This window comes from Aquarana catesbeiana, linkage group LG04 (genome assembly GCF_042186555.1).
Source record: "Aquarana catesbeiana isolate 2022-GZ linkage group LG04, ASM4218655v1, whole genome shotgun sequence".
NCBI classification, from domain to species: Eukaryota; Metazoa; Chordata; class Amphibia; order Anura; family Ranidae; genus Aquarana; species Aquarana catesbeiana.
The window spans coordinates 636,065,613-636,137,701 of NC_133327.1; the positions used below are offsets into that span (position 1 = coordinate 636,065,613).

A 72,089-nucleotide genomic window follows, 5' to 3' on the forward strand; every position below is an offset into this window, starting at 1 on the left:
ACATGGTGTTAATTGACAGCTTAAAGGGGTTGTAAAGGTAAACATTTTTTCACCTTAATGCATTCTATGCATTAAGGTGAAAAAACTTTTGACAGTACCGCCGCCCCCAGGCCCCCCGTTTTACTTACCTGACGCCTTGAATCTTCGCTGCTCGTCCTCGTCATCTTCATTGCAGCTCAGCCTGGTCGCTGATTGGCTGAAGTGGATGGATTGAAAGCAGCGCAGCCATTGGCTCGCGCTGCTGTCAATCACATCCGATGACGCGGCGCGCCGGGGGGGCGGGGCCGAGTGATACAGCGAGCGGCTATAGCCGCCGGCTGTATCACGGGAGCACGCCCGCAAGCACTCACCACCGTGCGAGGGAGCTCGCATTAAGGTGGTAAATGCTTGCGGGGAGGAGCTGAAACAGCCGCCGAGGGACCCCAGAAGACCAGGTTCGGGGCCACTCTGTGCAGAACGAGCTGCACAGTGAAGGTAAGTATAACATGTTTGTTATTTAAAAAAAAAAAAAAAAATTAACTTTACAACCCCTTTAACTAGAAGTCCAGGGGGACCAAACTTTGTGTTACTTCCAAGGGTAACACGTCACATGTTACGACGCGTTGCCGTACAGCCACGCCCCCGACATGTTTCGTCATTCTGACTTCTTCACAGAATTCTGTGAAGAAGTCGGAATGACGAAACATGACAAAAAATGTGGGGGGCGTGGCTGTACGGCAACCTATCGTAACGTGTGACGCTCTGCTGTGTTCGGCTGTGACTGCCCTGTGTTGCCGAGGATCCAACGAGGGGAGGGTGAGGTTTAAAAACTGCATCAGGGTCCGCCACAACTTTGTTACATGAAGTTCACCTTGTGATGCTTTTTAATGCTTGGAAGGATGTGAGTACAATGGTTGGAGATTCTGTGTGTTTATTTTAATAAATGGTTTTTACGTTATCACGCTATTGGAGGCATCTTTTTCATTTTATGTGGATACATCTCCTTATGCTGAGCACTGCTGGAAATTGTAGAGTTTAACTTACATTGATTAACCCTAGTGGGTTTCTAACAGCTTACATTTCGAGCATGAGAGTGCAAGGCAAATCTTTGTGGTGAGTGCGGTTTCAAAGGAGTGGATCACAGTTTAAGTATAAGTTTAAATTATATAGAAAGATTATTCACTTAACGTGTAATGGAAATTTGTAAGTTCTGTATATAATTTTATTGTATTTTGTATGTATTGTACACTGCCCTCACTGTGCACACAGCACTAATAATGTTTTCAGTAAATGTTTACATTCTTTCGAGTCCTGATTAGAATAAGCCTGCCTATGTAACGCCCCTTTGTACGATAAACCTACAATTGTAATATTAATGTGATACCTACATAATCATGTGCATAAAAACCTTCAATTGCGTCATAATAAAGCAGAACGGTTATTTGGAAAGATGCGGAGCGTATCTTTTGTGTCTGTTCCCTACTGCAGTAGTTATTATTAATTTGGAACCACTAATCAATATGGGGATAGGAGTTGCCTATCATCAATTTAACCGAGTCAGCATGGCGAGCTTTGCCTTAGGAGGGGATTCCAGGTGACCCTGAGTATCCGAAACGAGGAGCTTGAGACGATCCGGGAATTTCTGATAATCAGCCGGCTGAGGTAAGCCTTTTGCTTACATTTGAGTTATCAGACTTCCTTGATCGGTAAGGCATTTTTGGGACAAAGGGTACCTATTTTACTCCCCTTAATCGAACTGTATTGATTGGTGGTTATATGTTATGTTGTCCCTGTCTATTGTCCATTGGAGTGTTATAGATAAGAAAGGGAAGAATAGTGCTGTTCACAGGTATATGTAGTACATCTGCTAGATAAAGTAGTTCAGAGGCAAGAGGGTATAGGCACAAGTAGAGAAGAGAGAAGACTGGCCAGTCATTATGGGCATTGAATTAAGTAAGGGAATGAAGGGTAAGAGACCCTCAAAAATGCCCAGCGCAAGAGGAGCGCTATATATGAACCAAAGGTGCGGTTCCGCCTATACTGAGCCCCTAGATTAATGGTTAGAGTGGACAGGGATCCACAATGGGTAACTGGGTTACCAAAGGCCATAGGGACTAAGAATCATGCAGAGTAAACAGCTAGAGAAACAGTTATCTATGTGAGCAGGATGGATCAAGGGTGACATTAACACTAGACAGAAAGGGACATTTTCATGTTAAGTTGTGGGATGAATTTGGGGTCAGGCACTATAACTATTAGAGTCAGAAACAGAGAAATGAGAGGTAAAACAGAATACTTTATATGTTGTCAGAGAGGGAAGATGGGATGAGTACTCTGGCTGCCCGTCTGATCATAGAAGCTAGATATAAAAGATATCTGAACAAAATAAGGAATGCAGAATTTATGCAGGGAAATACTAAAGAGCTAAAAGAAAGTGAGAGAATTATATGCATGTGTTGTGTACAAATGGGGAAATGTAAGCGATTTTAGAGAGATATTGGTGTATGTGTGTGCGAATGCTGGGACCTTTAGTTCTATCACTTGTGTGTGTCATGTACGCAGATGTGACCCCCTCCTTTGCGCTCTCATGAAAGAAATGTGGCTGAGATGAGAGGTCAGTGATAAGCTGGAAGGACACCATACCAATTCCAGTTTTTTAGACAAAACATGTGCCGGGTTAACGAATCTAATGGTAAACAATGTGATCACAATTATTTTGAATCTGTTTTCCAAACATGGTAAAATGAAGGTTACATTTAACCGTGTATTACACAAATTGAATATCCTTTGATAGTGGAAACACTGCATTTTAAAAAGGGAAATTAAGTAAAATTAAGTAATAATGAGTATTAATTTCTAATATGAGTTTAACAATTTTATTAATAATATAGATATATTGAAACTGGTTTAGACAACCTTTGGTTGGAAATGAAATTCAGGTTAATGGGGAAATTTGTAATGAATGAGATTAGTTTAGATTAAGATAACAATTTTGTAATTTTACATTTATACAATAAGCCCTTATTGAGAGAAAAAAAAGATTAAGATGAGGTTGTTATTTTGAATAAAGCTGCCATAATATTTAACAAAGCCAAGATGGATGGAATACATAAGAAGTTCTTCTACAAAAATGAAATTTTAAGGTTTTTGATAATAACTTGATGTGCGGTCCATGATGTGAGAGTAATAATAAATAAAATGTAAATATAACAGACCCATCACATCAAATCCACACACCCTGTTAGGATAGATGCCAACTGCAGCCAGTTGTTTTATAGTTTTTGATGCTTTCTGGTCCATCATACAGATCCTTTTGTTTTATTTATTTTTATTTTTGAAATCCAAAGCAGAATGTGTGGATTGTGAAATGATGTGCCCCTTTTCCTTGTAAATGCCGTGGTATAAGCAGAAGAATATTTTGGATTTTTGGGCATCTCTGCATGACCGCAGGGTATTGTTATCATTTATTATAATATTGCCAGGAAGAAGTTGTCTTTTGAAACATGAAACTGGAGTTCTTACACAAATAGCATGATAGAAAACAAGCCATTGTAATATAATTATGCAAGCTGGACCCAGTAATGAAGGGTTCACCCCGATATATCAGAGCTGTAGCTTTTATGCAAAGGTGCTATTAGACAAAGTTAGATATTGTTTTGGTCAAAAATTTAATTTTTAATGGTCCGACATTCTGTGCAGCAAATATACAGATAACTAAATGTTTGTCAAATGAAGGGTTTAAAATATGAGTTTGTTTATGTACAAATATAACAATGAAAAATGTGTACATTTGAATCCAGCCACTTTATTGCCTCTATTGGAGGAGGCTGGAGACAAAGGAAGACACGTGTGTTAAATTGATGTGGGAATCAGCTGCTGTGAGCCCAGTGCAGGACACACTCCCTGAAGACCCAGATATTACATTTTTTGTAGATTTGAGTATGCAGTTCATCACCCAGAAGGATACTCTGTATTCAAAGTCATTGGATCCTTTTTCCCCAGCTCAAGAAGCAGAGCTCCATGTTTTAGCAAAGCCTGTGAGCTATAAAAAGAATGTATATTTATATAGATAGTCGAGATATAGAGAGCTTTTGGTTCCATTTAAAGGGCCAGAAGTTTGTTTTTACTTTGGCAGGTAAACCAACCAAGCATGCCAAGTTAATTTGATCGGCTGTTTTCAGCCTTCCAGGTTCTTACTGAGGTAGCCATATTAACTTTCACACATGGAAGCAGACCAGGTGACTAAGGATGCTGCATTTACAGCCCCGGACACTTGATGGGTCTGTGCAACTCACAGATTCCACCCTAGTTCTGGCCCAGTATAGCTGGGATTAATAATTCAACTTTAAGGACCCCAGAACGAGAAGAACAAGTGGTCCACAGGGGGCAACTTCTTATGAAATAGGACTTTGGAAAAGGTGAACATTTATCTCTGTCAGCCATTCTTTTCCCTCCAGCTTGACACATGGACCGTGTCATCAGTCACAAGAAGTTATGGCTGCCTTAGTAAATGAGCATGGGATAGAGCCAGGGTTCTCCACAGTTGTTTTTATAACATACCACTTCTTGTTTTACCTGTTACCAAAGGTGTTACCAAAAGCTGAACATCCCTTCCAGAGATCACAAAAAAGATATATCCAGATGCCCAAGTCAGGATCTTACGAGTATGCATTTTGTCTGTATGGACATGTTTTTTGGATGTCCAGTGGCAAATGCTACTGCAAAGGCCACAGTAAAAAGTGTTATCAGAAGTAGTTTGTAAGTACAGAGTGCCAGAAAGTACAGAGAGTAACAGAGGAAATTATTTTTTATAGGAGAGTCCTTACTAGAAGTTTTGAGGTTTTATTTTTACACCCCCACTGTCTACAATGTAGCGGACAAAGTAGAGTAAGAAACTAGAAAACTTTTGCCTGAATGTTTTCCTATATTTTATCAAGCCCCTAAGGGGGATGTTGGACTCTCTCCCTATGGGATTTTGTTTGGGAGTGTGTTTCTTGCTTATATTTTGTCTCAGCAGCTGAAGTCCTTCATTCGGATCTCACAGAGAAAGTTGCTGATCTTTTAAGGTTTTTTGACAAACTGATTTATGTGTTTTCTCCCCAATTCCAGATCCTAAAAGTTTGGAAGGATCTAAAACTAAAGCCAGGTGACTTGTGGATTGTTAAGAGACATTTATATATATAAGGAAAAGTTTGGAGACTCAATACAGCGTCTATTTCATGTACAGTTTTTGCAAAATGTGAAGAAAAAGTCACCTGGATCCACACCAGACACTGCAAAAATGACTAAATTAAAGAAATCTCTGAGTTTGATTTGTTTCCCTCTTGTGATCACAGTCTAGGGTACTTTTTGATTAAATTACTTTAGTTGTACGGGATATATATATTTGAAAAGTAGTTTAGCCATGTTGAAGTCATATTTTGTCTTTTGTACGTCTTCCATTATATGTAGAATTGTCTGTGTTTACATGTGCTGATAAGTCAGCATGCTCACAATTAAGCTAGAAGGCCATTCTGGCCACAGGAGTGTACAGCCAGTACTCTGTAAATATGTCTTATCAATCATTTGTTTTCCACAATGAAAAGTCATTTGGTAATGAAAAAGTTGCTCAGCTATTATTTTCTCCACAATGGAGTTTTTTGCCTCTTTGGCCAGGACTACCTCTACCTAAGCGTGTGGAGGTTCCAGGTTAAAGGTGATAGCAGGTATGGTTAGTGATCAAAATATTGATCAAAAGAGGGGAGACTGTAATGGAAATTTGTAAGTTCTGTATATAATTTTATTGTATTTTGTATGTATTGTACACTGCCCTCACTGTGCACACAGCACTAATAATGTTTTCAGTAAATGTTTACATTCTTTCGAGTCCTGATTAGAATAAGCCTGCCTATGTAACGCCCCCTTGTTACGATAAACCTACAATTGTAATATTAATGTGATACCTACATAATCATGTGCATAAAAACCTTCAATTGCGTCATAATAAAGCAGAACAGTTATTTGGAAAGATGCGGAGCGTATCTTTTGTGTCTGTTCCCTACTGCAGTAGTTATTATTAATTTGGAACCACTAATCAATATGAGGTAGGGATGAGCTTCGTGTTCGAGTCGAACCCATGTTCGACTCGAACATCGGCTGTTCGATCGTTCGTCGAATTGCGAACGATATGGGCCGTTCGCGCCAAATTCGTGTGGCGCGTCACGGCCCATAATTCACTGCGGCATCGCAGTGCATTGCTTGCTGATGATTGGCCAAGCATGCACTATGACCCGCATGCTTGGCCAATCACAGCGCCGCCTTAACAGAGAGCCATAATTGGCCAAAGCCAAGGAGGCTTTGGCCAATTATGGCTCAGGGGATTTAGTACACGCCCCACACTATATAAGGCCGCCTGCACGGCGGCCCTGTGCAGTGTGTTCCGGTGTGCTTAGAGAGAGAGAGAGACAGTGTCATTTCATTTGAGTTAGCTAGATTAGGCAGGACAGTCAGTCAGTTAGCTGCACTTAAAGTGTATTGTGTATATATATGCATCCCAGGTGTTGCATATATATATATATATATATATACACACTGTATTCAGTTTAGCTAGATCCGTTCCTGTTATCTTCTAGACTATTTACATTTAGTGCAGTGCGTCCTGCTCACAGTGTTCAGCTAGATCCGTTCCTGTTATATTCCTACTGACAGGCAGGCTTGTCTTGTTACAGTATTTTGAAGAAAATTACTGGTGTTCTTTTGATCCTATTAGTGCCACAGTCAGGCAGCTAGACTATTTACATTTAGTGCAGTGCGTCCTGCTCACAGTGTTCAGCTAGATCCGTTCCTGTTATCTTCTTACTGACAGGCAGGCTTGTCTTGTTACAGTATTTTAAAGAAAATTACTGGTGTTCTTTTGATCCTATTAGTACCACAGTCAGGCAGCTAGACTATTTACAGTTAGTGCAGTGCGTCCTGCCCACAGTGTTCTGCTAAACCTACAAGTAAGTGGGGTGCGTCCTGCTCACAGTGTTCAGCTAAACCTACAAGTTAGTGGGGTGCGTCCACCTCACAGTGTTCAGCTAAACCTACAAGCTAGTGGGGTGCGTCCTGCTCACAGTGTTCAGCTAGATCCATTTCTGTTATCTTCTTACTGACAGGCAGGCTTGTCTTGTTACAGTAAATACAGCTACCTGAAGAAAATTGCTGGTGTTCTTTTGATCCTATTAGTACCACAGTCAGGCAGCTAGACTATTTACAGTTAGTGCAGTGCGTCCTGCTCCCAGTGTTCTGCTAAACCTACAAGTTAGTGGGGTGCGTGCTGCTCACAGTGTTCAGCAAAACCTACAAGTTAGTGGGGTGCGTCCACCTCACAGTGTTCAGCTAAACCTACAAGCTAGTGGGGTGCGTCCTGCTCACAGTGTTCAGCTAGATCCGTTCCTGTTATCTTCTTACTGACAGGCAGGCTTGTCTTGTTACAGTATTTTAAAGAAAATTGCTGGTGTTCTTTTGATCCTATTAGTACCACAGTCAGGCAGCTAGACTATTTACAGTTAGTGCAGTGCGTCCTGCTCACAGTGTTCTGCTAAACCTACAAGTTAGTGGGGTGCGTCCTGCTCACAGTGTTCAGCTAAACCTACAAGTTAGTGGGGTGCGTCCACCTCACAGTGTTCAGCTAAACCTACAAGCTAGTGGGGTGCGTCCTGCTCACAGTGTTCAGCTAGATCCGTTCCTGTTATCTTCTTACTGACAGGCAGGCTTGTCTTGTTACAGTATTTTAAAGAAAAATTGCTGGTGTTCTTTTGATCCTATTAGTACCACAGTCAGGCAGCTAGACTATTTACAGTTAGTGCAGTGCGTCCTGCTCACAGTGTTCTGCTAAACCTACAAGTTAGTGGGGTGCGTCCTGCTCACAGTGTTCAGCTAAACCTACAAGTTAGTGGGGTGCGTCCACCTCACAGTGTTCAGCTAAACCTACAAGCTAGTGGGGTGCGTCCTGCTCACAGTGTTCAGCTAGATCCGTTCCTGTTATCTTCTTACTGACAGGCAGGCTTGTCTTGTTACAGTATTTTAAAGAAAATTACTGATGTTCTTTTGATCCTATTAGTACCACAGTCAGGCAGCTAGACTATTTACAGTTAGTGCAGTGCGTCCTGCTCACAGTGTTCTGCTAAACCTACAAGTTAGTGGAGTGCGTCCTGCTCACAGTGTTCAGCTAAACCTACAAGTTAGTGGGGTGCGTCCACCTCACAGTGTTCAGCTAAACCTACAAGCTAGTGGGGTGCGTCCTGCTCACAGTGTTCAGCTAGATCCGTTTCTGTTATCTTCTTACTGACAGGCAGGCTTGTCTTGTTACAGTAAATACAGCTACCTGAAGAAAATTGCTGGTGTTCTTTTGATCCTATTAGTACCACAGTCAGGCAGCTAGACTATTTACAGTTAGTGCAGTGCGTCCTGCTCACAGTGTTCTGCTAAACCTACAAGTTAGTGGGGTGCGTCCTGCTCACATTGTTCAGCTAAACCTACAAGTTAGTGGGGTGCGTCCACCTCACAGTGTTCAGCTAAACCTACAAGCTAGTGGGGTGCGTCCTGCTCACAGTGTTCAGCTAGATCCGTTCCTGTTATCTTCTTACTGACAGGCAGGCTTGTCTTGTTACAGTATTTTAAAGAAAATTACTGATGTTCTTTTGATCCTATTAGTACCACAGTCAGGCAGCTAGACTATTTACAGTTAGTGCAGTGCGTCCTGCTCACAGTGTTCTGCTAAACCTACAAGTTAGTGGGGTGCGTCCTGCTCACAGTGTTCAGCTAAACCTACAAGTTAGTGGGGTGCGTCCACCTCACAGTGTTCAGCTAAACCTACAAGCTAGTGGGGTGCGTCCTGCTCACAGTGTTCAGCTAGATCCGTTTCTGTTATCTTCTTACTGACAGGCAGGCTTGTCTTGTTACAGTAAATACAGCTACCTGAAGAAAATTGCTGGTGTTCTTTTGATCCTATTAGTACCACAGTCAGGCAGCTAGACTATTTACAGTTAGTGCAGTGCGTCCTGCTCACAGTGTTCTGCTAAACCTACAAGTTAGTGGGGTGCGTCCTGCTCACATTGTTCAGCTAAACCTACAAGTTAGTGGGGTGCGTCCACCTCACAGTGTTCAGCTAAACCTACAAGCTAGTGGGGTGCGTCCTGCTCACAGTGTTCAGCTAGATCCGTTCCTGTTATCTTCTTACTGACAGGCAGGCTTGTCTTGTTACAGTATTTTAAAGAAAATTGCTGGTGTTCTTTTGATCCTATTAGTACCACAGTCAGGCAGCTAGACTATTTACAGTTAGTGCAGTGCGTCTTGCTCACAGTGTTCTGCTAAACCTACAAGTTAGTGGGGTGCGTCCACCTCACAGTGTTCAGCTAAAGCTACCTGTAGAAGGTTGGTGGTGTTCTCATACTACAGGCAGGCAGTTGATTTTGCTAGCTGCAGTATCAGTACATATATATATATATATATATATATATATATATATCCCAGCTTAGTGCAGCTACAGGCCATTAGTATGTCTGGAAGGCCAAGAAGGAGAGGCAGACAGTCACAAGCCAATAAGAGAGGGCAAGCAGGCTCTGTGTCTAGTGCTGGTCGTGGAGACGGTGCATCCTCATCAGCACGTGGCCATGGGACACGCTTGGCCTTTTTTTCGGCAGCTGGCCATGTTGAGCCGCAACATGCGGAAGACTTGGTCGAGTGGATGACCAAGCCGTCCTCATCCTCCTCATCCTCTCTCACCCATGCCCAGGGTACTTTGTCTGGCAAAGCAGCAGCCTCTTCCCTCGGCTCAATGTCATCAGTGACTCCTTCCCTAGCCCCACCATGTCCTCCTGAGGAGTCCCTCGAACTGTTTGACCACAGTGTTGGGTACATGCTCCAGGAGGATGCCCAGCGTTTGGAAGGCTCTGATGATGATACTGAGCTCGATGAAGGCAGTAACACGAGCACGGACAGAGGGGGTGCCCAAGAAGGACAGCAATCTGGCAGTCATGCTCCCCCTGCTGCAGCATACTGCCAGGTTTGCTCCAGTGATGAGGAGGGAGGGGATGATGAGGTCACTGACTCAACGTGGGTGCCTGATAGGAGAGAGGAGGAGGAGGAGGAGGAGGAGGAGGCGGCACATCACCAACGAGGCAGGATGCCCTCCAGGGGCCAGCCTAAGGGCAGCACATTGACTGCATCACACCCCAAAGCTCCACATGTGCAGGGCGCTGCAGTCTCTGCGCGTTATTCAAAAAGTTCTTTGGTGTGGGCCTTTTTTGAGACGAGTGCATCAGATCGCACCGCTGCTATTTGCAACATATGTCTCAAGCGTATCTCGCGTGGCCAAAACATCTCCCGCTTGGGTACCACATGCTTGACCAGACATATGTTGATCTGCCATGCAGTTCGTTGGCAAGCGTATCTAAAAGACCCACACCAAAGAACAAAGAGGACCTCTGCTTGCTCCTCATCAGCTGAGATTTCCAACCCCACTAGACCTTCAGTCCTCTCTGAGACCTGCACTGAGAGGAATGAAGGTGTAGAATTAGGTGTGTCACAGCCACGTACTTGTGGGCAATCTGATTTTGGTACACCGACGTCAGATTGTACCAGGCAAATTTCCCTGCTCCAGCTGCTGCACCGCCGAAAGAAGTTTGCTCCCAGCCATCCACATGCCCAGCGGTTGAATGCTAGCTTGGCAAAATTGCTAGCACTTCAACTGCTGCCTTTTCAGTTGGTGGACTCTGCCCCCTTCCGTGAGTTTGTGGAATGTGCAGTTCCTCAGTGGCAGGTACCCAAACGCCACTTTTTCTCACGGAAGGCGATTCCGGCTCTCTACCAGCATGTGGAAGGCAATGTCCATGCCTCGCTGGACAGGACGGTCAGCGGTAAGGTGCATATTACCGCTGACTCATGGTCCAGCAGGCATGGACAGTGACGTTACCTAAGTTTCACGGCGCATTGGGTGACTCTGCTGGCAGCTGGGAAGGATGCAGGACAAGGTGCAGTAGTGTTGGAGGTTGTTCCGCCACCATGCCTCCAAAATGCTAATGATTGTGACACACCTCTCTCCTCCACCCCCTCCTCTTCTTCTTCCTCCATGGCCTCTTCCTCGGAACCAGCGGTGCTCCGTAGTCGTTCAAGGGGCTACGCAAGTACGCAGGCCAAAAGATGCCATGCGGTGCTTGAGCTGGTGTGCTTAGGGGACAGGAGCCACACTGGGGCAGAGGTTCTGTCAGCTCTGCAGGGGCAGGTTCAGAGGTGGTTGACGCCACGCCAACTTAAGGCAGGAATGGTGGTTTGCGACAATGGCACCAACCTCCTCTCTGCCCTCCGACAGGGACAAATGACCCATGTGCCCTGTTTGGCTCACGTCCTTAACTTGGTGGTGCAGCGGTTCTTGGGCAGGTACCCGGGCTTACAGGATGTCCTGAGGCAGGCCAGGAAAGTCTGTGTGCATTTCCGCCGGTCATATAATGCCAGTGCTCGGCTGACGGACCTCCAAAAGGAGTTTAACCTGCCCAAGAACCGCCTAATCTGTGACATGCCCACCAGGTGGAACTCAACGTTGGCCATGCTGCAGCGGTTGCACACGCAGCAGAGGGCCATCAATGAGTACCTGTGCGACTATGGCACCAGGACAGGGTCAGGGGAGCTTGGTTTTTTTTCCCCACGCCAGTGGGCCATGATCAGGGATGCATGCACTGTCCTGTCACCATTTGAGGAGGCCACGAGGATGGTGAGCAGTGACAGTGCATGCATCAGTGACACTGTCCCCCTTGTCCACCTGTTGGAGCACACGCTGCGTGGAATAATGGACAGGGCACTTGAGGCAGAACAGAGGCAGGAAGAGGAGGACTTCCTTAGCTCTCAAGGCCCCCTTTATCCAGACAGTGTTCCTGCGTGCCCGCCGATCACACAGGAAGAGGACGAGGAGGAAGAGGAGGAGGAGGAGGAAGATTGTGTCAGTATGGAGGTGGAGCCTGGCACTCAGCATCAGCAGCAGTCTTTAAGGGATCAGTCCCAAGAAACACATGGACTTGTACGTGGCTGGGAGGAGGTGGCTGCGGACCATGTCGTCCTTAGTGACCCAGAGGACTCCGGACCGAATGCCTCAGCAAACCTACGCTGCATGGCCTCCCTGATCCTGCAAAGCCTGCGTAAGGATCCTCGTATTCGTGGTATCAAGGAGAAGGACCAATACTGGCTGGCAACCCTCCTTGATCCACGTTACAAGGGTAAGGTTGCGGACCTTATCTTGCCATCGCAGAGGGAGCAGAGGAAGAAACATCTTCGGGAGGCCTTGCAGAAAGGTCTGTGCAACGCGTTCCCAGAGACTGGGAGGTTACAAACTCCTGTTTCTGGACAACGTGTTGCTGAGGCTTCGGTCAGTCAAAGAAGGAGCGGTGGAGAAGGTGGCCGTCTGACCGATGCGTTCAGACAATTTTTTGGTCCGCAGCCCCAAGGTATGATCGGTTCCAGCAACCATCGCCAGCGTCTGTTTTACATGGTGCAGGAATACCTAGGGGCAAGATCAGACTTGGACACCTTTCCCACCGAAAATCCTCTGGGTTACTGGGTCTTGAGGATGGATCACTGGCCAGAGCTTGCACAGTATGCAATTGAGCTACTGGCCTGTCCTGCATCCAGCGTTCTTTCGGAACGCACATTCAGTGCTGCTGGAGGCGTGGTAACCGATCACAGGGTGCGTCTGTCCACTGACTCGGTCGATCGACTGACCTTCATAAAAATGAATGAGTCTTGGATCACCACCAGCTACCAAGCACCTGATGCTGATGTAACTGAATAATTTTTTTTGAAATCTCAGATCCCTTCAAAGACTGCCTATGCTGATGCTGAGTGACTATTCCTGAGTAATTATCCTCTTCCTCCTCAATCATCACGCTGATAGCTTGTAAGAGCATTTTTGGTTCTGGGCGCCACCACCAGTGCCTAAGGCACAATTTTTCAGCCCCTGTTTAACAGGGGCGTGTAATTACGATTTTTGATGTAATACTTTGCAGCAGGGCTCGTTCCTGCATTCCAACTAGAGTGTCTGTGAGGGGTTGCAGTGTTGTGGCACCAGCACCAGTGCCTAAGGCCCTATTTTTCAGCCCTTGTTTAACAGGGGCGTGTAATTACAATTTTTGATGCAATACTTTGCAGCAGGGCTCGTTCCTGCATTCCAACTAGAGTGTCTGTGAGGGGTTGCAGTGTTGTGGCACCAGCACCAGTGCCTAAGGCCTAATTTTTCAGCTCCTGTTCAACAGGGGCATGTAATTACAATTCTTGATCTAATATTTCACAGCAGAGCCCTGTGAGGGCTTACAGTGTTGTGGCCACAGCAACACCTAAGGCCCAAATTTCTGCTGAGTATATAGGGCAGGACCCTACTTTCAAACAACTAACTTACAAACGACTCCTACTTGCAAACGGAAGGAGACAACAGGAAGTGAGAATAAATCTACCCCTAGGAAGGGAAATTCTCTCCTGTAAGAGTTAATATGGGAAAAACATTTCTCCTTTCCACTGATGCTTTCCAATCCATTGGGACAAAAAGTGAGGTGAAATCTTCTGAAGAGGAGGAAAGACAGCAAAACAAATGTCACAGGGGTGATAACCCTTCCCTATGTTTTCCAAAAAGCTTAAAAAAGATTTTTTGGCTGGAGCTAAACACGTTAAAAATGTACCCGTTCAAAATTACAAAGAGATTCTACTTAACAACAAACCTACAGCCTGTATACTGCTGTTCAGAGTATATAGGGCCTGGTGGCCCCACACCTTTCCTTATTTTAATTTGGGTGCGGGGTTCCCCTTAATATCCATACAAGACCCAAAGGGCCTGGTAATGGACTGGGGGGTACCCATGCCGTTTGTCTCACTGATTTTCATCCATATTGCCAGGACCCGACATTACATTAAACCCGCAAGCAGTTTTAAATGAGATTTTTTCCTTTAAAAATGACATTTGGTGCAGGGACTGTTCTAAACACGGGAAACACGCGTCACTTTACAGGCATACTATAGCACCCCTCAGGTACGATATTTAAAGGAATATTTCACTTTTTTTTTTTTTACTTTAAGCATCATTAAAATCACTGCTCCCGAAAAAACGGCCGTTTTTAAAAGTTTTTTTTGCATTGATACATGTCCCCTGGGGTAGGACCCGGGTCCCCAAACCCTTTTTAGGACAATACCATGCAAATTAGCCTTTAAAATTAGCACTTTTGATTTCGAACGTTCGAGTCCCATAGACGTCAATGGGGTTCTAACGTTCGTGCAAACTTTCGGTCCGTTCGCAGGTTCTGGTGCGAACCGAACCGGGGGGTGTTCGGCTCATCCCTAATATGAGGATAGGAGTTGCCTATCATCAATTTAACCGAGTCAAACGTTATGTGAAACACAGTGCTTTGCATTGACTTTTTTGCATCATCGTCATTTTTTATATCATCATTCCACTTTTTATTTATTTTTTTATTTATGTTTTTACTTTCACTGTTGTAGTGTTAATACACTTGGATTCATTATTATGGACACTTAAAAGTTGTATAGTTCACTGTTATGAGACATTGATGTATTAGACTGGGTGTCACTGAATTGATGTGAACACAGCACCACTATTTTTCTCATGTAAAAATACTTTTTTTCATTTAATTTTATTTAAGTTGGCAGCTTTAGGAATTCACATTCATACACAGGAGCGCAGTGGTGGAACATAAAATCTAGCTGCACGGAACTTGGTGACCGTCATTTAAGTTTATAGCAAAAGAAAACCCGGACTTAGGCTTTAACCACTTGCCGCACACCCACCGTCAAATGACGGCTGGGTGGTGTGGCTCTTGTTCTGGCCGGGCGTCATATGACGTCCGTCCATTTAAACAGGGCATGCGCGCAGCCCTGTACTGTCGGTGGAGGCGTGTCACTGAGACACCGCTCGTCACCGACGGGGATGACCAGCCATTGGGCATGGCTGTTTACCACGTGATCAGCTGTGATGAAGTCACGGTAGATCACAGATGGTACCTCCTCACTTTACACGGCGCATGCACGGGATCGCGAGCGCGCTGTGCGTGCACAGCGGTGGCAGCGTGTTCCCGGGATCACTGCTCATCACCGACACTGGTAAATAGCCATTGGCCGGCGGCTGTTTAGCATGTGAACAGGTGTGATCCATTCACAGCCGATCACTAAATGTAAACACAGACCGGTAACCAACTGTTACCGACTCTTCCCTCCTCACACACCATTTTCAGTGTGAAGAGAGAAGAGCCAGGAGCAGTGAGTTACAGATCTATGTTCTGTAGTTTCTGCAACAACACCACACTTGTCCCATCGCCCCCCCCCATTGTCATCTGTCAACCAACAGTCACCACTGTCACCTCATAAAGTGCACCTGTCACATAAGAGACTGCCATCAGTGACCATCAGCGGTGCACCCGTTACCCATCAGTGACCGTGGCATGTCACCCATCACCCGTCACACATCAGTGACTGTGGCCTGTCAACCGTCTGTGACCATCACCTGTCACCCGTCAGTGACCATCACCCGTCACCGTCCGTGGCCTGTCACCCATCAGTGACCATCGCCTGTCACCCATCAGTGACCATCGCCCATCACACCGTCGTCACCTACAGTACCTGACCGCGAGAATGTGGGATCGCGCTGGTTCTCGGCGACAGGCTCGCCCTGGCTCGCTCATCAGGAAAGGAAAACTGTTTTTTCCTTTCGCGATGAGCTACAGGCAGTGCTGATAGCTGTTTGGTATGAATCATGAAGGGGAACGCCGCGCCAAATTTTAAATAAAAAAACGGCCTTGGGTTCCCCCCCAGGGGCATATCAGGCCCCTAGGTCTGGTATGGATTGTAAGGGGAACCCCCCTACGCCGAAAAATCGGCGTGGGGGTCCCCCCCAAAATCCATACAGACCCTTATCCGAGCATGCAGCACAGCCAGTCAGGAAAGGGGGTGAGGACGAGCAAGCGCCCCCCCCCCCTGAACCGTACCAGGCTGCATGCCCTCAACATGGGGGAGTGGGTGTTTTGGGGCAGGGGGGCGCCCTGCTGGCCCCCCCACCCCAAAGCACCTTGTCCCCATGTTGATGAGGACAAGGGCCTCTTCCCGACAACCCTGGCCGCTGGTTGTCGGGGTCTGCGGGCGGAGGGCTTATCGCAACGGGGCTCGCAGGTGTCAAATCTCGCCGATAACAGCGGCGAGATTGACACAATATCGCGGTCACCTACTGTATCAGTGAACGACACCTGCCACCCATCACACAGCCCATCAGTGACCGTCACCTGCCACTCGTCACACAGCCATCAGCATCATGTCCAAAAGAGTAAATACCCGTGAGGAGGCGTTCCAGATCCTCTCCATGACTGATGAGAATAGCGGGGAGTGCTCATCAGATTCCAATTCTGATTCTGAATCAAATTCAGCATTTGAACAGATTGAGAGTAGTGGATCAGCAAATGATTCGGATGAAGAATGGGTCCCTCCTAAAAGGGCACAGTGCTCTGGAAACCAGGTAGTCGCCAGCAACCAGGATTATGTTCCCAGGCCCAGTACCAGCGTTGCCGCCAGCAGTAGGCTCCAAGAACAAATTCCCAGGCCCAGTACCAGCACTGCCACCAGCGATAGGCCCCAGGAACAAATGCCCAGGCCCAGCACCAGTGCTGCCATATCACGCCTGAGTACCAGCACAGGGGATTAAAATCCCCCAACTACTGGAGTGTCCCCAAGAGCCAGGACCGCTACATACATGCCAGATGGTCTTGCCAACCCAACATGGCTGCCTTCCGACTCGGGATCACCAATTATTCCCCCTTTCACAGCACAGCCAGGTGTGCAGGCCAACACCCAATATTTCACATCGATTGCTTTTATCTGTTTTTGTCCAACACTTCTGAAATTCATTGTGGACCAGACCAATTTATATCCCCAGCAGTATATTGCCAACAACCCAATGTGATTCCTTCATTTTAGCGACAAGACCCAGTGCCCTCCCTGCAATCATCCAAATTATGATAAGTTATATAAAATTCGCCCACTGATAAATTTCTTTTCCCAACGATTTGCAGAACTCTATGTCTCCGATCAACATATATGTGTAGATGAGTCCCTGGTACCCTTTTCAGGCCGGCTAGGAATAAAACAATACATTCCTAGCAAAAAGGCCAGATACGGAGTAACATTTTACAAGGTCTGTGAGAGAGTCACGGGATATCTGTATACATTCTACATATATGAAGGAAGACATTCCCAGCTCCAGCCCCCCCAGTGCCTGGCCTACATAGGCACAACTGGAAAAATTGTATGGGACCTGGCATACCCATTTCTGAAAAAAGGATATCACATATACCTTGATAACGTCTACACCAGCCTGCCCCTTTTCAAACACTTATACATAGCAAAAACCCTGGCCTGTGAAACCTCCAGAAAGAATAGGAAGGGCTTCCCACAATCTCTAGTGAACAAAAAGCTGCGAAGGAGAGAAAGAGCAACATTGAGATGCAACGAGGTGCTGGCCTTGAGGCAGAACGCTAACAGGAACGTGCACATGATGTCCACCATCCATGATGACACTACAATTGAGATTCAAAGAAGACAAGGTCCGATTGAAAATCCAACATGTGTCCAAGATTACAATCTCTACATGGGTAGGGGTGGATTTCAGTGATCAAATGATTCAGCCCTATTTGTCAATAAGGAGGTCCCGATTCTGGTACAAGAAGGTAGCAATTTATCTCATCCATTTGGCCATTTATAATTCCTACGTAGTCTACACCAAATCCATGGAAAGCCCCGCCCCCTTCCCAAAATTCATAGAAGAAGTTGTCATGTTCCTCTCTCAACAAAGACTCCCTCAGAAGACCTTCGTTCTGATGCTGTTAGCCGACTTCCTGCACAACATTCCACCATCTGAAGCAGGCCAAAAATGGCAAAATAAAATGTTGCGTGTGCAGCAAAAGCGGGTTTTGAAGAGATACCAGCTACCATTGTCCCCAGTGTCCCTCCCAAGCCCTATTTGTCAATAAGGAGGTCCCGATTCTGGTACAAGAAGGTAGCAATTTATCTCATCCATTTGGCCATTTATAATTCCTACGTAGTCTACACCAAATCCACGGAAAGCCCCGCCCCCTTCCCAAAATTCATAGAAGAAGTTGTCATGTTCCTCTCTAAACAAAGATCCCCTCAGAAGACCTTCGCTCTGATGCTGTTAGCCAACTTCATGAGTACCATTGTCCCCAGTGTCCCTCCCAAACTGGCCTTTGCATTGGTGAATGCTTTCAACTTTATCATACATCCCTAAAATATTAGCCCATATTTTTAACCATTTCCCCATTTTCATCACCTGTGCTGACCATTTTCCATGCTTTCCCAAATAACCATGCCACTGCCTTCCACGTGAACTGACCCTGGCCTGTTTTTTGACTATGTCTCTGCCTACTGTTTGGACTGCTTCTATGTGAACTGACCCTGGCCTGTTTTGTGACTATGCCTCTGCCTACTGCTTGGAGTGCTTCCACGTGAACTGACCCTAGCTTATTTTATCAACTACGCTTCTGCCTACAGCTTGGACTGCTTGCACGTGAACTGACCCTGGCCTGTTTTATGGACTATGCTTTTGCCTACCACTTGGACTGATCTGTTGCCCTGCTACTGTAGTACACAGGGGTCTCACATATGTGAGGGGCTCCAGAATTGTTTTTCTGGATGGAGAAAACAATTTATTTTGTTTTTTCCGGGTTTCGTAATTTCCAGATTAGGGTCTTGAGTCCGGAGGCTTCATAGAGATTTAGGTGGCGAAGCCTCTACCCCTGTGCACAGGTCTTATCTGATTGTGGCCCTCAGCCTACTGCTGACTTAGTGCCATCATGCCTCTGCCTGCCGCATGAATGGACCACACCTCTGCCTGCTACCAGGACTATGCAAATAATTAGCTGTAGCAAGAGGCAGTATGTTTATGAAGGGCTGGAGAGTGGTACAATAATGAGTGTCTGTAGGTAACAGTGTACCAGGACCAATATTATGGCTGTGCTGGCTGTCTCTGCTTGGACAAATGCTTTGGCTGCATGGAGAAAGACAGTCCCTGAATGGGAGCTAGAGATTGTAGTAGAGACAGGGCCTAAAGTAGAGCTGGAGACCGAAGTAGAACCTGAACCGAAAGCTGGGTGCAGTTTTGGGAAGCAGAACAGGGACCTCAGTCACTGGAAGACATACATTCCCGGTTGAGACAAAAGACATGGCCACCAAAGAGATTCACTTATGACACTCTTGGAGAAAATTCCAATGAACTCATACCCACTACTCAACATCCCAGTCAAGCACTTGCCTCCTTTACCAAATCTTTAGAAAAGGATGTCCTTGATCCACCCCCTGACACTACTGGGTGGGCCACTACTTTATTATTGGCCTGGCATAAACTTAATATGACTTCTTCTGTTGATGTATATAATTTGTTTTCAGAGGACCATTCACTATGTCAGTTATTAGCTGTTGAAACTTCTAGTTTTTTAGATAGTTAATTGTTTAGCTTTCACAATGCAGTAAAGTGATTCCAGGTTGTGATCTGTCTTTAGGGACCAAAGACTTTCAGGTGGGGGGGGGTGTGTAGAAAAATGGACTACAATTGTAAAGCACCGTATCCTGGGTCTTTCAAAGCCTCACCTGTCCCTCTAGTGCTCAGTGTATCATCATATTTGTGTGCCCAGCAGAAAGGCCTGTTGTTAGAAACCATGAATCAGGCTGAGACAGAAGTGCAGTTAAATCACACTTGTTTAATAATAATAAAAAAAGATAAACAGAGTAAACGTAGTCAAAACATAGCCAGAGTTTAGGAACCGGAACGGATAGTCAGACAAGCCAAAACGTCAGGAAGCCAGAAATGAGCGTAGTAGAACAGCAAGCAGGATCTGGAGCCAGAAGGAAAGCCCACGCGGCGCTCTCTTCCTTCAGGGCCTGACGCAAGACGGACCTCTCCGTGAAACACAGGAGGTGAGGTCGCAGCCTACCACACAGAGTTCCGCTCTCCAACCCATAACCTGAGGAGACTAGCTCTATCGTTTTTTGTTTGACATCCTTTCAGCACCACTCCAGTCGCCTGTGTCGCTACACGAGTTCCTGTCCGGAAGACATTAGAGCGGTCTGGTCATTGGTGAGAGGGCAAATCGCCCAACCTTTATCCATCTTTTTTTGTCACAGTTACACTGGGACACCTTGCACAAACACCTCCACGCCAGGAATACTTTACTGAATGTATTTGAATATTGTGCTTAAGACAACTTTAGTCTTCCACACTACAAGAGATCCACTGTTTGCCATTACACCTAATCGGATTACAGTTAACGAGCTTCTATGTACTTGTGAACAACATCAGATCTGCAATGTGCACTTTATTGCTATTTACTGATAAAAGGGCTCCTCCTTATATTATCATCCTTAAAACTGCTCTCCTTCCTTATGATAGCAGTATATCCTGGCCAGATTCCATCTTTTTCAGAGTGTCAGTACAGTCAATTAGCTGTAACAACTGCACATTGAAGCTCTGCAATTTCTTAAAATATTTTTGCATCACTTCTGTATTGCAATACATTGGTTGATTTGAACTGGATATTCATTTATAGATTTAACCATTGCACTTATAATCCATTTGTACAATTTTATAGATGAAGTGTAGGGCAGCGCTGCATTTTTTTCTTTTTATTGATTCGCGTTAGATGAGGGAACCAGCTAACAAGCCTATTGCTTTTGAGATTTTTTTTACTTCATTTGTTATGTCCTCTGTATACTGGTAACCACTGGCCCTGCATATTGGTGGTCAGTGTGCCCCTGTATGCTGGTTGTCAGTGTGCTGGTGCTACGTGCAAGGTGCAGGAGGATGCTACATGCAGGGTGCAGGAGGATTCTAGGTGCAGGGTGCAGGATTTAGGAGGATGCTACGTGCAGGGTAAAGGGTTCAGTAGAATTCTACCTGCAGGGCTCAGGAGGATGCTACATACATGTTGCAGGGTTCTGGAGGATGCTAAGTACAGAGTGCAGGGTTCAGAAGGATGCTACGTACAGAGTGCAGAGTTCAGGAGGATGCTACATAGAGTGCAGAGTTCAGGAGGATGCTACATACAGGGCTCAGGAGGATGGTACGTACAGAGTGCAGGACTCAGGAGGATGCTATGTACAGAGTGCAGGGTTCAGGGGGATGCTACATACAGAGTGCAGAGTTCAGGAGGATGCTACATACAGGGCTCAGGAGGATGCTATGTACAGAGTGCAGGACTCAGGAGGATGCTATGTACAGAGTGCAGGGCTCAGGAGGATGCTATGTACACAGTGCAGGGCTCAGGTGGATGCTATGTATAGAGTGCAGGGCTCAGGAGGATGCTATGTACAGGGTGCAGAGTTCAGGAATGTGCTACATGGAGTGCACAGTTGCGAATTGGCTGATTCTCTTGAATAGATTGCATGAGATGAGGAGGGAGAGATAGTATAGAGGGAAAGTTTACATTATTTTTATTGCGATTCATGTCTCTTGTAATTGCAGTTGAATTTCCTCCATCCAGGCAGCCCAAGTGCAGCATACAGCCTGTCATTGACATGAATGGTAGTATGCTGCTGTATTTATGTTGATGATGGCACCACTGTATAAAGGAATACAGCAGCATACAATCATTCATGTCAGTGACAGGCTGTACACTGCACCTGGGCTGCCTGTATGGAGGAAATTCAACTGCAATTACACAGAATGGGTTCAGCCACCTGTTTGCAAGAGACCTGGCTTGTTTGTAGAGTAGGAAACAGCGTTAGAATAACACCAGAGGACAAAATCATTTTTTTCAATCTATTTGTCTCGTATTGTGACACCAGCAATGTTTAAGTCAAAGATAAGGGAAGCAGATGGGTGTGGACATCTGGTCACCCTACTCTAAGGACAGGTGCACTTATAATTAAAAGAGAAGACCGGGATTTTTTTTTCTAGGATTCATACTTACCTAGGTGGATGCAGCCTCTACCCTGAGAACCGAGCTATTGAACACTGCTAATCACTCAGTTTTCAGAGCTCCGTGAGCAGAGAGCTGTAGACTGTCAGTCATGGCTCTCTGCTCTGCTCCCTCCTCGCTTGGAGCGCTGGGCTGTGAAGGGGCGGGGGCGGCCAGCTCAGCCTCTCAGCGACTTGTTGAGAGGCTGAGTCAGGTATCAGTCCAGGCACCTGGTGGATCCCGACTCCATTGTCGGGATGACGCGGTGCCTGGACTGACAGCAGTGACCTCAGCAGACAGCGGACTTCAGGCCGCTCTCTGCTGAAAAAGGGTCACAGGAGTGCAAAATGAATTGCACTCCTGTGATCCATAGAAGTACAGCCTAATGAGTGGCTATACTTCTCCTTTTTTTTTTTTTTTTTTATTGAAGATTTTAATGGTACTTTAGGGAAATATTATTTTTAATAATAGCTAGAAAGGTTACCCATAAACCAAAAGTATATTTCTAATTCTTTGCTTGTTTTTATTGTCAATAATTTGCATGCATTCTTGTGTGGGTGGCCCTATTGTATTTTTTGAGTGGTAAATTCAGGCTTTAGAGTCTTCTACACTAACGCATGTTGTATGGAAATGCTTTAAAAGACATAGCACCCCCTGTGAACTTTGCTGATCCCAGTCTACATGAACATCCATATGTATCTAAGCTGTGCAAACATTGTACCATTAGTCATTATTATGCCGACGCTGCAATCTCTATTGTCAGACTCTATTCTAAGATTGCACCAGCGCAGTGAAGGAAGATTTGGTGTTTTCTGAAAACATACCATGGCTCCTCATTATTAATCCTGGGCACTGATAGTTAGTGGGCTATAGGCAAATGTGACAGCATCCCCCCTTGTGGGTATATGATGACACAAAGCATCTGTTCATATACTGTATAATTTCCAATTAAAACTATATAAATGATTCATTGGGAGAAAAGAATTGCAGAATTGTTTCAGGCATGATAAAGACAATCAAAATAATTTGACTGTTTGCTAAAACATTTTTTGATAGCATCGATTTGTACTGATTGTACTTGGAGCTGTAGAACATTTATACAGACCTAATCTGTGTAGATAAGTCCCTATAGGAAGAAAGCACTGGTCACTCTAGCCTAGCCAACAAAAACAACCAGAAAACTCTGCAAGATATCCAACAACTGAAAACAAGAGCTAAGAATTTAATTTCACATCTACCAAATGTCCTACTTTAGGACCCCAAACCCTTTGTCCTCGACCCCAGCTTGCAAAGAATGTCCCTCTCTTACAAGAGTAACGTATATTCCACCACCTGTACTCATTGGAAGTGGAAGTATACCATGAGCTCCTTCCTTTTGATGGATATCTGTGCTGGCCATTCAGAGAATGGAACAGTTTCTTTAGTCATCACAGAGGAACTTGTGACTTGCCCTAGGGGAAACATCACAATGATTTAGCCAAACCCTTGTTCAACATATTGGCAATGTAGGGGACATTTGGATATGGCTCTGTAAACTATACTGACCTGGTTGCAACTCCAATCTCTGTTACCGAACTTCCTACAGTACATATGTTAAACACAAGGCCCGCGGGCCATATCCAGCCTGCCAGTATGCACTCATGGCGGGGCCAGATTTCCTGAATCTGAGGAAGAGAATGATTGCCTTGCAAAGCAAGGCAGAGCCTCCTACACAGGGAGGTACTGCAACGTTCATGATGGATTGGGCTGCTTCAGTTGAAGGAGGTCCATTCCACTTTGATACCATGTAAGGTTTTTTTTCCAATACTGACACGCCTCTCTGAAATGTTTAACCCCTCAAGCTCAAGAAACAACTTCCTGTCATCTTCAGGATCCAGTCAGCAGGGATGGTAGGAAATGGACATTTCCCCCCACATTAAACTATCAGCATATGGAACCCGGCTGCTGACTCTATATTCTCTGTATTCTGTAATGGGTAAAGGGCTTTGACAGAGTAGCTGCTGCTGTTCAGTAGAACTTGTGTAGTTCAACATCAGGTACAGTGTAGGAGAGTGAGACATCTACAGAACTGCTCTCTGTGTCTAATTAAAGTACAGCCACTAAATTCAAGGTCTTGTTTCATGCCAGAGAATCACGAGTCACCAGTAAGAATGAGCTTTGCATTTGGGTTAAGCATGAGGTTCAACCCAAACCCAGCCTGTTTGCAGTTCAACAAACTGGTCTTATTTGGCCAGCTTGCCCACCCAAACCCCTGGCTGATGTTTGGTCAGTGATGTCACCAGTGATCCCTGACTGGTTGGGGATCTGTAATTTTGTGGAAAGAGCGTGATGGTTGAACATCGTTGGGTGGCGGTTGTCATCATAATCAACAAGGATGGGTTATGTAATTGACCTTATGGATTTACATGTGGGTGCCAGTGCCAAACTATATATGCACTTTGTTCACCAATACCTTGCAAACTGGCCTTGAAAAAGGCCAAAAAACTAACAATATTTAATTCCCATAGATTCCAGTAGTATTCAGCAATATGTTCAGGGTTAGTTGACTATCTGCTGGGTTCGCCGAACCTCCTGCAAAACAAACTTTGTTATTGGGTTCTCTCATCCCTAGTCACCAGAGAACCAGTAGATTTACCAAATTATTAAAATTGGAGAATAACAGACTAAAGTCGGGCATATATATGAATTGAATCCCAGCTGGTTCAGCAGGGACCAGCCAAGTGTGGGAAAGCTGGTTGTACTGAAGTCGATCCAACGATCGACTTCAGTACAACCAGCTTGTTCGATATTTTTCATGTGATCACTGCCCGTGGCTGTAGCCACGGGCAGTGATTATTGTGTTCTACAGACAGGGAAGGCTCCCCCGCTGTGGGAGGGATTCCCCATCAACACTGATTGTGTTGATGGGGGAATCAAGCGATTTTCTTTTCTTTCACCTATGGTGGAAGGAGAGAAAATTGTATAATGTATGGCTTGATTAGGGCCTCTTTTACACTTGCAGTTGAGGGGATAGTAAAAACACATGGTCATGCCACATTTTCATTTGCCACCCCCACTACATTATACACTATATTGTCCAAAGTATCAATACTTTTGACAATATAGTGTATGTATATATATATATATATATATATATATATATATATATATATATATATATCCTGTGCTGGGATCCCATGTGCCAAAGTCTAGTCATTCCTACACCAAAAGATACCAGTGAGTGAACCTACTGCTTTTGGCTATTAGTCTCAAATGAGTAGATGTTAATGTCTTAGGACTGTGGATAGACCAGAAGTAGAGGACAGTCTTGACAGTGGGCACGATTGAACGTGCTTTGTATTTTGTATGTAAAGAAATAGTCAAGCTCGTCAGTGACTAGCACTTGTAACCTGACAGAGGTTCTAACCTTTCCCCATTGTATCCATACTACAAATAAGAGCCTTTGGCCGGAGCTGCACTTTAATTCTGCACACCATATTTAATGCTACCTGTCATTTAATCACATTAGGGATATTTGTGATTGAAACCCTTAGTAGCAATCTATATGAGATTGCATCTCCACTGGCCGGCTATCTAAGACATTGCCAGAACTTAATTACAAAGCCAGCACAATTATTTTTCTTATGATAGCCCGGGGAAATAAAGTCAGACTGCATCTGTATGTTTTTTTCCTAAAGTGCCCTTTAGATGGACTGATGAATGTCCTGCAGGTCACAGTTTCCTTTCCTGCAGCATAAATAAAGAAGTTATGGATCTTCCAGCTGTTCTTTGGATCATACTGCTGAAATTAACAATTCCTAAGTGTAAATAACAAGGATTTCATTACCACTCTTTCAGCATGCGTAGCTTCATAAAATATCGCTTAATTTTCAGGCAGGAATTTGTAAATGAGCTTGCGTTTACCTCCAGGTAACTGTCTGAAATAACAAAGTGTCACTTGCAACCTAATAACATTTGACATCTTCTGATTTTAATATCCGGTATTTTGTTTGTGTCTTTAATGGAGGTGGGCTGTACGGACTCTCCATTACCGCGTCATTGTATCCCAAGCCAAAACTTGCCCTGTATTTGACACTGCAGTAAACTCAGTAGAACACAATGCAATACGTGGTGGACATTCTCTTTAGGGCTCTTTCTCACGGGGCGGATCAGTGATGATCCGCCCCGTGAATATCCGCTTGCTCAGCGGGGATCACTCCGCCGATCCCCGCTGAGCAGGAAGATGACAGGTGCATCGCTGCACACTGTGCAGCGACGGACCTGTCAGAGCGCCGCTCTCCCCTATGGGGGGATCGGATGATGACGGACCGTAGTGTTCGTCGTCACCCGATCCGATCCGAAAACGGATGGAAAAGTAGGTTTTTCCTCCGTTACACTTTTCGGATCGGAGCGGGTCGGATGTCAGCGGACATGTCACCGCTGACATCCGACGCTTCATAGAGATTCATGTATGTCCGTTTTTCATCCGAAAAAGGAAGGATGAAAAACGGACATACGGATCGTTAGTGTGAAAGAGGCCTTACTTTGCGTTTTGTGTTAAAAAAATAAAAAACTTGTCAGCAATGTTTGGCAGATGTGGTGGGTGATTAAAGCGGTAGTAAAGCCACTTTGTGATTTCTACCTACAGGTAAGCCTATAATAAGGAGCGTGCACCATTCAGGAGATCTTCAACCTGGATGCAGCCAGTGACGTCACCAGCGCATGCTCTCTGAGGCTTCATGCCGGAACCGAGGCCAATGTTTGGCCAGCTGTCAAAATACAATAGAGTAAGAGTCGTCCATCTATGCTGTTGGTTAAATTTCTCTCACTCAGTCAAGTCTAAGTGTACAGTCAGTTTTAATTAAAAATGAACCCCGAAGCTAGCTGGGGGACCAACACTCCTAGAAGTTTCTCTCCTGGGTACCTTGCTGCTCTTACTGGTTCCTCCAGCTGACCTCCACTCATTACAGGATGCACTCATTACTGACTTTTATCTAAAAATGCTGGTTATCTGGCTGTCTCTGGCTTCACTAAGCTAGAACAGGCATGCAGCCATTGAAGTTGGGGATGCCGATCTGCATATTTGTTGGGGATCCCAATCTGCATATTTGTTGGGGATCCCGATCTGCATATTTGTCTCAGGCCAGTGACTCAAGAAGAACTAAACCGGACGAATGACCATGACAGCCAGACAACAAATATTTTCAAAAGTAAATGTAAGGAATGGCAGCCTTCATATTTCTATCATCACAAATTCACTTTAAGGACAGAATTTTTCACCTGCTTTTGGTAATTCCATTTTTCGTGCACAATACATTATCTCGAACATTATATAGCGTGACAGTAGGGCAGAACTAAGACTGTGGGAGTTGAAGCTCCCAGGTCAGATTTAGTAATTTATCTCTTTTCTCTAGCAGCCAGGTACCTGCGGGAATTACTAAAGTAGCATGCTGGCACCTTGAAGATCAAACCGGATTTTCACTCACAGCTTCCTCCATGGTTAAGGCACGCTTTATAATCTCACATACATGCCGGCGTTCTAATGCCCTAATTTTCACTGCACGGGGTCTGCGTTCCTATAGATTCCTTTTTTTTTTTTAAACTGACAGTTTGTAGAATAGAGAGGGGGAGATGCTTTAGGCTTATGTATTTTTTTTCTTGACATTTTTTTTTCTTAAAGGGAATGTGTAATGTTTATTCTTTATATAAAATATATTTATTTGTACAATAGGTTGCCGCAAATGCCACAGGTCTAGTTTTTCATGCTTTGAAGTGCGTTGATACATGGGGGTATCAAAGTATGCATGCACAGCTATGCCTGCTGTTACCGTGACCAGCACGCTATAAGAATTAAACATACACTGCTGCCTCTAAACAGGTTTCCAATGAGAATTACTCATACATACTCATTTCATACTTTGACAGCGCATTTCGTTGCTTAGCGAGCAAATCACATTAGTCTACTTTTACTATTTTTTATGATCAGGTAAAATGTTGACACGTGCATTTCTTAGTGCATCTTATCATAACAGAAGGCACAAAAACAGCATTATTTGGATATTTAATGCACACAGCAAACTAAAAGCAGTTATTAGTGTAAGATTCCCAGTACAAAAAAAACTGTCAATACATTAAAAAAATTCTATATTTAAATAAAAATAGATAGACATTCAAAGTAATAAAGCAACAGTACACAAATACACACAAGTATACACACAATAGAAAAAACTCATTCTCGCTGAGCTAGGCATATATGCATCCTTACTGAAGTGAATCTTCCTTTTTGACTCTTCAGCCCAGAGCACCTGCTGCCATTTTACTGCACCCCAGTTTCTATGTTTTTATGCATAGCTGAGTCGCTTAGCTTTGTTTCCATGGCCTATGCACAAAAACACAGGCATTGGGGTGCAGAAAAATGTCAGCAGATGCTCTGGACTGATGAGTCAAAATTTGCGGTCTTCGATCTCTCACTTCTCGGTGTAGAGGTGGCAGGGGACAGATGCACCTTGATTTATACTCCCAAACTTCCTATTTAAGCGAAAAATATAGAGCTATAAATAACTCAGACAAGAAGAATTCAAAAATAGAAAGGCATAAGTAAGCCATGGTTCCCATATTTAAGGAAATTTGGCTTGCAAGTCCTTAAATACTATATAGTTTCTCATTAATCAGCATTGTATTTGTGCATTCCTTAACTTCTTAACATCTTGAAGATGAACAGTATGTTTCTTCCAGGCTTTGACTATCATCTATTTAGCAGCCAAAAACAAATACGTAGACAATTTTCATTGAAAGGAAAGGAATCCTGGACTTGTTTGTTGGAGAAGGGCTAGCCGTGGGTCCCTTTGGACTATGTGAAACAGATTCTGAAGGAGGCCAAACATTCTGAACGAAAATCTAACCAGCTTCTGGCTGGACCACCAAATGTGGGATGCGTCACCATGTTGACCCTGTAGATCTTATTTTTTTCTAGCATATTTATTCCAAGTATTTTTTTTTTCCTTAGCAAATGTTATTCTTAATCATCAAAGCAGAACAAGCAGCAAGCCATATGTAAAGTCAAAACTCAAATCTGCATATATTTTGGTGGGAGGACTTATACAACAGATGTAGTGAAGGCAATGGATTGAGGTGACATCCAGGTCAATGTCGGCAGCTTCCATGTTTCCCAAGGTGATGATTTACTCATGAAAAATGGTTTCCAAGCTAAACAAGCTAGTAACCCTTCACATGAAAGGCACACGTATTTTATTACTTAAGGCCCCGCTTTAATAACGAATGTGGCTGATCAGCAGACCTTGCTTTCTATGACAATATTACATGTGTGTCTCATGGGGTGGACATGGACCTGCATACACTGTTCTTTTTGTGATGCTTAGTACAGCAAGCTTTTTATTCTCTGCTTAATTTTAGAGAAGGAGGTCAAGGCCCAAAGCAAGGAAAAAATGTTATTTCATTTTCAGACAGAGTGGGGAAAGGTTAGAACCCCATTCAACTCCAGGTTCAGCCCTTTTCCCCCTTAGAGGTGCTTTATGCTATTTTTAAATATTCATCTTTTTCTGAAGTCTACAGTTACACAGGGTCTTCCCCTCTACAGCCTTCAATAAATGGTAGTAAGCGATTGATAATGCATAAAGTGGTGCTGAGGCAATTGCAAGATGCAGTGTGAGTAGGATTGGAGAAAGCAGACCTTGATGGAAGTAGTTTGACTCTACAAGTTTAACCAAAACTACAATAAATGGATGGCTTATAGTTTTTTTTTATAGAAAATGACTTAGAATTCCAAAACATTATATATTTTTGTTAGCAGAAACCCTAGAGAATAATTGTAACAATGGCAATTGTTACACGGTATTTGCGCAGTGGTTTTTGAAACGCATTTTTATTGGAAAATACACTTTAATAAAAAAACCCCCCACAAAATATAACCTACTTTTTTTGTAAAATATGAAAGATGATGTTACACTGAGTAAATAGATAACCAACATGTCATGCTTTAAAATTGCGCTTGCTTGTGGAATGGCGGCAAACTTCGGTACTTAAAAAATCTCCATAGGCAGCGCTTTCAACATTTTTACAGGTTACCAGCTTAGAGTTACAGAAGAGATCTCCTCCTCCTCCGGACTCCTCCCCCAGAGCTTGGCATTACACCAGGAGTCCTGTATGGGCCCCTTCAGGACCACCCACAAAGCGTTCTGCTGTGCCTGTGGTAGATGGTCATGGGAGGAATCCCCTTCATAGACAGGGCTCAGCGGGCGGGGCCTCTGGGAGTACCGGAGTCCCCCTTCGGCCTGCCCCACAGCAGGAGCAGGACCATGCGGGCGCTGCCCCTGGCTATGAGTCAGCGGAGGCTGGGCCTCGGCACAGGAATCGCCCAGCAGTGGCCGCCAGGCCCTCCACAGCAGCAGCCGGTGGCTCTCCAGTGCCTAGTCAGCATCAGCCAAGGACTGATATGCGGAAGGAGGCAAGAGGGAAGAGAGGGGAGTGCTCCAAAGACCCAGGGAATGATCAGAAAATCGGTGGGCGGATCTGGTTCAAGGAGGCGATGCCTGCAGCCGTGCAGATCCTCGGCATCCAGACACACATTCCCTGGAGGGCTGTCGGTGAGAGAGGAAGAGGTGTCGGTCGAGAGATTTGAGGGCGAGCTGTCCATGTCAGAAGAGGAGGAGCCTCACGGGCGACCTGCAGCAATGGACCTTCGGCTGGTGGGACCCTTCCTAGGCAGTCTGGTAAGTCCAATTTTGCTTCTTCTTGTTCTATTAGATCTGAGGGGGAAGAGGGGATGCTTTCAGGGGGTGGGCCTAGGTCCCTTAGGGAGTTGCCGGACACGCCGACAGAGTTGCCCACGTGGCCTTCCCGGCTAGTTCGGTCCGCGATCACGCCACGGCAGATACAGGGTTAAAGGGGTCCCTGGCAGGTTTGAAGGAACTGGTCAAGAGGTTTGAACCTGGGACGATCGCATATGCCACCCCGGTGGCGACGGTGGATCCACTGGGGGGGGCAGCAGCGACGAGGGCTCCCGGGTCTGGGGTTGCCCCCCCACCCTCTACTGTGGCGGCGGCGCCCACCGTAGTGTAAACCGCGGCGAAGGGACAGGCTCTGGCAGGTAAGTCGGCGGTGGGGGACAAGGCGGAGACGGCGGCGGAGGCCACTAGCAAACAAGAGGCCGTTAGGCTGGCCGATTCGGCAAACTGCGAAGTCTATGTGTGTTCTGAGGGGCCCCTGGGAGCGCACCTTAAATCGGAGGTCCGGTAAAAAATTTGGAAAGGTGAGTAGGTGGAGATATTCTCGCTGCTACCGTTGGAGAAATTCAATCTGGATAGGGTCAAACCAGAGGAGCACAAGAAGGAGGATGAGGAAAAGAGACGGTACAGGCTCATCCCCCAGACTTTCCTTAATTGGCTGCAGGCTTTTGCCATTATGGCTAGTGTGATTGGTGAGAAGAACCCCGAACACTGTTCGGCACTCTTCTGCTATCTAGACGCAGTCAGGGAGGCTTACAGAGTCTACAGGGGAAATGCATGGTTGAGGTACGAGGAACAGTTCCGACTGAGAAGGGCGGTCCGCCCGTCCTCGCGGTGGGACTTATGACATCAGTGAGGGCCCCGAATCAGTTTTTATTCAAGGGGGGGGCGCTGGCTCATCCACCCCTGGACAATTGGCCACAAAGAAGAAGGGCGTCTGTTGGCATTATAATGAGGGTTCCTGCAAGTTTGGGGGGCCTTGCCGATACAAGCACGAATGCTCCAGCTGCGGAGGTGCCCATTCCTGGTCCCGATGCTTCAAGCAGGGGAAGGGTAGTGCCGGTGAATCTGTTAACAAAAGGGATGACACCAGTGAAGGTGGAAAGGATGCAGCCTTTCCTCGATAGATACCCGGATAGGGAGGTGGCGTGGTTGTTAGGCTCAGGGATTTCGAATACCTTCTACCCTGGCCAGGGCGCCACCAGTGTCCGGGAACTTGCGCTCGGCCTCGCAATATTCAGAAGTGGTTTCTGAGAAATTTCAGAAGGAAAGTGCATTAGGCCGCATGGGTGGCCCTTTCCCTTCATTACCTTTAGCGAATTTGGTTATCTCACCCTTAGGGATCGTGCCGAAGAAAGAGCCCAATAAATTTAGGCTAATTCGCCACCTTTCCTTCCCGAAGGGAGGGTCGGTCAATGATGCGATTGACTCGGAGGTGTGCGCAGTATCTTATACTTCCTTTGATGCGGCTGTTTTCTGGGTACGCCGTTACGGACAAGGGGCTATGATGGCCAAATCCAATATTGAGTCTGCATTTAGATTGCTTCCCGTTCATCCAGATAGCTTTTGTTTGCTTGGATTTCATTGGCAGGAGGAATTCTATGTGGATCGCTGCCTGCCCATGGGCTGTTCTATTTCATGTGCACTATTTGAGAAGTTCAGTTCCTTTGTGGAGTGGGTAGTGCGAGACGTCTTAGGGGTGAAGTTCATCATCCATTACTTGGATGATTTTCTTTGTGTGGGCCTGTCCTCCTCTGAGATCTGCGCGGTTCTACTGGCTACGTTGGAACAATTCACTGCTTGTTTTGGCATCCCATTGGCCCCGGAAAAAACAGAGGGGCCGACTACCTTGATTCTGACGCCATGGAGTTTCGCCTGCCGGAAGACAAGCTTGCTCAAGGTTCAACTTCGGAAACTGCAGTCATTGTTGGGTAAGTTGAATTTTGCGTGTCACATCCTACCGATGGGGAGAGTCGGCTGTCGGCAAGTGCGGCAGGGGCCAATTCGCCCACTCATTTTGTGCAACTGGTAAAGGAGCACAGGGAGGATTTGTGAGTGTGGTCACTCGTTCTTGGAATCTTTTAATGGGCGGGCATTGTGGATGTCCGGTTAGTATCTTTGACCTGGATCTTTACACGTAGGCGGCCGGCTCGACCTGGATTTGGGGCCTTCTTTCAGGGCCGTTGGAGTGCAGGGCCTTGGCCAGATTCGTGGAAAGAGGCGGGTTTTCTCCGTAATTTGGTATTGCTGGAATTGTTTCCGGTGGTACTGGCCGTGGAGCTGTGGGAGAGTCTTTCAGGGACCTGAAAGTGCGCATTCATAGGGACAATCTTGGGGTGGTATAGGTCATCAACAAGGTCTCAGCCTCGTCTCCGCCTGTGGTTCGACTGCTCCAATGCTTAGTGCTGCAATGCCTGCAGTTAGATGTTTTTAATTATGCTGTGCAGCTCCCGGAAGTTGAGAACGTCATAGCTGATGCTTTGTCTCGCTTTCAGTGGGACAGGTTCCGGGAGTTGGCGCTGGCGGCAGAGCGATGCAGGGTTCCTTGTCCCAACTGGCTGTGAAAGATTGCCTTGGGGTCATCTCCGGATGAATCAGACGGTCTGTAAGTGATGCGACATGGGCTGCATATAGCAAGGTTTGGCAAGAATGGTTGTCTTTCTTGCAACAGGTCGAAGTGGAGCAGGAGGGCCCGGAAGTGCGGTTGGTAGTTCTGTACTTTGTCTCGCGGAATTTTGAGGAGGGGGTGTCGGTGTTAGAGAGAATTTGCAGGATTGGCATTTTTATTCAAATTGCAGGGTTGCTGGGACATCACTAAAGATTTTTGGGTACGGCAAGCACTGAAGGGGTATCGGCGCTCTCAGAAGCGCAGGGACTTCAGGCGCCCTGTTTCGTTTGAGCTTTTGCGGAAGGTTTTAGCTCAGTTAGTTTTTCTGTGTTCATCGGCCTATGAAGGTTCCTTGTTTAAAACGGCCTTCTCCCTGGCGTTCTTTGGTGATTTTTGGATGGGTGAACTAGTTAGTCCTTCCAAGAGGGTACAGGGGGGGTATGTTGGCTACAAAGGTCACCTGTGGGGAGGATAGGTTATCCCTGGTTTTGCGCAAGTCCAAAACGGATCAGGTGGGCAGGGGCAGGAAGGTTCAGGTATTTTCGTGCCGGGTTCGCCCTTATGGCGGTAAGGGGGTTTCTCGCAGTGCGCCTGGATTTGGCGGGGTCCTTTTTGGTACATGCTGACAGGTCCCCTTTGTCCAGATTTCAATTCATTTCTGTTTTCCAGAAATGATTAAGGGCTTTGGGTTTGGGGGAAAAGGAATTTTCCCCGCATTCTTTCCGAATTGGGGCGGCTACTGAGGCTGCTAGATGGGGGTTGGATGGGGCGTGGCCTGGCTATGGAGGAGTGAGGACGTGCTGAGCCCGAGCTCCACCCGGTCCGCAGCTAAATCAGCAGCTACAGGGGTGATTACCCCCCGATTTTCGCACAGGGCATGTCACAGCGGCGGCGGGCTTCTTCCCAGCCGAAAAGAGCTCACCCCAACGTCCAAGGATCGCTGGATTCCTTCCTTTCCGACACCCCCCGTCAGCAGAGGGGGAAATCCAAGATCGTGCCGGAACAAACGACCACGCTGCAGCAGGAGATTCAGCCAGCGCCTCCAGCACTGTCTCCTATCTCATCTCCCAGGCTGGTAAGCGACTCCATCCCCCCTGCATCCCCCCGCTCTACATCGCCACAGGACAGGGGCACAATCCTAGCAGATTTGACAGAGGACAGGGACATCAGGCAGCACTTATGGTCTCTCCCTACTAAAGAGGACCTAGAGCGCTTTACCAGCAGGATTGAGAGGGCCTTCAGGCAAGATATTGAACAATTGCAAACAGACACCACTGAACTGGGCCATAGGGTAGAGACTTTGGAGCAGAAATTTGATGATACTATACCCGCCATCTCCCAGCTCAGAGAACAGACCGTCACCCATAGTCACCAAATAGAGGCCCTTTTGTGTCAGCTAGACGACATGGAGAACCGCAGCAGGCGAGCGAATATTCGCATACGAGGCCTTCCTGAAGCCACTGTACCTAAGGACATTGTCCCCACCTTGCAGGGAGTGTTCCGTGAAATCCTGAGTTTGCCTCCATCGGTGCCGATTGAGATAGACAGAGCTCACAGGGCGCTTCGGCCCCCATCGGAAGACCCCGACAACCCCAGAGATGTGATCTGCAAGCTGCACAAATTTACACTAAAGGACCGCATAATGCAAAAGATGCGTAACAGACCAGTCTTTGACTTTGATGGAGCTCAACTGTCCTTTTACCAGGACCTCTCACGGCATACCCTAATGCAGCGACGGGCCCTACGTCCACTCCTAATGGAAATTCAAGCGGCAGGCCTCACATATCGCTGGGGCTTCCCATTCAGCCTCCAGGCTTCTAAAAATGGCCGTTGGGCTATACTACGCACAAAGGATGACCTCCCCCGCTTCTTACACACCCTGGAGCTTAACCCAGTGGATTTCCCGGACTGGCACACCACTCTGGACATCCAGATACCCCAGCTACCTCAGCCATGGATCCAGGTGGCAGGAAACAGGCGCTCCCGTGGTCGTAACAGGCAAACAGAGGGCCCACGTCCGGGTACTTCTACAACCAGCGACTGAACAAGCCACGGACACCCTTGTCGCTTTTCCTAATTTCTGGACATAATCCCCTCTTCATCATTGGTATCTCAACCAGAACACTGGGCCCAACGGACGCATTGCTGTCATATTCTACTCCCTCCTGTAGGAAGTTGCACACGAGGCCCTTTGCACTACTTCTCAACTCCGAGCACCATTAGGCACCATGATGGACTAGGGGGTCAGCGGTCTAGCTCCTCGCCTGGCTGTCTGGTTTTTCTCCCCTCCTTCTTTTTGTGTTTTTTTTTTTTTTTCCTTCTTTTGCACTTTTTGGGAGTTCGAGTTACACAATCTCCTCTCTCCTTTTGGGGAAATGTACTGTTTCCCCCCCCCCTTTTTTGCACATCTTTTTCCCACCCTGTTTATGTGTCGTAATGGACTGGACGGAAGGATGGGCTAACCGTCCCCTTGGTGGCCACCCACGTACCCCACCTAGGCCTCACCTTACTAGGTGAAAGTCCCTTGTGGGACTCTGAGCTTTCACCCGGGTGGTTTTAGGGTCGATACCCCCCTCCCGGGCGAGCTCTATAGTTTATTGTTTTCTTTCTCTCATCCGTATCCCTCTCCCGCTTTTTCCCCCCCTACACGCCCTACTCTCTCACCCAACCCCCTCTAAATTCCCCCCTTCTCCCTCCCTACCTACCCCCCTAACCTTCCCCCCCTCTTCCCCCCCTCCATCTCCCCTCTTTATATCGCTTTGTGCCTTATATTACTTTCCAGAGCTAACGTTTATTGCTTTGATCTTCAGGTTGCCTTTTGACCGACTGAATCATGCACAGAGGACCCAGAGGGGGTGTGACCGATCAGCTATCATCCAAGTCAGGTATGCTGTCACTAAAAGTACTGTCTTATAATGTCAGGGGGCTCTGCTCTCCACACACTAGCGCAACAGGCTATGGCAGGAGCTAAAGAGGTTGGGGGCCCAGGTGGTTTTCCTACAGGAGACTCACTTCAGGGAACAGTCCCTCCCAAAGATACCCACACACTTGTACACCCAGTGGTTCTTTAGCAACTCCCCGGTGGCCAAATCACGAGGTACAGCCATTGCATTCCACAAGTCTTGCCCATTTCAACTCTCAGAGAGCCGAGTTGACCCACAGGGTAGATACGTCTTTGTGAAGGGGGTCTTGGCCAACACAAAATTTACATTTGCGACTCTCTACGCACCCAATGACCAACAACTCTCTTTTATTGACTCTGTGCTAGATAAGCTGAATAAATTCAGGGAGGGACACTTAATTCTTGGAGGGGACTTTAACGTGAGCCCAGACCTGCTCGTGGACACATCCCGGGGCCGCCCCATCCACTCCCAAGCCTTCCTCAAGCATTTTCGCAAATCACTGCAGAACAGCTTCCTTATAGACACGTGGAGAGCTCTTCATGCGTCGGAGAGGGACTACAGCTACTACTCGGGGGTGCATGACGTATATACGCGCATAGATTTTATGTGTGTGGGCCACGACACCCTTGAGCTGTTGCAGTCAGCTGAAATGGGCAATATCACTATTTCAGATCATGCTCCAGTGTGGGCTGTGTTACGAATCCCAGATGAAACACAGAGGGTCTGGTCTTGGAGGCTTAATGAAAACCTCCTGGATGATGCTTCGGTAGTAGCTAAGGTCTCTGAGACCATTACACACTATTTTACAGAGAATGTGTCTGAGGATATGGCAGACGGAGTGGTGTGGGAAAGCCATAAGGCGGTACTCAGGGGTGAGCTGATCTCCCTGGGTTCTAAACTTAAAAGGGAAAGACAGATAGACTTCAAGAGGGTACTGACAGCTTTGCAGGAAGAGGAACTTAAACACAAACGTCAGGGAGATGCTCAGGCCCGCGATCGGTTGATTGAACTGAGGGAACTGTTCTCACGCCTCCTTGACCGCCGCGCGCGCAGGCAACTACGCTACCTTTCACATAAATACTACGAATAGGGAAATAAGTGCAGCAGAATGCTCGCTAGAGCACTTCGGAAGAAAAGACTGACAGCTCACGTGCACTCGCTCCGGTCCCCTAACGGAACGGCTACATTACACTCCTCCGGGATTGCCTCTATCTTTAGAGATTATTATGCAGATTTATATCACCTAGATAAGGATATGTCCCACACAGGGCGGACAGCAAAAATGAAAGCTATTGGCGACTACCTCGCCTCAGCTGGACTTCCCTCCCTAACACCCGAACAGCAGCTAGACCTCGACGCCCCCGTCTCCCCTCAGGAGATCATCTCGACAGTGAAAGCCCTACCTAATGGGAAGAGCCCTGGCCCGGATGAATATTCCAAAGCGTATTATGTAAAATTTCTCTCGTTACTACAAAACCATATGTGTAGGTATTTTAATTCCTTAGCCACAAATCACCAGATTCCCCCTAAAGCATTATTAGCCCACATCACTGTACTCCCGAAGGAGGGCAAGGACCCCACTCTCCCACAAAGCTATCGACCAATTTCACTTCTTAACGTCGATATAAAAATCTTTGCTAAGATCATGGCAAATCGACTTAAATTTGTCTTGCCCTCCTTTATACACCCCGATCAAACGGGATTTATACCAGGTAGAGAAGCTAGGGATAATTCCATCCGGGCTATGCAGTTCATACAATGGGCATGTTCCCATAGGAATTCCACCCCCTACCTTATTCTGTCCACGGATGCCGAAAAGGCTTTTGACAGAATAGATTGGTCATACCTTAAGGCGGTTCTGGAGGCTTGGGGACTAGGCCCTCACATGCTCAGATGGATCATGGCTCTTTACACGACCCCCAGTGCGAGGGTCAAGGTAAATGGCCACCTATCACTAGGGTTCCCCATACGGAATGGCACGAGGCAGGGGTGCCCCCTCTCCCCCCTCCTGTTCGCCCTGGCTGCCACTGCTTCGAACAATACGGGCAAACGCTGATATCAGAGGGGTGACGGTGGGGTCAACGGAACACAAACTGTCGGCCTACGCCGACGACGTGCTCTTCCACTTGACTCAGCCCTTGGTGTCACTGCCAAACCTTATGAGGGAACTAAAAACTTTTGGTCAGGTGTCCAACTTTAAAATACATTTTTCAAAATCCGAAATCCTGCCCATTACCATCCCTGTGAAGATGGCTACTGACTTACAACAAGCTTTCCCATTTAGTTGGGCTAAAACATCTATTAAGTATTTGGGTATCCAACTTACAAATCGATTTGATATTATTTATTCAGCTAATTTTCCCACCCTTTTGAGCATGGTGCGTAGAGACTTACAGAACTGGGCCAAGACCTCCTTTACATGGCTGGGCAAACTTAGCATACTCAAGATGAACATCCTTCCTAGGGTGCTTTTTTATTTACAAATGCTGCCAGTCCCCATCCCCATGAGCTTCTTTACACAGCTTCAAAGCTTAATGATTAATTTAATTTGGCATGGTAAAAAGCCAAGACTGGCTGCATCCTTATTACAGAAGGCCAAGGAAATGGGAGGCCTGGGCCTCCCGGATATAATGCGGTACTACAGAGCCATTGCGATCCAACATATCCTTAACTGGCGTCATCACGGGGGCACAAAAATGTGGGTCTCCTTAGAAAAGAGCTTGGCTGGTCGCGACTTGTCATATGCACCTTGGCTACCTCGTGAATTCAGAGGACTCTCACAAACGTCCTCCCCGCTAACCACTCACATTCTGCGGGTCTGGGACCGCACGAATGCCCTATATGCTTTGGTGCCCCCGGGCTCCCCACTGGCACCGCTGGGGGGGTTTAGGTGGTTCCCTCCTGGGGAGCAGAGAACCTTTTTTGGTACTTGGGTTACAGACGGCAATTATAGCTGCGGCAAATTTGTAGATAGGGGTAGTTTGATACCCCTAAATGTCTTGCGGAATAGTCATGGCAGATTCCCCATGGATTGGTGGAGACACCAGCAGCTCCAACACTTCATTGCGACAGAAGGGGCCTCGATGAGAGGGCTAGACTCCATTACCACACTAGAAAGACTTTTCATAGAAGAAGAACCAACTCCTCATCTGATTTCTGAGTTATATAGACTACTGGGTTCAGTTTCTGCCGCTGGCAAGCCAGCTTTCATAAGGGAGTGGGAACGGGACCTAGGGATGGAGTTCACGCCAGAACAGCGTCTACACATGTATAAATTAGCACACTCTAGCTCCATAGAGTCCAGAACGCAGGAAACTAATTACAAGCTTCTAACTCGTTGGTACCGTGTACCAGCTGTGATAGCGCGTATTTACCCCTCAGTTTCTGACCGATGCTGGCGAGATTGCGGTCAGAAAGGCACCCTCCTTCATGTATGGTGGGAATGCCCAGTAATCAGGCCGTTCTGGACTGAAGTACAGACTACCATTAAAAATGCCTTGCAGATTGAGATCCCGCTCACCCCGGAGCACTTTCTCCTGCACCTCCCCACCCTTCCTCTGAGCCACTACAAAAAAAGCGCCCTTCCTCATCTATTAAATGCCGCTAAAAGGCTTGTACCTCTCCATTGGAAGAGTCCACGGATTCCTACCTTGAAAGAATGGTTACAGAAGGTGGAGGATATCAGAGAGGCAGAGGAGTGGGTGGCGAGGTGCAAGGATAGGAGTGAGGGCTTTGATAACATCTGGGCCCAGTGGCGGAGATTCACCATCGACACTAATCCTGTGTCCTCTAGCCTGGAGGTCGCGTTGTTGGAGTTAGCGGAGCCCTCCTTGAAGCTAAGGAGGCCGTTGTATGGTGACGCGCATACCTGAATGACTTGTCGCACTGCCCTATTGGTTGCACAAGATGTAAACTTTTCTTTCCTTAAGCATGGTTCACAAGGTCTACAGTTGTAGGCTCATATGAGACGCTATGCGTCTTTAGTGATTAAAGACAAGTTTTGTATCTCCCTTATTGAATGTTACAAAGTCGTTGCATGTGCAGATTTAATGGATAGGGGCTCCACCTGGCGACACAGGTACCTTTTGAATGCATTGGCCCTATGGGGATGCCCGTGGGGCGCCTCCCTCTTGGTGGAGGTTAGTTGGAGGCCTGTTGCCCCCCTCCCAAGGGATCCGCCCGGTGGGCATCTTGGGGCCTTATAACAGGGATGAGACCCCCCCCCTCCGGTACCAGAATGGAGGGGGAAGATGGGTCCGCCCAGGAACCTGCCATGGCGGGACCCCCTCCAGGATTCATCATGACTGCTTAACAGTGTAATACAGTTTGGAGATGATTTAATCCCCTATCCCCTTCCCCCTCCTTCCCTTACCCCTCCGTTTTATAATTTGTTCTGTGATTGGTTCGACAATTTGTTTTTGTCTAAATGTCTAGATATGCACTGTAAGAATTGCACTGTTTTTTTTGGTAAGACTGACCATGGACTATATGTTTGTATGTTCCCTTTAATATATAAAATAAAACAAAGATTAAAAAAAAAAAAAAAAAGATGGGGGTTGGATGAAGAGGTGGTCAAGCGCATTGGTAGGTGGGAATCGCGTCAGTTCAAGTTATACGTTCGTCCTCACCTGTTGTCAGATTAACGGGGGGAGGGGGAGCTTATTGGGCATGTTTGGATGGGTATGCATGTTTTCTGAGTGCATATTGGTTGTTATTTGTGGTATGTTTTTTCTTCTTTCAGGTGGCGTGCAGGGCCTGGTCTGGATATTGGGCCACTCATATATGTGTTTTGGGGGGAAAAAAAAGCAGATGTTAGGCCTGATGGGAGACAATTGGGCATTTCTAAGCAGGAAGCTGTGGAGCATGATGGTCCCAGAAGTGCACCACTTTGTACGACTTGACAGGCCGCCGGTGTTACACGTTGGCGGTAATGATTTGGGCTTAAGGTCCATGTTGGACATTACCTGGGATATCAAATTTGATTCTCTGCGGCTCTGCATGGCCTTTCTGGAGATGATTATCATATGGTCCGACATCATTGCTCGGACGACTTGGCGTTTGGCGAGATCGGTACAGCGGCTCAATAAGGCCCGAAAAAAGGTTAACAGGGACATTAGCAGATTTGTGGTTTAAGAATGGGGGGCTGGTTATCAGACATTTAGAGCTGGAAGTGAATACTTGGCGATACCTTCGGGGTAACGGGGTACACCTCAATGCAGTTGGGATTGACATGTGGGCACTGGGGTTGCAGGATGGTATCCAGAGAGCGTTGAGGGTGTGGAGGGGCATACAAGGGTAAGGTTTTCCCCTTGGGTGCTGTGGCGGGTGTTGGTCTTTGCGGGTGAATGAAGAAACCTCGGATAAGGAAGAGTTTGGGACCCATCGATGGTATGGGTCCCGCTGGTGGTATTCCAGTTAATGGTCGTTTAGCTGGAATTTGGTTACGGGGTGCACTGCGGTCAGTGTGTTGTCTCCGAGCTAGTATGTCATCTGGAGGCCTATTAGTATTTAAAAAGTACCGCAGTGCATTATTAAAACATATTTTAGTTTGGGGTTCCTGCAAAGACCAACGCGAGTATTGACTGATGGTTTTTGGTTTAACACATTTTATACGGTTATGTTAATTTAAGTTGATTTTTTTAATAAAGAGTCTGCTACGGCCAATATTTACTCCAACTTGATGTGGTCTCCATTATGGGTTAATGGTAAGGGTGCTTGGAGTATGGGGTTGGTCAGGCAGGTATGGGGAAGTATGGATCTGTTATACAATGGTCAGGAACAGTATCTGGAAATCGCATACAGGAAACTGCTAGAACATGTTCAGCAGCATGCCAGAGAATCAGCAGTGGAAACTCCGGAGATTGCATCTCCAAAGCTGAAGTGATGACAACAGGGCAGAGCTCTGCTAACCGTGGCCCAGCACCAACACTGACAGGAACATGGGATTTCCTGCCAGCAGGATCTGTGGAGTTACCAGAAACTTCTGCAGCTGAAGCGCTGACAACTGGACAGAGGGTCCAAGAACTCTGCCCTACACTTGTGGCAGTTCCAGAGGCCCATGATGAGAAGGTGGTGGTCTTTCCTTCCCAGCAAGGATCCATGCACCTGGGAGACAGTACCAGAGACATGTCGTCCCAGCAGCCAGATGAGGGTAAGGGAAGTGAAGCAGCCAGCTTCCCTTCCCAGCAGCAGATGGCACCCCAGAATGATGCCAGCAACCCAGCAGAGGGGCTGGCAACAGGGCCCAATGCTGCTGGCCTCTGCCCTCAACTAACAAAAGATGCGGTCTCCATCTGTATACCCTAGGGATGCTGGGCAGTTGGCCCAGATCCCCAATAGAATGATGAAGTGAGCCCAGCCACCCTGTCTTCTCTGGAGCGGCTGAAAGGACTCCAGGGAGAAGTCCAGTTCGAAATTCTCTCCAACGGCTGGTATGTTCTCTGAGGGAGGCAGAGGTTGGTTGGGTGAGTAATGCTAGGTTTGGGACAATTTATTTGGGGTACTGTGTGGATACCGGCATTGGGGGACTGGAACTACTGACTAACTTCGGAGTCAACCCGTCTGGGGTCTCCTCCTGTGTTAGTCTGCTGCCCAGAGAGGAGAGATGTGACGGGAGTCACTTTGGGCGGGGGGCCGTGGAACCCAGAATCCCTTGGGGAGGTTGGGAAACCCTTGTTTCAGCTCCCCATGAACCTCCTATGTCTAAGTCACCCTGTGTCTCTAATAGGGGCACAGGGTGACCGAGAAATTCAGTCTGATCTGTACTAATCGGACTCACTGTACAACCACACTGCAATGTTATATATAGATATAGATATAGATATATATTTATATATATCTATATCTATCTATATATATAGATAGATATAGATATATATAGTATATTGTCTCGTTTTGTTGTGTACCCTTTGCTGGGTTGTTTGGGGTGTGGCTGTATTCCATTGCTCTATTGTGTCTGTCTGCCTTAGGTATTATGGGATGTGTAAGTGTGTTTGCTGTGAGGAGTGGGGGGGATTCCTCCAAATGCTCTCCCTGCTTATTGGACAGTCTGCCCCGCCCAGAATGCAAAGGAGGTGAGGGATTTTCCTGAGTATTACCTGTGTACCTGTGTTTCAATAAACAGTTCATGTTGAGCAACCAAACGAGTACTGCCTAGTTTGTGGTTGTCAGCGGTTGGAATATCTGCTATCTATATTCAGACTGGGAGGAAGTGGTATATGACGAAAGCACTTAAGTGGAGTGTGGGACGTTTTGGTACAAACCCGTATATATAATTTACTGCCAGCCCCTCTATTATAGGCCAGCATAGCACACGGTACATCTCTTTTACAAAAACAAGGCTTGTAAATACCGTTTTAAAACGATCTTCAGCCCGGTCACGTGACTCGTGGCCGCTGTACACCTCCAATGCGTGGCTACTGCAGGAGGGGCTGAGATCTCCCTCTGACGTCAGTTGGGGAGATCATATGGACGATCAGACTCTCCTGCAGTAGCCCTGGAAACCGGTCGAGAGTCACATGACTGGCCTGAAGATCGCGCTTAATCTGTATTTACAAGCCTCGTTCTTATAAAAAGAATACTACAGTGTGCTATGCCTGCCTCTAATACAGGGCTGGCAGTGATATTTTCAATTTTTTTTGTACAAATAGCGGCGGGGGTGTGGGGGGGGGGGGGGGGTGTGGAGACAGAGACACAGATACTGAGCTGACAGGCAGGGAGGAGGGGGTGAGGGGAGGGAGGAGAGCTGAGAGCAGGGCTGCAGATGACGAAAGGAAGTACACTGGACATGGTGGTCAGGGCTCAGCAGTCCTGATTTTCGTGGTCAGCGCAGAGAGGGGGATACAGGAAGTGGCAAGATCAGCAAGGTTTTTTACAGTTTAGAGGGGGGCAGATTACACAGCACAAGCACTGATAGAGCTTTCTTTTGTTGGTATTTGATCACCTCTGGTTTTTAATTTTTGCGCTATTAACCACTTCAGCCCCGGAAGGATTTACCCCCTTCCTGACCAGAGCACTTTTTACAATTTGGCACTGCGTCGCTTTAACTGCTAATTGCACGGTCATGCAATGCTGTACCCAAACGAAATTTGCGTCCTTTTCTTCCCACAAATAGAGCTTTCTTTTGATGGTATTTGATCACCTCTGCCGTTTTTATTTTTTGCGCTATACACGGAAAAAGACCGAAAATTTTGAAAAAAAATGATATTTTCTACTTTTTGTTCTAAAAAAAAATCCAATAAACTCAATTTTAGTCATACATTTAGGCCAAAATGTATTCGGCCACATGTCTTTGGTAAAAAAAAATGTCAATAATATATTTATTGGTTTGCGCAAAAGTTATAGCGCCTACAAACTAGGGTACATTTTCTGGAATTTACACAGCCTTTAATTTATGACTGCCTATGTCGTTTCTTGAGGTGCTAAAATGGCAGGGCAGTACAAAACCCCCACAAATGACCCCATTTTGGAAAGTAGACACCCCAAGGAAATTGCTGAGAGGCATGTTGAGCCCATTGAATATTCATTTTTTTTGTCCCAAGTGATTGAATAATGACAAAAAAAAAAAAATTACAAAAAGTTGTCACTAAATGATATATTGCTCACACAGGCCATGGGTATATGTGGAATTGCACCCCAAAATACATTTAGCTGCTTCTCCTGAGTATGGGGATACCACATGTGTGGGACTTTTTGGGAGCCTAGCCGCGTACAGGGCCCCGAAAACCAATCACTGCCTTCAGGATTTCTAAGGGCGTAAATTTTTGATTTTACTCCTCACTACCTATCACAGTTTTGAAGGCCATAAAATGCCCAGATGGCATAAAACCCCCCCAAATGACCCCATTTTGGAAAGTAGATACCCCAAGCTATTTGCTTTGAGGCATGTTGAGTCCATGGAATATTTTATATTTTGACACAAGTTGCGGGAAAGTGACAAATTTTTTTTTTTTTTTTTTTGCACAAAGTTGTCACTAAATGATATATTGCTCACACAGGCCATGGGCATATGTGGAATTGCACCCCAAAATTAGCTGCTTCTCCTGAGTATGGGGATACCACATGTGTGGGACTTTTTAGGAGCCTAGCCGCGTACGGGGCCCCGAAAACCAATCACCGCCTTCAGGATTTCTAAGGGTGTAAATTTTTGATTTCACTCTTCACTGCCTATCACAGTTTCGGAGGCCATGGAATGCCCAGGTGGCACAAACCCCCCCCCAAATGACCCCATTTTGGAAAGTAGACACCCCAAGCTATTTGCTGAGGTATGGTGAGAATTTTGCAGCTCTCATTTGTTTTTGAAAATGAAGAAAGACAAGAAAAACATTTTTTTTTTTTTTTTTCAATTTTCAAAACTTTGTGACAAAAAGTGAGGTCTGCAAAATACTCACTATACTGCTCAGCAAATAGCTTGGGGTGTCTACTTTCCAAAATGGGGTCATTTGGGGGGGGGGGGGTTTGCCACCTGGGCATTCCATGGCCTCCGAAACCGTGATAGGCAGTGAAGAGTGAAATCAAAAATTTACGCCCTTAGAAAGCCTGAAGGCAGTGCTTGGTTTTCGGGGTCCCGTGCGCGGCTAGGCTCCCAAAAAGTCCCACACATGTGGTATCCCCATACTCAGGAGAAGCAACAGAATGTATTTTGGAGTGTAATTTCACATATTCCCATGGCATGTTTGAGCAATATATCATTTAGTGACAACTTTGTGCAAAAAAAAAAAAAAATTGTCTCTTTCCCGCAACTTGTGTCACAATATAAAATATTCCATGGACTTGACATGCCTCTCAGCAAATAGCTTGGGGTGTCTACTTTACAAAATGGGGTCATTTGGGGGGGTTTGAACTGTCCTGGCATTTTATGCACAACATTTAGAAGCTTATGTCACACATCACCCACTCTTCTAACCACTTGAAGACAAAGCCCTTTCTGACACTTTTTGATTACATGAAAAAATTATTTTTTTTTGCAAGAAAATTACGTTGAACCCCCAAACATTATATATTTTTTTAAAGCAAATGCCCTACAGATTAAAATGGTGGGTGTTTCATTTTTTTTTTCACACAGTATTTGCGCAGCGATTTTTCAAATGCATTTTTTGGGGAAAAAACACTTTTTAAAATTTTAATGCACTAAAACACACTATATTGCCCAAATGTTTGATGACATAAAAAAGATGATCTTAGGCCGAGTACATGGATACCAAACATGACATGCTTTACAATTGCGCACAAACGTGCAGTGGCAACAAAATAAATACATCTTTAAAAGCCTTTACAGGTTACCACTTTAGATTTACAGAGGAGGTCTACTGCTAAAATGACTGCCCTCGATCTGACGGTGATACCTCACATGCATGGTGCAATTGCTGTTTACATTTGACGCCAGACCGACGCTTGCGTTCGCCTTAGCGCGAGAGCAGGGGGGACAGGGGTGCTTTTTTTTTTTTTTTCTCTTTATTATTTTTTTGCTTTTATCTTATTTTTAAACTGTTCCTTTCATTTTTTTTTTTAAATCATTTTTATTGTTATCTCAAGGAATGTAAATATCCCCTATGATAGCAATAGGTAGTGACAGGTACTCTTTTTTGAAAAAATTGGGGTCTATTAGACCCTATATTTCTCCTCTGCCCTCAAAGCATCTGACCACACCAAGATCGGTGTGATAAAATTCTTTCCCAATTTCCCAATGGCGCTGTTTACATCCGGCAAAATCTAAGTCATAAAATGCTCGTAGCTTCCGGTTTCTTAGGCCATAGAGATGTTTGGAGCCACTCTGGTCTCTGACCAGCTCTATGGTCAGCTGGCTGAATCACCGGCTGCATTCTCAGGTTCCCTGTTGAGACAGGAGAGCCAGAGAAAAACACGGAAGACGGTGGGGGGGGGGGCATTCCCTCCCTCCCACTGCTTGTAAAAGCAGTCTAGAGGCTAATTAGCCACTAGGATTGCTTTTACATGAAAGCCGACTGCTGGCTGAAAAGAATGATACCAAGATGATACCTAAACCTGCAGGCATCATTCTGGTATAACCACTCAAAGTCGTGAATGGCGTACCTGAAAAACAATAAAGCACAGTAAACGGTAAAGTATAAAAAATTGCATACCTGAAAAGCAAACTTGATAAAACATAATAACAATAAAACATTGCAGAATAGAATACAGTAAAAAAGAGCAGAACAATAGAGAGAATAGAGAGAGAGAGAACAATAAAACGACAACTATTTTTTTTTATTTTATATTTTTGTTTGTGTTGTTTTTTTTTTTTTTTACACTTTTTTTTGTAACTAACTTTTATAACTGTAACCGGTTCCAGGTTCGGGTCTCTCAAAATGCGATGGCATCTTGGGAGACCCTGTGAAAGTGTGCCTAGTCTGTGGAATGCTGTACCCTACGCTAATACTCAACTAGTGAATGGTAGCGTTCAAAACATTCACCAATGCAAAGACCAGGATTGTCAGGACAGGAGGGACAATAATAGCGGGTGTCGCGCCTATATCCGCGCTTGCTGCAGACACAACATCTTTTTTTAGGGGGTTTGTTGGGTAGGGGTACTCGGGAGGACATAAAGAAAATGCCTCTCATGCAGCCGACTGCATTTGGTTGGGGATGTGAATGGGGGAAGTACAGGTGCTGCAGAAGTGGTGGGTTCCTAATTAGGATTGGCGAATGCAGCAGGAAGGGCATTATGGGCACGATGGGCCTGTGTTTGTCTTCTTCTTGGTGGCAGCGGGACACTACTTGTGCTTGCCACCTCACCAGCTTGAACTGCACTTATGGGACTCGCCACGTCACCAAGTGTTACTGCAGTGCTGGTTTGACTGAGACCGGGGTGTACTAGGCCGCTGGTGCTTGCCAGTTCACCAAAACGCTACCAAAAAAACTGTTAGCGATCGCAGGGATCAGGCCTGACTCTGCGAACGCTGCAGTTATGCGTTTAGTGTTTTGTAAGTGACAGTGATCGATCGATACTGCACTTGGTTGGGCTGGGCTGGGCCGGGCGGAGGGGCAAAACGCAGGTGCTAGCAGGTATCTGGGCTGATCCCGCTAACACTGCGTTTTTGGGAACCCTAAACTGCTGGGGACGCTAGTATAGATCTGATCGGATCAGATATTGATCCGTTCAGATACTATACCACTAAGGGAGGCGTATGCTGCGTGCGTGGGTGTTAGCGATACTGGCGCTAATCTGACGCTGCCTGGGGCGACGCATATCACCGCCGGGCGATCAGGGGGCTAAACCTTTATTAGGTAATAAACGGCGGGTGCCCTGACACTATAAAAAATAAAGGAACTAACCAGCGTCACCCGTAACGGTTATACGATGATCAGTGGTAAAAGGGTTAACTAGGGGGCAATCAAGGGGTTAAAACATTTATTAGATAGTATATGGGGGTCCCTGTTGCTATAAAACGCTGACGGCGAACCTAAATATTTACGTCCCTAACTAGCGTCACCAGCGACACTAATACAGCGATCAGAAAAATGATCGCTTAGCGACACTGATGACGGGGGGTGCTCAAGGGGTTAAAACTTTATTAGGGGGGGTTAGGGGGGTATCCTAGACCTACAGGGGGCTAACACTAACTGCCCTAACACTTCTAACTGTCACAAACTGACACCATGCAGTAATCAGGAAAAAAAAAAAAAAAATACTGCTTGGTGTCAGTGTGACATAGGGTGTGACATGGGGGGGGGAGGGGTGATTGGAGGGTGATCGGGGGGCGATCGGGGGGGGATCGGGGGTGTTATGTGTGCCTGGCATGTTCTACTGTGTGTGTGTGTGTGTGTGTGTGTGTGTGTGTGTGTGTGTGTGTGTGTGTGTTTGTGTGTGTTCACTCACTGTGAAGTCTTCTCTCCTCGGCGCCGGAACGGAAACTGCCGAGCCGAGGAGAGATTACATCACATCCTCTGCCTGTGTGTACTATACACAGGCAGGGGATGTTTCTCATTGGCTGGGAGCGATCGCGAGGGGGGGGCCACGATCGGATGGCCTCCCCCTTGCCTCTCAATGCTCCCAGACAAATGCCGACCACCGCTGGCACCGGGGGGGGGGTCCGATAGGACCCCCCGGCCGCGGGGAGGCAATCACGTACCAGGTACGTGATTTTGCCTGCCCGTGCCATTCTGCTCACGTATATAGGCGTGAGGCGGTCGGCAAGTGGTTAACAAAAAAAGAGCGACAATTTTGAAAAAATATATATATTTTTTACTTTTTGCTATAATAAATAGCCCCAAAAACCAATTTTCTTCCTCAGTTTAGGCCAATATATATTCTTCTACATATTTTTGGTAAAAAAAAATCGCAATAAGCGTATACGGATTGGTTTGCGCAAAAGTAATAGTGTCTACAAACTATGGGAAAGATTTATGGCATTTTTATTATTATTAATTTTTTTTACTAGTAACGGCAGTGATCTGCGATTTTTAGCAGTACTGCGACATTGCGCTGGACATTTGGACACTTAACACATTTTTGGGACCATTGCCATTTATACAGTGATCAGTGCTAAAAAATTTTACTGTGTAAATATCACTGGCAGGGAAAAGGTTAATATTGGGGGCGATCAAGGGGATAAATGTGTGTTTCCTGGGTGTGTTTTAACTGTGAGGGGATAGGACTGACTAGAGGAAGAGACATATGGTTGTTCCTACTTAGTAGGAACAACCATATGTCTCTTCTCTCCTGGCAGAACAGAGATTTGTGTGTTTACACACACAAATCCCTGTTCCTGCTCTTGTGCATGCGGTCGCTCGTGGCCGGCGGCGATTGCACCCGCAGGCCACATGCATCACGTTCCCCCGCAGCGGGCGCGCTCGTGCCTGCTATCGCCTTAAAGGTACAGACATACTCATACAGCGATTCGCGGGAACTAACCACTTTGCTGCCATATATCGGCGTGAGCCGGTCGGCAAGTGGTTAAGATAAACCTTTGTACAGCTCCCCCTCAGCCCCCTAATACTTACCTGAGCCCCATCTCTGTCCAGCGATGTGCACGAGTGTCTCGACAATCCTGATTGGGTGAGAGAGCAGTGGCGCCATTGGCTCCCACTGCAGTCAATCAAAGTCAGTTAGCCAATCAGGAGAGAAAGGGGGCAGGGGCGAACCGCAGCTCTGTGTCTGAATGGACACAGGGAGCTGTGGCTCAGCTCAGGTGCCCCCATAGCAAACTGCTTGATGTGGGGGCAGGAGGGAGGGGCCAGGAGAGCCAGCGAGGGACCCGAGAAGAGGAAGATCTGGGCTGCTTTGTGCAAAACCACTTCACAGACCAGGTAAGTATAACATGTTTGTTATTTTTAAACAAAATAAAACAAGACTTTAGTATCACTTTAAGATTTCCATGCAAGGAATGTTTTATACATAGATCCCTATGTCTCTTTTGATATGTTTTATCCCTCAGATCTTTCATAATTTTTGCTGTGCATCTCTGGACTTAAAGAGGAGCTGCAGTCTGCTCACATAATTTGTAATAAAAACATCTTTGCCATTCTGAAGCTTCCCTTCAACCACTTTGCATATTATTTTATATATACTGTGATTCTGTACTTGCCAAATATGCTGCAGAAATCTAGATCCACTAAGTCTGGCTGCAGCCATTTTAACTGTGGGCAGCTGAAGCTGCTGCCTGTTCACTTCCTGGATTTACACTGACACACCTTCAGCTCTGGAGTCCTGCAGCTCTCATTTGCCCTCTTATGACTCACCCCCCCTCCCTTTCTGGCAAACTCTCACAAGAGAGAGAGCTGTGCATGATGTCATACGCCTAGGCTAATGACCAGACAAAAAACTGGAAGTGGGCTGTATAAGGTATTTACTGGCAGAAAAAAATGTTTTACTATCCAAAGTTAAAACAACAAGGGCAGAAGATTTAATAGATGGAAAGTTGGAAAAAATGACTGAAGGTCCACTTTAACCCCTTCACACCGGCAATACACATATATACGGCCTCTTGGCGGGTGGGCCTTAACGCTGAGTGACTGCATATATGCATACCACCGCTCCCTGCACAGTTACCATTGGCTAATGCAAAGCTCCCGATCTCTACTTGCGATCATGAGCTTTCTGAACATGTGACGGTTGTGACAGCCAATCACATGGCCAGAAACCCCACCCCACTTCCTAGCATAACCCATCAAGGCATGGACTCCAGCAGACCTCTGAAGCTATGCTGTGGTATCTGGCACCAAGCCATCAGTAGCAGATCCTTTAAGTCCTATAAGTTGTGAGGTGGGGCCTCCATGGATCGTACTTGTTTTTTAAGCACATCCCATGCTTTATGGGGTTGAGATCTGGAAAATTTGGAGGCCAAGTCAGCACCTTGAAATCATTATTGAATTCATCAGACCAGACCATCTTCTTCCATTGCTCCGTGCTATAGTACTGATGCTAATGTGCCCAGTATGGGCACTTTTGGCTGTGGACACGGGTCAGCATGGGCACCTGCAGCTAGGCATCTCCACAAAAAACTGTGATGCGCTATGTGTTCTGTCACCTTTCTATCTAAACCAGTATTCATTCTTTTGGCAATTTGAGCTACAGTAGCTCTTCTGTTGGATCAGAAAACACGGGCCAGCCTTCGTTCCCTGTGTGGATCAACGAGTCTTGGCCACCCATGGCGTTGTTGCCGGTTCACCAGTATTCCGTCCTTGGACCACTATTGGTCGGTCCTGACCACTGCAGACTGGGAACATCCCACAAGAGCTGCAGTTTTGAAGGTGCTCTGACCTATTCGTCTAGTCATTACAAATTTGTCCTTGTCAAAGAAACTCCAATCCCTACACATGCCCAATTTTTCTGCTTTCAACACATCAACATAAGTGACAACAGGTTCACTTGCTGTCCAATATATCCCACCCACTTTCAGATGCCATTGTAACGAGATAATCAATGTTATTCACTTTACCTGTCAGTGGCCGTAATGTTATGGCTGATCAGTGTAATTACAAAGGTTTAGTAAATGCGCATATCTGACCTGAAGGGTTTTTTGGTTTTATTTTATTTTTTCTCAACAAAGCAAGGGTTTATTTTAATACTGATATGCACTGACTGACTTGTCACCAAAAGCTTTTGCACTCCATGGGTAATCCACGCTATTCTATCACCTGCGCAGTTATTACGAGTATGTTGTGTTTATCATCTCTCCTGTCCTGTTTCCAGCATGCCCCCCAGTGGTGACAGATGCGCTTATTATGCAACTTTCATCACACTTCAACTGCTGGAGCACATGCTTGTTGTGATCTGACAATTTTCTGTATTTGTTTTTCTGTCCAGGCATTGCGTTACATTGTGCCAGCAGAGAAGATGAGACGCTGGAAACAAAATTGATCCCTTCCAGGAAAAAATACAAAGATAGAGCAATCTAAAACAGGTGATATGACAGATAAATATAAGCTTAAAGAAGACCTATAACCAAATATTATTGTGGTATTAAACCTAAAAACAAAAATGTAATATATTGCAGCTCCCAAATCCTTAGATGTTGTGACTGTCCTGGTTTTCTTTTTCAGTTTTTTTTTTTTTCCTTTAACTTCACCTGGGGATCCATCCAATAACACACTTACTATCTTAGGGTGTTTCCACTCTGGTAGGGGGTGCCTTAAGTGAGGTGCCGACATCATCAAAAGGCCACACATGAAATTAAGTAAATATTCAGTCCCATAGACAGCAGACACACAACAGAATACAAGACTTTGGGCATGATATGGAGGTGGTCAAAGACTGCGGATATGATATTAGAGATGATCAGAGACTGTTTATGTAATACAAGAGATGGTCAGACACTGATGATATGATACAAGAGATGGTCGGAGACTGTGGATATGATACAAGCGATGATCAGAGACTGTGGATATGATACAAAAGATGATCATAGACTGTGGATATAATACAAGAGATGATCAGAGACTGTGGATATGATACAAAAGATGGTCTGAGACTGTGGATATGATACAAAAGATGGTATGAGACTGTGGAAATGATACAAGAGATGATCGGAGACTGTTGATAAGATACAAGAGATGACCAAAGACTGTGGATATGATACAAGAGATGGTCAGAGACTGTGGACTTGATACAAAAGATGGTCAGAGACTGTGGATATGATACAAAATATGGCTGGAGACTGTGGATATGATACAAAATATGGTTGGAGACTGTGGATATGATACAAAAGATGGCCGGAGACTGTGGATATGATACAAGAGATGGCCAGAGACTGTGGATATGATAAAAGATGTGGTCAGAGACTGTGGACATCAAACAAGAGATGGTCAGAGATTATGGACATGATTCAAGAAATGGTCAGGGATAGGGATGAGCCGAACACCCCCCGGTTCGGTTCGCACCAGAACCTGCGAATGGACCGAACTTTAGAACCCCGTTAAAGTCTATGGGACTTGAACGTTCAAAATCAAAAGTGCTAATTTTAAAGGCTAATATGCAAGTTATTGTCCTAAAAAAGGGTTTGGGAACCCGGGTCCTGCACCAGGGGACATGTACCAATGCAAAAAAAAGTTTTAAAAACGTCCTTTTTTCGGGAGCAGTGATTTTAATGATGCTTAAAGTGAAAAAAAAGTGAAATATTCCTTTAAATATCGTACCTGGGGAGTGTCTATAGTATGCCTGTAAAGTGGCGAGTGTTTCCCGTGCTTAGAACAGTCCCTGCACAAAATTACATTGGTAAAGGAATAAAAGTAATTTAAAACTGCTTGCAGCTTTAATATAATGTCGGATCCCGGCAATATGGATCAAAATCAGTGAGAAAAAAGGCATGGGTAACCCCCCCCGTCCATTACCAGGCCCTTTGGGTCTTGTATGGATATTAAGGGGAACCCCGCACCCAAATTAAAAAAAGGAAAGGCGTGGGGCCCCCAGGCCCTATATACTCTGAACAGCAGTATACAGGCGGTGCAAACAAGACAGGGACTGTAGGTTTGTTGTTAAGTAGAATCTGTTTGTAATTTTGAACTGGTACATTTTTAAAGTGTAGCTCCAGCCAAAAAATCTATTTTTAAGCTTTTTGTCACCCCTGTGACATTTGTTTTGCTGTGTGTGCTCCTCTTCAGAAGATTTCACCTCACTTTTTGTCCCAATGACAAATGTTTTTTGAAAATTTGGGGTTTCTAGTGAAACAAGGATTGGTGATAAAGCATCAGTGGAAAGGAGAAAAGTTTTTCCCATATTAACTCTTACGGGAGAGAATTTCCCTTCCTATGGGGTAGATTTCATCTCACTTCCTGTTGTCTCCTTCCGTTTGCAAGTAGGAGTCGTTTGTAAGTTGGATGTCTGAAAGTAGGGGCCTGCCCTATATACTCAGCAGAAATTTGGGCCTTAGGTATTGTTGTGGCCTCAACACTGTAAGCCTTCACAGGGCCCTGCTGTGAAATATTAGACCAAGAATTGTAATTACATGCCCCTGTTGAACAGGGGCTGAAAAATTGGGCCTTTGGTGGTGGTGTTGGTGCTGGCGCCACAACACTGTAAGTCCTCATAGTAAATTTTGGTGGGCGCAGAAACGTGCGCAAGACACAGAGCCTGCTTGCCCTCTTTTATTGGCTTGTGACTGTCTGCCTCTCCTTGTTGGCCTTCCAGACATACTAATGGCCTGTAGCTGCACTAAGCTACGATATATATATATATATATATAGATATATATCTATATATATATATATATATATATATACTGATACTGCGGCTAGCAAAATCAACTGCCTGCCTACAGTATGAGAACACCACCAACCTTCTACAGGTAGCTTTAGCTGAACACTGTGAAGAGGTCGCACTACACTAACGTGTAAATAATTTAGCTGCCTGCGGTAGTGATAGGATCAGGAAAACACCACCAACCTTCTACAGGTAGCTTTAGCTGAACAGTGCAGAGGTCGCACTACACTAACGTGTAAATAATTTAGCTGCCTGCAGTAGTGATAGGATCAGGAAAACACCACCAACCTTCTACAGGTAGCTTTAGCTGAACAGGGCAGAGGTCGCACTACACTAACGTGTAAATACTTTAGCTGCCTGCGGTAGTGATAGGATCAGGAAAACACCACCAGCCTTCTACAGGTAGCTTTAGCTGAACACTGTGCAGAGGTCGCACTATACTAACGTGTAAATACTTTAGCTGCCTGCGGTAGTGATAGGATCAGGAAAACACCACCAACCTTCTACAGGTAGCTTTAGCTGAACACTGTGCAGAGGTCGCACTACACTAACGTGTAAATACTTTAGCTGCCTGCGGTATTGATAGGATCAGGAAAACACCACCAACCTTCTACAGGTAGCTTTAGCTGAACACTGTGCAAAGGTTGCACTACACTAGCTTGTAGCTTTAGATGAACACTGTTCAGAGGATGCACTACACTAACTTGTAGCTTTAGCTGAACACTGTGCAGAGGTCGCACTACACTAACTTGTAGCTTTAGCTGAACACTGTGCAGAGGTCGCACTACACTAACTTGTAGTTTTAGCTAAACACTGTGAGGAGGACACACTACACTAACTTGTAGCTTTAGCTGAACACTGTGAGGAGGACGCACTACACTAACTTGTAGTTTTAGCTGAACACTGTTCAGAGCACGCACTACACTAACTTGTAGCTTTAGCTGAACACTGTGCAGAGGTCTCACTAAAATAACTTGTAGCTTTAGCTGAACACTGTGCAGAGGTCGCATTACACTAACTTGTAGTTTTAGCTGAACTCTGTGAGGAGGACGCACTACACTAACTTGTAGCTTTAGCTGAACACTGTGAGGAGGACGCACTACACTAACTTGTAGTTTTAGCTGATCACTGTGCAGAGGTCACACTAAACTAACCTGTAGCTTTAGCTGAACACTGTGAGGAGGACGCACTACACTAACTTGTAGCTTTAGCTGAACACTGTGCAGAGGTCGCACTACACTAACTTGTAGTTTTAGCTAAACACTGTGAGGAGGACGCACTACACTAACTTGTAGCTTTAGCTGAACACTGTGAGGAGGACGCACTACACTAACTTGTAGTTTTATCTGAACACTTTTCAGAGCACTCACTACACTAACTTGTAGCTTTAGCTGAACACTGTGCAGAGGTCTCACTAAAATAACTTGTAGCTTTAGCTGAACACTGTGCAGAGGTCGCATTACACTAACTTGTAGTTTTAGCTGAACTCTGTGAGGAGGACGCACTACACTAACTTGTAGTTTTAGCTGAACACTGTGCAGAGGTCACACTAAACTAACCTGTAGCTTTAGCTGAACACTGTGAGGAGGACGCACTACACTAACTTGTAGCTTTAGCTGAACACTGTGAGGAGGACGCACTACACTAACTTGTAGCTTTAGATGAACACCGTTCAGAGGACTGTGACAGACCTAGTCGGGACAGAGGCTGTTGGAGAGGACTGAATGCAAGCCTCTTGCCTTTTGATTATGGGCCCTGGATTTTCAATGGAACAATACTCTTTGTGAGGTGAATTAGAAATCCAGTCTGAACTGTACTAATCGGACTCAGTCGTGTATATATGTATATATTGTATGTTGTTTGATTCTGTTGGGGACTCCTTGCTGTGGTCATTTGGGATTTGTGTCCCTGAAGAGGGAGGGGGGATTCCTCCAGCAGCCCCCTGCTCATAAGACTGAATTATACTGTTGGGACACATACTGTGAGGAGATGCTGGTGTCATCAACTCCAACTACCTGTGTTTATGTTAATTGAATGAGCTGATCACATTGTCCTCTATACAATGTAGGAGACGGGACGACTCCTATTGGAGCTGCTGCTATTGTGAGAAAATGTCCTGTGATAATTAACTCAGTCTGGGCAAAAGGTCATGTCTCAGTCACCTAGGCTGTATAAAGGATTAGTTAATTAGCTCATGTTAATTAGGTTAATTAGGTTACGTTTGTATTGTTAGAGTAATATGAGCAGGAGGGTGGAACCTCATCTTCTCCTGTATATAAGACTGTATTCTGGTTCTGAATAAAGTGAGTTAATGTTAGCAACAAGCAAGTGTCGCCTTGTTTTGTGCTCAGAGAGGTTGGAATATCTGATATCTGTATACAGACTGGGAGGAAGTGGTATATGACGGAAGCACTCAAGCGTAGTGTGGGACGTTCCGTGACAAGGACGCACTACACTAACTTGTAGCTTTAGCTGAACACTGTGCAGAGCATGCACTACACTAACTTGTAGCTTTAGCTGAACACTGTGCAGAGGTCGCACTAAAATAAATTGTAGCTTTAGCTGAACACTGTGCAGAGGTCGCACTACACTAACTTGTAGTTTTAGCTGAACACTGTGAGGAGGACGCACTACACTAACTTGTAGCTTTAGCTGAACACTGTGAGGAGGACGCACTACACTAACTCGTAGCTTTAGCTGAACACTGTGCAGAGGGCACACTAAACTAATCTGCAGCTTTAGCTGAACACTGTGAGGAGGACGCACTACAGTAACTTGTAGCTTTAGCTGAACACTGTGCAGAGGTCACACTAAACTAACTTGTAGCTTTAGCTGAACACTGTTAGGAGGACGCACTACACTAACTGTAAATAGTCTAGCTGCCTGACTGTGGTACTAATAGGATCAAAAGAAAACCAGCAATATTCTTCAGGTAGCTGTAAATACTGTAACAAGACAAGCCTGCCTGTCAGTAGCAAGATAACAGGAACGGATCTAGCTAAACTGAATACAGTGTGTATATATATATATATATATATATATATATATATATATATATATATACAAATACAACACCTGGGATGCATATATATACACAATACACTGTAAGTGCAGCTAACTGACTGACTGTCCTGCCTAATCTATCTAACTCAAATGAAATGACACTGTCTCTCTCTCTCTCTCTATCTCTCAGCACGCGGGAACACACTACACAGAGATCACAATACTCCCCCTTGAGAAAGACTTCATCTGCTTTACTTTTCAGAAGGACAGCATCAGCTTTTTTCAGGCATCATCCGAGGTTTCTTTCAATACTAAGTTGCGCTGTAATTTCCATATAAAGTGAATCTGTGCAGTATAAATTAATTGTAATAAACTCCTATAAAGTGAATATCATGGATAAAAAATTGATCAATCAATTTAAATAGTCCATTCAGTTGATGATAGATCTCCGATGTGAAATTAACACACAGTACACCCAGGAATTGTGATGAGAAAAGATGTAACTTCCACCTCTACACACACTGCCACTTACCGACTCCTGTTGATCTCCTATTATGGGAGATCACACACGCTTCTGGTTTAATACCCAGCTCGGGCCTTTAAGATATGAAACAATGGTCCCAACGTCTTCCCAGATGTTATCATTCACAGGTACATGTTGCCAGATAATCCCCATGAGAAAATAAAACCTTCCATAGTATAAAATCTTTTGGTAGTTTTATTAGATCAAGTGTGAACAAATATCTGTGCTAACTAGAAAGAGTGGTTAGCTGCCAGCATAGTTTGTTGATTCTTCAAACGTATATATACAAAAATTCAAAATGCAGCGCTAAATTAAACAAAGTGATCAAATAAATAAAAATAGTCCATAAGAACTATAGAAGAGTAAAGATGACGTGAAGCCTCCACCAAACTTATCTGGTTTATCATATGACTGGAGAGAGGAACGAGAAGCTGCCTTCAAAACTTATACAGAAGATGAAGCCAAGAGGCTTGGAGTAGTTGGATGGGTGAAAAATACAAGACAGGGGACCGTAGTGGGCCAGGTACAAGGTCCTGAAGACAGAGTCAACTCCATTGTCATTCCGAGTTACTGTTGAGCCTTGGCATCATTTGATTGCATCGCATGTTTTTTACATTGTTCTGGTAAGCAGATTGGCAGCACGTGGGTGTGCTTTCTTTGTGCACACTGAAGTTTAGTGGAGGCTTCATGTCACCTCTACTCTTCTATAGTTCTTATGGACTATTTTTATTTATTTGATCACTTTGTTTAATTTAGCGCTGCATTTTGAATTTTTGTATATATACGTTTTTAGTTTTATTAGATTAAAAGTATTGCACTTACACTTAGACAAACAAAATAATGCAGTAAAACTTAGTATTGAAAGTTGTTGATTAATGTGTGTATCTCACAGGAAGTTGCAGCTTGTTTTTCCTTATTAATTTCAATTTTACTTTAATCATTTCACCGTTTTTTCACTTGATTTTTTAGGACAGCGCAGTAATTTTTACATTTTTGGATATCATCCAAGGTTAGCATCTACTTTGTGGACTGAGATGCCGGTGATGCCAGCTAATGCCGCGTACACACGAGCGGACTTTTCGACCGGACTGGTCCGACGGACCAAATATGGTGGACAATCCGACCGTGTGTGGGCTCCATCGGACCTGCAGCGGACTTTTTCGGTCGAAAATCTGACGGACTTTAGATTTGGAACATGTTTCAATTTGGCCGAAGAACTCGAGTCTGGTCGAAAAATCCGCTCGTCTGTATGCTAGTCCAACGGACAAAAAACGACGCTAGGGCAGCTATTGGTTACTGGCTATCAACTTCCTTATTTTAGTCCGGTCGTACGTCATCATGTACAAATCCGTCGGACTTTGGTGTGATCATGTGTAGGCAAGTCCGTTCGTTAGAAAGTCCGTCGTAACTCCGTCGAAAGTCTGTCGGAAAGACCTTTGATGCCGAAAAGTCCGCCCGTGTGTACAGGGCATTAGAGATGACACAGTGATGTTCTGGTTTCTGTGCAGATCAGCACATGCTGAAGCCTCTCACCTTGTGACTTACTTCAATGTTACAATGTTGCAGTCTGACCACTGTCAGGGAGGAGACTTAGAAAGTGCTTAGAAAATGCTTCCACCTGCCTGCAGCAGACTGATGACCACATCTCAGCCAAGGCAAAGTCACTAGACTAGATCTATGATAGGTAAAGAATATATTAATTTAGGCGTGTGCATATTAACCCTATATTTTGAACCATGCTGATACTAACCTAATCAACAACACTCATAACTGTCCTGTGCTGACCTGGTCTGTCACTGAAATCACGACAGCTAAAACTAGTGATCCCCACACTAACGGATTGTAGGAAAATGGATTTTTATTGTTCCATTAATTGACCTTATCGATATTGCTTTTAAGGAAATTACTGTTGACTTTTTTTTCAACTAAGCCATAATCACATTAAAATTGATTTACTGCTCTGTGCAAAGCACCACAGTGGAAACTCAGTGAAATCAGGAAATCGTTATGTAATTGTTAAGTATTTAATTGTACTGTGCCCATTAATGCAACTTAAGAATCAACGAATTACTCTGCTGAACATAGTAAATTATGTTAGACAGGAAGATAAAATGACTTGTTTTTATTCCTGCAGGCCAAATCATGTTATTGGAGTATAAATGCCTAGGCTAGCACAAACATTGCTATTCTTATTTAAATTATTTAAATATCATATCTAAACACAGCTTGCTCACTTAGTCATGAATAATATATTTTTATTCTATAAAGTGACAAAAGAATTAAAAGATCAGTATATGCACAAGTGATATTTTGGTTATAGGTAAAGCCTGGTGAGCTGAGTCCAGGATAAAGGCCTCTTTTACCTGGGGGACCAGTGAATGGTTTAAAACAGACGGCTGAGCCCAGTTTTACCACCCTGAGGCCACCCACCTGAAGTCTAACATACAAGCAGAGGAGGTTATTTGCATGCCATGGACCACAAAACTTTGTGTTGCAGCAAATTTAAAGTGGGGTTCCACCCAAAAAAAAACAAACTACATGAAAAATCCTAAAAAAAAAAAATACAAAAAAAATTTGGATATTTTTTTTTTTTACTCACCTCTAAATGCCTGTTGCTAGGGGGTCCCTCGTAGTCTGCTTCTTTCAGTGCCTGGGCTGGTGACATCACTTCCATCTTGGCACAGGAAGGGCTCAGCTCTGCTCCCTCCCTCCTGTCAATCATCTGGGACCCATTACAGGTCCCAGGTGACTGAGCGGCCAGTCACGGCACGCGGCGCCGCTCGCGCATGCGCAGTGGGTGCTAGGCTGTGAAGCCACAGCCCGGCGCCCACAGTTGCAATGCCGGCGCAGCTGAACGAAGGGGGAGACAAGCGGGGCTTCGCTGGACCCTGGAACAGGTAAGTGTCCAATTAAAAGTCAGCAGCTGCAGTATTTGTAGCTGCTGACTTTTATTTATTTATTTATTTTTTGACTGGCCCTCCTCTTTAACACAACATGCATACCTCTCAACATTCTGAGATGGGAATGAGGGACACCTATCAGCAAAAGTATGTGGGCATAGCACACATCCCCTGCCACACCCCCCTTAAAGGTGAATTTTACAAAAAAAAATGATTGGTTAAACCCACAAGTGCTTTTTTACCACTACTATATATTTATATTAGCTTTTGGAGTTTACAGATAAATCAATTTAGAAATCGGATGAAAGGTTTAGCACACTTTTTGATAGATAAGTAGTGCATTGTATATACAAATATGTAGAGCAGACCAAAATGAGGGACACATGAGGAGGAAAGACAGACAGAGGGACTTCTAAATCAGGGACAATGCCTCGAAATCAGGGAAGGTTGGGAGCTATGCAACACATCAAGTTGAAGGGGACACCACCTGTCAAACTCGGCTATTCAAGTCAATGGTTGTGGTGCATAAGCCCCATTATAAAGTGCTATTCAGCAAAAAAAAACAAAACAGGCATTCACATAGCTCCCAACTGTCCCTGATTTAGAGGGACTGTTCCCGATTTGGAAAAAAAGTCCCTCTGTCCCTCTTTCCTTCTCATTTGTCCCTCTTTTTGGTCTGATATATATGTGCGCCGTCAATAAATTAGTTTCGCTTCGTACGAAAATTAATTCGTATTTCGTGTCCGAAATTCAATTCGGATTCGTATGAAATACGAATTTTCGTTAGATTTGTAAACTTTTCGTAAAATAACGAAAGTTTGTTATGATGAATTTATCATTATGAGGGGTTCCCACCATCCCTGTGCTGTGCTGACTTCCTCTGATTGGTGAACAAAACACCAGTCACATTTCTGTGAATTTGGATCCGAAATTCCAAAATTCGTTAACGAAATTTCGGATTTCGTATAAAATTCGTAAGCATAGAAATTCCCATAGGGTTCCCACCATCCCTGTGCTGAGTTCCCAGGTCTGTACACCTGCTGTGCCCATTATGAGGGGTTCCCACCATCCCTGTGCTGAGTTCCCGGGTCTGAGTGTACACCCGCTGTGCCCATTATGAGGGGTTCCCACCATCCCTGTGCTGTGCTGACTTCCTGGGGTTTTAACTTTTAGGTTTGTTAACTTTTCTTAACAATTACGAATTTTCATTATGATGAATTTATAATTATGAGGGGCTCCCACCATCCCTGTGCTGTGCTGACTTCCTAATCACACATGTCTAATCTATACAGTTGTATATAAAATGCACTTTTTATCTTTCCAAAAGTGTTTCCCAGTGCTAAACCTTTCATCCAATTTCTAAATCGCTACATTTGTAAATGTCAAAAGCCAGTATAAGACCCCTTTCACACTGGGGCGGTTTGCAGGCGGTATTGCGCTAAAAATACCGCCTGCAAACCGCCCCTAAACAGCCTCCGCTGTTTGTTCAGTGTGAAAGCCCGAGGGCTTTCACACTGAAGCGGTGCGCAGGCAGGACGGTAAAAAAAGTCCTGCAAACCGCTTTTTTGGAGCGGTGAAGGAGCGGTGTATTCACCGCTCCTGCCCATTGAAATCAATGGGACAGCGCGGCTATACCGCGGCATTACCGCGGCTATAGCCGCGCTGTACGAGGGATTTTAACCCTTTTTCGGCCGCCAGCGGGGGTTAAAACCGCACCGCTAGCGGCCGAATACCGCTGCAAGAACGACGGTACAGCAGCGCTAAAAATAGCGCTGTTGTACAGCCGACGCCCCCACCGCCCCAGTGTGAAAGGGGCCTAAAGGAATAGTAGTGGTAAACAAAAGCACTTGTGGGTTTAACTAATATTTTTTTTTTTTATAATTCTACTTTAAGGGGGCGTAGCAGGTAAGTAAAATATACATTTTGGGTGGACTTGCTCTTTAATAACAGATTTCAGCAATGCTTTTGATAATGGTATAGCCCTATGCAAGTAATAACAGGCAGTTATGAGCTGAGATCCGATCAACCCAAAGTGCTGATCAAAGCTTCATCAAGATCACCCGGTGATTCCAATCCCACCAGGTGCTGCCCTCCCAGGGGCTGATATGAACTGATATGGCTGATATGAACTCCAAAAGAAAAGAAAAGTAGAAGCGCACACCAGAAAGCAACTCAATTCTAGGTGTCTCAGCTGAGTTTGATTATATGTTTAATGGGCTGATGATGATGCATAAAACCAGGCAACATTTCCACTCCCACCTCTATGACTGAGCGGGTGAAACGTGTTAGAGGAGAATGGCTTTGGAGGAGGCAAAGCTGAATCCTTTCTGATACACCTAGAATTAAGTGGCTTTCCAGTGTGTGCTTCCACTTTTCTTTTCTTTTGGAGGTAGTTATGAAGATTATGATTTCTCATTATTGCTTGGAGATATTTTACCCTTCTCTGTAAAGTATTGCCTAAATTGCAGTCAAGTGCTGGATAATTAGGAACAGGTTGCAGTAGTTGGATAAGTAGACAGTGTGCTGATCTACAGTATCTCACAAACGTGAGTACACCCCTAACATTTTTGTAAATATTTTATTATATCTTTTCATTTGACAATTAGTTTCAATTAGAAGAAAAGAGGTTTAACCTTAAACTACGTAGATGGTTCTTTACTGTATGAGCGGCAAGGATGTGGAATTCCCTTCCACAGGCGGTGGTCTCAGTGGGGAGCATTGATAGCTTCAAGAAACTATTAGATAATCACCTGAATGACCGCAACATACAGGGATATGTAATGAAATACTGACACATAATCACACACATAGGTTGGACTTGATGGACTTGTGTCTTTTTTCAACCTCACCTACTATGTATCTATGTAACTATGACAACACTAAAAAAATGACACTTTTTGCTACAATGTAAAGTAGTGAGTGTACAGCTTGTATAACAGTGTAAATTTGCTGTCCCCTCAAAATAACTCAACACACAGCCATTAATGTCTAAACTGCTGTGAGTACATCCCTAAGTGAAAATGTCCAAATTGGGCCCAAAGTGTCAATATTTTGTGTGGCCACCATTATTTTCCAGCATTGCCTTAACCCTCTTGGGCATGGAGTTTACTAGAGCTTCACAGGTTGTCACTGGAGTCCTCTTCCACTCCTCCATGACGACATCACAGAGCTGGTGGATGTTAGAGACCTTGCGCTCCTCCACCTTCCTTTTGAAGATGCCCCACAGATGCTCAATAGGGTTTAGGTCTGGAGACATGCTTGGCCAGTCCATCACCTTTACCTAAGCTTCTTTAGCAAGGCAGTAGTTGTCTTGGAGGTGTGTTTGGGGTCGTTATCATGTTGGAATAGGGGATCATGCTCTGCTTCAATATGTCACAGTACATGTTGACATTCATGGTTCCCTCAGTGAACTGTAGCTCCCCAGTGCCGGCAGCACTCATGCAGCCCCAGACCATGACACTCCGACCACCATGCTTGACTGTAGGTAAGACACACTTGTCTTTGTACTCCTCACCTGGGTTCCGCCACACATGCTTGACACCATCTGAACCAAATAAGTTTATCTTGGTCTCATCAGACCACAGCACTTGGTTCCAGTAATCCATGTCCTTAGTCTGCTTGTCTTCAGCAAACTGTTTGAGGGTTTTCTTGTGCCTCATCTTTAGAAGAGGCTTCCTTGTGGGACGACAGCCATGTAGACCAATTTGATGCATTGTGTGGAGTATGGTCTGAACACTGATAGGCTGACCGCCCACCCCTTCAAACTCTGCAGCAATACTGGCAGCACTCATACGTATTTTTCCCAAAGAAAACCTCTGGATATGATGCTGAGCATGTGCACTCAACTTCATTGGTCGACCAGGGTGAGGCCTTTTCTGAGTGGAACCTGGCCTGTTAAACTGCTGTATGGTCTTGGCCACCGTGCTGGAGCTCAGTTTCAGGGTCTTGGCAATCTTCTTATAGCCTAGGCCATCTTTATGTAGAGCAACAATTCTTTTTTTCAAATCCTCAGAGAGTTCTTTGCCATGAGGTGCCATGTTAAACTTCCAGTGACCAGTATGAGAGCGTGAGAGCGATAACACCAAATTTAACAATAACGAGTCACATGCAGGGTCGTTTGAAGGAATTTGGGGGCCACAAGCAAAATGGACATGGAGGCCCCCCCCAACCCCCCCCCCTGCACGCACGCAAAGCCTACAGGAATCACAGCATAGAGATACAGTTTAAGTTCACCAACACTTTATATAAATACTGCTGTTGCATATAATGTGCATAAAATGTGAACATTTTCAACAATTGAACATTTGCAAAAAAATACCACTGTACCATAAAATTAAATATACATTAAAAAAGTGCACAGGCAGGCTAGGACGGTATATAGGCAGGCTAGGACGGTATATAGGCAGGCTAGGACGGTATATAGGCAGGCTACAACGGTAAACAGGCAGGCTAGGATGGTATACAGACAGGCTAGGACGGTATATAGGCAGGCTAGGACGGTATATAGGCAGGCTAGGACGGTATATAGGCAGGCTAGGATGGTATATAGGCAGGCTAGGAGGGTATATAGACAGGTTAGAACAGTATACAGACAGACTAGGACGGTATACAGGCAGGCTAGGCCCTAGCCTAGGGGGGAGAGAGAGGGAGAAGGTGATGAGGAAGAGGGGGGGGAGAAGGTGCATAGCACAAAGGGGTGAGAACATAGAGGGGGGTTATTCTGGGGGGTCTCACTCACCAATTATGCTCTCCCATTAAGGCTGGTCTCCCCCAGGGCTGTGGCAGCTATTATTTGAAAACAGAACTCCCCTTACAGCTCAATACAGTGCATTGCATGCATGTGGCTGGAGCGTGGGCGGGCACAAATGGGAGGTGGAGTATTGGATTGGACAAGCAGTGCAGTGAGGGAAGGGTTAGGAGGACAGTGGAGACAGAACACAGCCCGACTCCTGCACAAGCTAGCTGGCTTTCCACGCTGTCGCTATATCACTGTGACAGGATGCCAGAGGCTGTGGAGTGCCGGAGCTAGAGGGGAATAGCTATTCTTGATTTTCACTCCACACTGTACAAGTCTTGCTGCCTGGGGGAGAAGATGCTCCTCCCGCAGCTGCCCACACAGACTCTGCCCCTGCTATCCTTTCTAGTCAGAACACCAGCACTTGAGTCTGCAGGAGGAAGGAAGAGGAGCTCTGCCACGCTACAGGCTGCAGCTTATAGGAAGCGGCGGCCGGCGGTGCGGCTGGGGCCCTAGGCCAGCTTGGGGCCCCAAGCAATTGCTTGTTTTGCCTGTCCTGTCGGCCTGGTCACATGACAACGGGGAGGGAAAATGGCTAATCTGGCCCAATTTGGACATTTTCACTTAAGGGTGTACTCACTTTTGTTGCCAGCGGTTTAGACATTAATGGCTGTGTGTTTAGTTATTTTGAGGGGACAGCAAATTTACACTGTTATACAAGCTGTACACTCACTACTTTACATTGTAGCAAAGTGTCATTTATTCAGTGTTGTCACATGAAGAGATATAATAAAATATTTACAAAAATGTGATGGGTGTACTTACTTTTGTGACGTGTATCATCTTGTATTGAAAACCCACTGGTATAGTGTAGCAAGTCTTTTAGCCTGCATTTATGCCTGAGCAACATGTTTCATATTGTGTTGTGGATTTTAGCGAGTTTTTGGTGTGTTTGTCACGCAAAAGCACATTGACTGTTGGGCAACAAACGCACCAAGGAAGCTCAAGTACCAATTTTTGGCACTGAGCCATGGGCGTTTGGCAATGCGTGTTTTTGGGCATTTCTTTGAGACAAAATATGCAACAGGTACCCAGGGCCGGATTTACATCTCAGGAGCCTATAGGCAGAGAATTCTGAAGTAGCCCCCCACCCCCACAAAAAAAGGACAGTAAGGTCTAGGAAATGCAAAATGTCAGTAACAAAACACTCTAAAGTGAATTTTAGGGTATTCAAATGCAAAAAACTACCCACATTTTTGATAAAATATAAAAGACAAGGTTGCACCGAGTAAATAGTTACCCAACATGTCAAACCTTAAATTGTTTTGCAAATGCTTTATTTCTTTGCTGACCTAGAGTCGAAAAGGTTAAAAAAAAAGAAAAAGAAGATTAAAACTCATACAGGCGGGCACCCTTTTAGGGCCTACAGTACCTACAGGGCCGGACTGGCCTACCGGGATACCGGGAAATATCCCGGTAGGCTGGCTGCACTAAGTACCGCTGGGGCCGTTCACTGCCTGTGTCAGCAATCTAAAGAGCAGCAGCGGCGGTCGCTGCTGCCGCACTATGCAATGGCTGCCTGTGTCACTGGTCACTCACTGTCTGTGTCTCCGGGGCCGCTCACTGCCTGTGTCAGCAATCTAAAGAGCAGCAGCGGTGGCCGCCGCTGCTGCACTATGCAATGGCTGTGTCACTGGTCACTCACTGTCTGTGTCTCCTCCGTTCGGGCGCCGGCGCGCCGCCCACCACACTCATCATGCCTCTGTCTGTGTGCCTGTGTGCCTGAGGGGGAGGAGCAGGAGAACGCTGTGCTGCTTCATTTTTGCCTTCATGACTCGTCCCGTGCGGCGCCAGCACCGCCCACTATCTGCACGAGGAGAGAATAGAAGTTAATGGCCGGCCGTGCAGCTGCTGCAGCACAAGAATTCAATTAAGGTATTAAAAATCTCTCTCTCGCTCTCTCTCTCTCTCTCTCTCCCTCCCCCCTCTCTCTCTCTCCCCCTCTCTCCCCCCTCTCTCTCTCTCCCCCTCTCTCCCCCCTCTCTCTCTCTCCCCCTCTCCCCCCCTCTCTCTCTCTCTCTCTCCCCCCCCTCTCTCTCTCTCCCCCTCTCTCCCCCTCTCTCTCTCTTCCCCTCCCCCCTCTCTCCCTCCCCCCCCCTCTCTCTCTCTCTCTCTCCCCCTCTCTCTCTCCCCCTCCCCCTCTCTCTCTCCCCCCCCTCTCTCCCATGTTTTGTTCAAGTGCCAGATTATCTTTGAAAAGCTGTATACCATCAAACGCTGCCACTGTGCCCATAGATTGCCAACACTGTGCCCTGCCCAACAAACGCAGCCACTGTACCCATAAATTGCTGCCACTGTGCCCCATCAAATGCAGCCACTGTACTCATCAATTGCAGCCACTGTGCCCATTAAACACTGCCACTGTACCATCAAACGCAGCCACTGTACCATCAAACGCAGCCACTGTACCCATAAATTGCCACCACTGTGCCCATTAAACGCTACCACTGTACCCATAAAACGCAGCCACTGTACCCATAAAACGCAGCCACTGTACCCATCAATTGCAGCCACTGTGCCCATCAAACGCAGCCACTGTACCCATAAATTGCCACCACTGTGTCCATTAAACGCTGCCACTGTACCATCAAACGCATCCACTGTACCATCAAACGCAGCCACTGTACCCATCAATTGCAGCCACTGTGCCCATCAAACGCAGCCACTGTACCATCAAACGCAGCCACTGTACCCATAAATTGCCACCACTGTGCCCATTAAACACAGCCACTGTGCCCATCAAATGCAGCCACTGTACCATCAAACGCAGCCACTGTACCCATAAATTGCCACCACTGTGCCCATTAAACGCCACTGTGCCCATCAAATGCAGCCACTGTACCCATCAAACGCAGCCACTGTACCCATCAATTGCAGCCACTGTGCCCGTTAAACGCTGCCACTGTACCATCAAACGCAGCCACTGTACCATCAAACGCAGCCACTGTACCCATAAATTGCCACCACTGTGCCCATTAAACGCTGCCACTGTACCATCAAACGCAGCCACTGTACCATCAAATGCAGCCACTGTACCCATCAATTGCAGCCACTGTGCACATTAAACGCTGCCACTGTACCATCAAACGCAGTCACTGTACCATCAAACGCAGCCACTGTACCCATAAATTGCCACCACTGTGCCCATTAAACACAGCCACTGTGCCCATCAAACGCAACCACTGTACCATCAAACGCAGCCACTGTACCCATAAATTGCCACCACTGTGCCCATTAAACGCAGCCACTGTGCCCATAAATTCCCACCACTGTGCCCATCAAACACAGCCACTGTGCCATCAAACGCAGCCACTGTACCCATCAATTGCAGCCACTGTGCCCATCAAGCGCCACCACTGTGCCCATCAAGCGCCACCACTGTGCCGATTAAACGCTGCCACTGTGCCCATCAAACGCAGCCACTGTGCCCATCAAACGCAGCCACTATGCCATCAAACGCAGCCACTGTAACCATCAATTGCCGCCAGTTTGCCCCATCAATTGCCGCCAGTTTGCCCCATCAATTCCTGCCAGTGTCCCCCCTGCCCGGCACTTACCTGTCTCAGGTCAGCGCGTTGCTCCACGCTCCCTCCGATCACAGCGCCTGTCGCTTCAGCCAATCAGGTGACAGGTAACCAGACCCAGTGCACCTGATTGGCTGAGAGGCGGGTCAGTGTTAGGGAAGCGATTTATTTGATTTCCTAACACAGCACTGTGTAAGCAGCGAATGCACAGCAGTGTATATATATATATATATATATATATATATATATATATATATATATATATATATATATATATATATATATATATATATAAAGCCCTATGTGCTTTTATATGTGTCTTATCTATATATAATGCACTCTTTAAATGTGCTTTAAAATGCATGGTTTTCCATTTTATGAACAAGAAAATAATGACGTTATGCTGTTGGGCTGGTATTATAATGCTATGGGGCTGGTATGACATTTTTTCCAGGGCTGGTTTTCATACCCAGTCCGGCCCTGAGTACCTATTGGGAAATCCAGCCCTGCTGCTACCCCTGTTTGGGGTGCTATTAAGAAATAATGGCACCACAAGCGCGACATGCGTTTTTGCGTGTTTTCTGCATATTTCTAGAAATGCAGGCAGAATTATTTCCATATCGCTTAGTCAATGCAGCCTAATACACGAAACCTGGGGAAGGGGGTAGTTTCACCCAAAACAAGATATTAAGCAACAACATCCTTCAATTTGTACAGCGGCAAGGACAGATTAACCAGAATGAGAGGTGCTCCAAGATTGGAATGAGGGTCGTGTGGACCTAATGCTTTGCTCCAGCCAGAATCCAGAGCTGGCGGCTTTCCCTGGTTTGCTTTGTCTTCACATATATAGAAAATGTGCAAGGATTTTACCTTGTGAATGCATGACCAGTGTAATTCAGAGGTACCCAACCTGCCTCTTACCGCTATACCACTTGTACTCCAACACCCCCATTTCTTATCCTTCTAAAATGATGAGACCACACCTTAATTTGGGAGTATAAATGGCCATAGCAGCCTATTTATTATTCACACCATAAATAACTCCAATATAAAATATATATACCAAAATATCACATCCGTAACAACTTGTTTAACTCCAGTCTGTTGGTCTTTGACGGCACCCACGAAATCCAACACATATTCCACCAATACACTGCGGGACCTTTTTCCACATGATAGGCCTCCAGCGGATAATCAGCTCGGAGACAACCCCCTTCCCACAGTGCAACCATTACAGTATTCCTGCTAACCTTTTGCTGGAATACACCAGAGCCCCCGACCCCTTTCCATCACATATGTTTACTGCCACCGTCAAAGACCAACAAAACACTGCCACAGCCTGCAAAGATGACACCTTATCCTTAAGGGCTCCCCACACCCACAGGGCCCGCTGGATCCCATCTTGCAGCCCCAGCGCCCAGAAAACAATCCCCACTACCGAGAGGTGCATTCCATCGCCCTCAATTACAAGCCCCAGTTAGTTTCCACCCTCCTTGCCTGATCACCATACCCCATTCTGAGCCACAAACCTCTCCTCCACCTGAGGGTTAGGCAACCCTCCGAAGTTGTAAAATATCTGACTTGACGTCCCAGATCAGCTCCCTGATCATCCGGACCCTAAAGCATTACCACCTGCATGCAGAACCCAAACGACCGGCGGTCTATCCCGCCGCGCCTAATGTTCCACTTCCCATATCACCTTGCTCCATCACAATCCTTATACCCCTAGCCGGTGAACACATGCCTCCCTCCTATAGATACCCAACTGTCTGCCAACGGGTCTTGCATCTGCTCTCCTGGCCCCCCACCAAACATACAAATGACAAAGAAATCCAGACAAGGCGTATAAGTCCTCCATCTGGACGAAAAAAAACATCAACAAAGGCAGCACCAACTTTAAAGTAAACCAACGTGTGACCAGTTGTGCCAACGCAGACATGTGGTTGACCACGTAAACCACACCCACATAATCACAATTCAGCTCCAGGTCAGGTTCCTGCATGACCCTTACCACAGCTCCATAGCTAGAACCACTGGAAAAATTCCCACAGTACACGTTTACGAATTAACACCCCACCTCCACCCAACAAAATTGGGGCCAAAGTTCCACACTCCATTGCCCCTGAAAGGAAACCCCCCCACCCCCGTTGACCCCGCCGTGCTCGTGACCCCTTTTTCCCATCGACCTTACTCACCGAGCCAGCATCCGTCCGATCGTCCGTTGTATGTGGCCAAGAACTCGTACCAAACCTTCCAACCCTCCCTATGTACCGCATTCAACCGTTGAAATTGATTGGGGCCTGAAACCCCCACTGTGGCAGACATCAGCCAAAACCCACTCATTGGAAATAAAACTGGCAGGCGAAATTGACTTACCCAGCCACAAATGCAAAGTCCTCAATTGTACCTAGCGCCGTCCTAAACCCCCTTCTACATTGCCTCCACTTGGTCGCCGACAGACGACCCTCCGTAACCCCTGAAAAAATCACAATGCCAAAACAAAATATTATA

General features: G+C 45.8%; 1 long non-coding RNA gene across 1 annotated transcript; it reads left to right on the top strand.

Moving 5' to 3' along the window:
* Window positions 1–26,455: 26,455 nt before the first annotated feature.
* LOC141141607 (uncharacterized) lies at window positions 26,456–58,158 on the top strand. The gene is made up of 4 exons (XR_012244157.1): window positions 26,456–26,710; window positions 36,086–36,160; window positions 52,443–52,539; window positions 58,027–58,158. It is a non-coding gene; the product is annotated as an uncharacterized lncRNA (long non-coding RNA).
* Window positions 58,159–72,089: the final 13,931 nt, after the last annotated feature.